The following is a 52148-nucleotide window of genomic DNA, read 5'->3' as shown; positions in this document are numbered from 1 at the left end:
GAGGAAGGATTTTTACCAAACATGCTGCCTTTAATTGATGTCCTGTTTCATGTGGCTTAGCAGTACATCAGGTCTTTATCCACAGTGTTTATTTGTAGTCTTCTGCTCATGGTCTGATATTTTTAATAATGAAGCTAAAACTGTCAGTTTTATTTAGTGAATCATCCTTTATTTAACTTTATACGTGACTAGTCTGGTAGCTTTAAAATATCTTTGGCTTAGTAAGGACCAAGTCCCATGCAAGTATGCATATATAATATCTAGACAATATCAAACTTCTTTATTTACCTTGATTGTATGATAAAAATTTTTGTCTATCAGTTGCCTTTTCCTTTGTTTATCATGGTGAATTGTTGTGGATTCTAAAGCTTCATACAACTTGCCTGCAAGTATTTATATAAGCATTCAGGTATATGAGCCTTAATTCTTAAGATAATTTTTTTTGTTGTGGGAGGGAGGTAGGGAGTTTTAGGCACATTCCGAGTGTAAGTTCTATATTCGTGAAATATGAATGGATGGTGGAAAAAAGTCTTTTCTAGTCTGTCATATCTTTATCAAAGAGTATTTTTCTTGACTATTTTAACACTTTACCACTCAAGTATTTTTATAAGTTTTGAATTAATTCTAAGTGTTTAATGTATTTTTCATATTTACCTACCATCTGGCCCTGAAGTTCTTGCTGTTTTTTTCAGTCATGGTTAAATTTTAGAAAAATTCCAACTAGTTCTAAAAACTGTTTACTTGCATATCAATAATACTTAGCTTTATTAAATTAAAACCTTAGTTTTGAAATTTTGGTGCATTTTCAGGTGGCCTGTCATCTTCCTGAAGATTGATACTTATTTGCTAAAGGCCTTACAGATGTTGACATACTTAGCTTTTAATGCACTGTATAAGCATGTTTATAGATTTCAGAAGAGTTGTCTAGAATTATCCTACTTCTAATGATGAGAAAAGGATGCTGTTTAAAACTTACTTCAATACTAAAATACTAGATTTTTAAAAAATAAAAAAACAAGCAATCATGTATGATTTAATGAAACCTTAGAATTTAGTTACTGTTTAAATTCACCAAATTTCTGTTCTGATCATAAAGGAATAACTTTGTTTAATTACCCTGGGGAAGCCTTTTTTTTTTTTTTTTTTGGTCTTACTTATTCTGCCTCTGGAAATTGTTTATAGTTTTCTCAGTGGGGATTTTTATGAGTTTCCTTTGGCCTCTCTATTTTTTTTTAAAAGAGAATTGATGACTTTATATCAACTTTTCCAGTAAAAGGTGCATTCTCATTGCTGGCTGTAAGTAGTCCCGGGGAGGTTTATGACCAGGTTGCAAAGAATGCCTTTTTCCTCTTACCTCCCCTCAGCTGTTGGTTTGTGGGTCAGGGATGTTACTTAGGACCGTGAGGTTTTCCTGGTGTTTGTTTCTCTGCCACTGTTGCCTTTCCATGCAAGCATTTTTAGTTGGCACATTCCTACTAACATATAAAAGGTTTTCAGAATTTTCTATGAAAAGAATTCATTATCAGTTCAGTTCAGTTCAGTTCAGTCGCTCAGTCGTGTCCGACTCTTTGCGACCCCATGAATTGCAGCACGCCAGGCCTCCCTGTCTATCACCAACTCCCGGATTTCACTCAGACCCTTGTCCGTCGAGTCAGTGATGCCATCCAGCCATCTCATCCTCTGTCGTCCCCTTCTCCTGCCCCCGGTCCCTCCCAGCATCAGAGTCTTTTCCAATGAGTCAACCCTTCGCATGAGGTGGCCAAAGTATTGGAGCTTCAGCTTTAGCATCATTCCTTCCAAAGAAATCCCAGGGCTGATCTCCTTCAGAGTGGCCTGGTTGGATCTCCTTGCAGTCCAAGGGACTCTCAAGAGTCTTCTCCAACACCACAGTTCAAAAGCATCAATTCTGTGGTGCTCAGCTTTCGTCACAGTCCAACTCTCACATCCATACATGTCCACTTAGGAGAGGTTAAATGTTAAGTTGTTGTTTTTAATACTTCCAGTTAGCTTCTAAGTAAAAATAATAGAATCAAAATTTCAGTTCTTTCACTGAGGACTCTTTCTAGATTGATGTGTAGACAGAATGAGGGAAAACGATCATGTAAGATGATGAGACAGCCTCAGAGTCATACCTTATTTTAGCAGTATCCCAAGAAAGCTGTCACGTGGAGGTCTCTGTGGTTTCACACTTGGTAGAGTTGCTTATGAGTATTGTCTTTGTTTTACCTGGTCTTTCCTTTTTTGCTCTTTCATGAAGTAAAATGCTTTAGGTGAACAATCAGACAAACTGCCTCGTACTGGCAGTGCATTTAACAGGCCATACCCAGCATTCCACCTGGCTTATGAAAATGGTGTCTTGGATAAGTATGTATGAGTTACAGAAAAATTACGTGGTTGATTTAAGTCCAGGCAGAAGTGATTAAAAAAAAATAGTTTTATTTTTCCCTGGTTTTTTAAACAAAAAAATGTAACTTGTATGGATGTCTTAATAGAGCTATTTTTTTCCCCCATGGAACTATTGAAATGTAATTTAGGATTATTTAGAATGGCTGCCATCTAAGGTAGCCAACACAGGTTGCATCAGTTGGCTTAATGTTTAGATCCATCAAAATTTTAGTCAAGGAATAGGAGCATGGTGAAGAAAAGCTTCAGTTACTAACATACCAACTATTTGTGTAGGTGGTGGTGTAAAATGACATTCCGAAACCCATTTGAAAGAGACCGTTTGCAGTTGAATAGTTTTCCTTCTGTGAAGTCATATTGTAGCTGTGTTTTGAATGGTGGCTCTCTTCTATCTTGACCTGCATAAAACAACCCTGGGAGGCATTCAGATTGCTAGCTTTGTACCCAGGGATTGTCTCCGTGGATTTGGGTCTGGGTTGTGGCCCTGGAATCACCACTTTTAAAAACAGCATCACAGGTGGTTCAGAGAGCGCAGTGGGAGAGACTGCTCTGAGGGAAAGTGCAATTTAGTGCTGCCTGGAGGCAAGTGGGCCCCTTTTGCCTGAGATTCAGAATAGGTGGTCTCCTGCCAGATACAATCACTGAGAGTTTAGTGTTAGGAGTAATAAGGATGCGTTTGGTCCAGAGGATTACCCAAGCTCTATGAAAATGTTTCTTTAAATTAGAAAGACCTAGTGCCTTCTCTGAGAAATGAATGGACAAGTATCCTATTTACCAACAGGTGTACTTAGGATTAAAAAAAATAGTTTGCAAGTTGTTTTTCTTTGAAAAAGCAAAAATTTAGCACTGTGACTTGAACCTCTGAATCTTTTCATGCACAGAAAACCGTAAGCCATAAGTAAAAATGAGCAAAAAGGACAGAGAGGATCATCATTTTGAAAATTAGTGAGAGAGTACCCCTTACGAGGGGCCTTCAAAATTAAGGGCAGAAAGATGTTAGAAGAAATGTTTCTTCTTGGGAAAGCAGTCTCACATGCCAGAACTAAAATTATAAATGTAGTGTTCTTATGACCAGGGGAAGATGCATCTGATTCCCAAAATGTTCCAATTACATAAATGCTGTCATGGACTTAAGCCTTAAAGGAGTTAATACTAATTTGGAGCATATACAAAATTTCTTCTCTGATTTCTCTTTTCTTTAAGAAAATGATTTGTTAAAAGCACTTTCTTCCTCCTAGACTTTTTGAATGGCTTTAAAATTTAATATACTTTTTAAAAAGTGCAATGGATTAGATTATGCTATTAGTATATCAAAAGCATGTTTCTGTTTCTTAGTTTTAAGGTCATTTAATGAAATAAAGATCACAGCACCGTGTTCCTTGTGTTTTTCCTTTCTCTTTAATACGGGAAGATGTGTTAAGTAGATTTGGGCTTGGTAAAGTGAATAGGGTTTCTACGGGAATGAAAAATTGGTGTCAAAGGTGGCAGTGAGTCAGCTTTCTCTGTCCTGCAAAATAATACCACACTAGTATCTTAATCTCTAGCATAATGTCAGAGAAAGCTGTGCTGTTGACAGTATTGTGTAAAACGGAGCACAAATTTTATAGTTACATGGACTTGTGAGGACCTTTGAATTTGGAGCACTTTCATTTAGTTGCCCGATCTGGAGCCAACTGGTTAAATGGTTCGTCTCTGGGAGTGGGGTGAGGTAAATACAGCTCTACGGAAAGCTTTCCCTTTTCACTGGCGACCTTGGAGGCCGTGAAGAAGTTGTTTGAACTCAAATATTGACTGATCACTTTACAAAGCTCATTCAGCCCTACAATAAAAAGATTTCTTTCCTAGTTGGAAACATACACTGGGTGGGGTCAGTAGCCCGCCATCCCTGATCATACCAGGCTGGGTGTTGCACTGAGTTCACAGTTTAGTAGGAAAGGGGCAAACTCACAAGTTAATGTAATATGGAGAGTATGGGGAGTGTTGACCCTCCATCATTGTAAGCTGGGGGGGAAGAAAGGAGCAGGGTGGGGAAAGTGGTCATGGGTGAGTGAGAAGTCAAGTAAACTATGACTTCTCTGGTGCATTGATAGACACTTTGCCTTTGATTACTATAAACAGTTTGCCAAAGATAAGTCCAATGCTGATTAGTTTAATAAAAGAATTTTTTAAATGAGGAAGCATTTGATTGTAATTGGATGTCTAGAAGTTAAACTGGAGTGAATTCAAATGTCAACAGGACTATCATTTCCTGTTTGCAGTGAACGTGAAGTTGCTCAGTCGTGTCCGACTCTTCGCGACCCCATGGACTGTAGCCTACCAGGTTCCTCTGTCCATGGGGTTTTCCAGGCAAGAGTACTGGAGTGGATTGCCATTTCCTTCTCCAAGGGATCTTCCCAACCCAGGGATCAAACCTGGGTCTCCCACATCGTGGACAGACGCTTTACTATCTGAGCCACCAGGGAAGTCCCTGTTTGCAGTGGCTGCATGTTTGCTCTTGAATGTAGATTTCTTCCACGCTGCTGGGGAGGGCAGGAACAAAAGGTTCCAGGCTTACAGCATTCCAATTTACTGTCCCCAGAGGAAAGAGGCTTTTTGACCCATTGCCTATTACAAGGTTTGTGTGTATTTTATATACATACAAACCTCCATCCTAGAGGAAGATTCTGACTGGTCTGCCTTGAGTCATATGCTCCTTCCAGGGTCCCTGGCTGCCTTGAGGGCTGGGGCATGATAATGAGCCAGATGTAGGTCACGTGTGTCCCTCCTCAGGGTGATAGGGGGTAGTGTGACTCAGGGCTCCACCAGAACCAAGCAGAGTCACCAAATGAGAGAGTGCTGGACAAAAGCAAACATTCTCTGCAGTTGTCAGTCCCGAGACTGGCCATTTAGTGGAATGAGAGCCTGGAACGTCTCGGGAATGTGCTTTTAAGGGGAAATAGAGGTGGTTATGCTGCACATTTACTAGTGGAAGCTCTTCAGGGCCTCTCAATAGGGGTTTATTTTCACCTCTTCAGTAGGGCTTGAGGGGTTGCAGACCTAGGCAATTCATGAAGAAGTTACACTTCACCTTCCTTTCCTAAAAGCCTGATTTTTCTGGTCAAAACGAACTGTCAGTCAGTGTCCTTACATCGCCTGCCCCGAGTGCCCTGGATACAGATCAAAAGCCTATTCGCTTGGCTGGTGGGGTACCTTTCCCCTGAGGAGCGATCTGGTTTGGATTTGCATCAGAGCTTTCAAGTCACATAACGCTATGTAGATTCTGCTCCCTTACATGCGGTTTGCCTGCCCACACTTCCCTCCTGCTCTCCTCTTGCCCTGGCCTTGCTGCTCATACCTGCCCCACCTGCTCAGAATCCCTGCAGAGTCTTTTAGGTCTGCTCTGCCTGGTGGTCTGTAGCTGCCAAGTCATGTCCGGCTCTGTGACCCCATGGACTGTACCCCACCAGGCTCTGTCCCTGGGATTTCCCAGGCAAGAGTACTGGAGTGGGTTGCCGTTTCCTCCTCCAGGGTATCTTCCCCACCCAGGGACTGAATGCGCATCTTCTGCTTTGCAGGTGGATTTTTGATCGCTGAATCACCAGGGAAGCCCTCTTGGCATGTAACCTTGTGCCATTTTCTCAGTTACTTCTTCCTCAGAGACAGCACAACAATGGATTCTCCTGGAGGAGAACCCTCAGAAGACAGAGAATGGAGAGATGGCAAATAATGAAAAATTAATATTTCCCACCTGGCACGAGAAGAATGGGCCTCCATAGCTGTGGCTGCAGAAAAGACTGGAAGAGGCTTTGTAGGCAGATAGCAGTTTAGTCCTGGCTGTTTTGAATTTGGCCGTCCACCCACATCATGGTGATGGGCTTGGAATGGGGCTTAAGAACGGACTGCTTTGCTGCTGATGGTGGTGGCAACACATGGTAGCTTCTCTTGGGGCCTTTCCTACAGAGCTCCACTTTTGAGAGCTGTGTGAAAGGTGAAACCACACTTCCTGACATCCCTGCCCCTTAGTGGGGATATTGTTTTTCCTGGCACAGTCGGGGGGTGGGGGGTGGCGGGGGGGGGGGGGGGGGGGGGAAGAAAGTAAAAAAAGTGACATCTGGGCTGATTGAAAGCAAAGATTAAGGAGAGGCAGGAATAGGTGTGGTTTCCTCAAAACCAAAACTTTCCATTCTGAGTTTGGATGGCCTTTCAGATAATCTCTTGCTCAGTACACATAATATGATTTGTTAGGTGAGTAGTATGCCCATAAAACTTTGGTGTTTATTTCAGTGCTTCTGACCTCCCTGCTGGGAAGCTGGTTTGTGGATAAGCATGTACCTTTACTCCTGTTAACAACAGCCAACAGGTCCCCATTGAGGACTTGCCCCAGGCCAGACATCAGGCTCCCACTTTATACACCTGGCTTCATCTGTTGCTCTCCCTTTGGGGAACATATTTTTATTGTTACATTGTGTACATACTCAGTCCTGTCAGACTCTCTGCAACCCCACGGACTGTAGCCCCCCAGGCTCCTCTGTCCATGGAATTTTCCAGGTAAGAATGGGAGTGGGTAGCCATTCCCTACTCCAGGGCACCCAGGTATCAAACCCCTATCTCCTGCATCGGCAGGTGGATTCTTTACCACTTGAGCCACCTGAGAAGCCTGTCTGAGAGCAATGCTGTGTGTATTTTTAGACATTATCTTACATATTGTACAATATCATCAGCACTCCAGTTTGCAGATGAACAAACAGGCTCAGAGAGGGAAGGGTGCTCTTGACCCTGTAGGTAGCCAGGTTAAGGATTTGGCCAACGGGTCCTGATTCCAAGCTCAATGCCAGCAGCGAAGGGTCAGGAAGTAGTGATATACCAGAACTACTTTTACTCCTGCAGAGTCACAGCCCAGTGCACAAGAAGGGCCTGTGTTTGGTCATTCATTCCTTCATTCATGAAATGCCTACCATGTGCCAGGTTGGTGCCAGATTTGAGGGACATCTGATGGCTTGGGACCCAATAGTTTAAAATACTTTCTCTCTGCTAGGCCCTTGCCTTTAAATGGCCTTAAAATTTAATATACAGTGCCCCCTTATCCTAAGAGGATGTGTTCCAAGATCCCCAGGGAATGCCCCAAACCGGAAGTCCGGAACCCTAAAATAATCTCAGCTTATCCATAGTTCTGTCTCTCCTTGTTTTTTTACCCAGCGGAGGGCAGATAGAGAACTCGTGGATAACGGAGGTCTGCGGTAGTTTTAAACTACAGGATAAGCCCACTTGAGGGGATGAGCAAACTGATTACTCTGCAGTGCGATATGTATAGATAGGTATGCTGCGGCTGCTGCTAAGTTGCTTCAGTCGTGTCTGACTCTGTGCGACCCCATAGACGGCAGCCCACGAGGCTCCCCAATCCCTGGGATTCTCCAGGCAAGAACACTGGAGTGGGTTGCCATTTCCTTTTCCAATGCATGAAAGTGAAAAGTGAAAGGGAAGTCGCTCAGTCGTGTCCGACTCTTCGCGACCCCATGGACTGCAGCCTACCAGGCTCCTCCGTCCATGGGATTCTCCAGGCAAGAGTACTGGAGTGGGGTGCCATCGCCTTCTCTATAGATAGGTATACGAGATCTTAAAATATTGCGCGGGGGTGGCCCCGAGCTGGGTTCTCGGGGCTCCTCTTCTCAGGGTAGTGTGTGTGGAGAGGGTTCGCGGTGAGCGGAAAGCATCCTGGCCTGTCTGCCCCAGAGGCCGGAGCAGGCTGTCCCTGTCACCCTGGGCGTGAGCTCTGCGAGGCTCTAATCAGCCACACGGGGAGGGGCCGAGTGACCTCATGCGGGCCTGAACTCTGCGGCCATTTAGCTGGTTCCCTTCCTGGTGGAGGCCGCTACTGCCTTCTAAGTTCGCGAGGTGGGTGGAGCAGTAATCCCAGCTCGTAAGGAGGGTGAGACGCTTGGGGTGGCTCTCCCGGTGTCCCAGGCTGCGTGGGGGATGGAGGACTTGGGTGAGACCGGAGTAAACAAGTTAGTTCGGTTTAGCTGAGCGCAGCGGCCGGGAGGAAGGGCCGCGCGGGCGCGGCGCCGCGGACTTTCCGGGGCGCGGCCGCCCGAGCCGGTGACACCGATCGCGCTCCCCGCCGCTGCACCGCCAGCCTCTCCGGTATCAGGTGAACCTTCCTGCCCGCCCTGCGAGGGTTCATGGCCGGGTGCAGGGGCTGGGAGGGGATAGGCAAGGAACTGGAATGGAGTGAGCCGGTCGTTGCAGGAGAATTTGGAGATCAACTGGGCACGGTCTCCTCCGCCAGAAGTCACTGGCCCCTGGGGTCTTGGGGCGCGGTTTCTTGTTACTGACGGTGACTCCCCGCTCCCTCCTGCCTCAGGCATTTACACAGCTGATAAAGTCAACTCCAGCCTGAAATCGAGGGCCGCCATCACCCAAGAAGATGCGTGCACCCTTTGTAAGTAAGGCGGGTGTGCGTGGGCTGGGGGTGGGGGCCGTGTCTGGGTCGGTCTGAGTCATCAGAGAACGGGTCCTTGAGGATGTGCGGGCCACACCTCCATTGGCCGGTGGGGTGGGCATCAGGCGTGAGACGGTCAGTGATTAGAACTGTCTTAGTGTGAGTACTTGTATGTGCAGGTCCCGTTTGCCTGAAACAGGAGCCGGGGAAGGCAGGGCCAACCGGAGCTGGGAGGCAGCAAGGAGACTTGCTCCGCCAAGGTCCTGTCTGCCTTCCTGAGTCAGACCAGAGCACCTGGAGGGGCTCCTGGGGCAGGATGTCTTGGCTGCACCTGCTGCACCCCACCCCGCCCCCACCGCCTGGGTTTGACCACAGGGGCGTTTTTCTGTCCTCAGCTGAGACGCTTCATGGCGCCCTGCCAGCAGTTTCCCAACTTTCACTTTTCCTATCTCTAATCTGTGATGTGGTTCAGAAATCATAAAGGGGCTTAGTACATGCTTCCTTTCAACCGATCAGGACCCTCTGCGGAGAGGTTCTGAGCCCGGTTTTTGAGGAAGACACCCCTGGGATCATGTTCACCATCCTGTTCCCTAGCTGTGGCACGTTGATCACGTTTCCAGTCCCAGAGTGACGATTATGTGACTTAATACTTCTGAAGTGCTCAGAACGTGCTTTGCACACATATTAAGTGCTCACCTGTAATTCATTGTTCTGATTATGATTATGGTTTAATCCGTGTAAAGAGCTTAAGGCATGCGTGGTATTAGGGTGTACCTGGCATATTTGATGCCGGGAGTGGTCATTTAAAAACATCCCTCTCCCTTATCTAACAACATTCTTTTCAGTAATAATCATAAAATAAATATTTAGTAATGGCCGGAAAAGAAACACAGTAAAGTTGCTTCTGTTGAGCTTTGTATATGAAATCATGCCAGTGAAAAAATAAAAATTGAAAAGTAGGGTAGATGTTATAGAGAAAAATAGAAGTAATGGGTTAATAGTTTTTAGTTGCATTAATGTAATTTAGAAGAAAACTTGTTCTTATAGTTAGGTTGGTTATAGTCATGAATAATGACAACATTACAGTTTCTGTTTTGGAACTTCTTCTGAAAAGTTGTCCTTGACTTTGACAAAACTGATCTTCTTTGCATATGCAGCTCTCAGTAGAGGCAGACTTGTCAATCTGTCTTGGCTCACAGTTGACTGAAGAACACTTTTTATTAATTTCAAAAGCTTCTCTCATATGAAACAACAGATATACAAATAGGAAAAGCCTTAAACATTAGAATCGGTTTGTCAGAGATTAATAAAAATCCCATTTTGTAATAAATTCCAGAAACTGCAATGCTGCCTATGTCTTAAAAAATTAATTCTAGTGGCTTTTATTTTTAATTTATGTTTGTTGATCTCTAGGTTTTTGGTTTGTTTGTTTTTTGTCTGTGCCGTTCAGCTTGCGGGATTCAGTTCCCTGACCAGGGGTAGAACTCAGGCTTTAGGCAGTGAGATCGGAGAGTCCTAAGCACCGGACTGCTAGAGAATTTCTGATTTTTTATTTTTATTTTAAAAATTGATTTTATTGGAGTATAGTTGATTTATAATGTGTTAATTTCTGTTGTACAACACAGTGATTCAGTTATATATATATACACACACATATGTTCTTTTTAATGTTCTTTTCCATTATAACTTATCACAGGATATTAACTATAGTTCCCTGTGCTATACAGTAGGACTTCGTTGTTTATCCATTCTAGTGGCTTTTAAATATATCCACATTTAAAACATTTTGACTAAAACATCTTCACCAGAAAATCCATCAGAAGTTTTTATTTGGTAAAATTCTCCCAAGTTTTTCTTCTTTGGCAAAAATCAGAGAAAATGGCTGAATGATGGTGAACTTTGACATTTATTTAATCCGTTGCTTTAGAATGAGAGTTTAGTTCCCAGTGAAGTTGATTCAGACTTTCAGACACTCCTCTTTCAGTCTCTTTTCTTCGGGTGCTGCGAGCGCAGACGCTTGTCTTCTGTTTAAACACAGGAAAATGTAGGGAGGGATTGGTAGCCCAAACTGTCCTGAAAGTGAACTTGAACCATTCTGAGCCATTCAGAACTTACTGTTGGAGCAGACACATGGAGCTGAGTCTGTGTGTGTTGGAGGTTCATTGTATAGCTAGGTGTTCTCTGATTAGACTTCCACATAGAAAACTAAGCTTTTCAAAGAATAGGAATGTGTGCTTACTTAAAGCTCGCATGCATGTTATTAAATCTTGGCAGGAACTGCATGAGTTAGAACTTAGACCATTATCACTGATACTGTTTAAAAGTGTCGGCATATGGTGATAATAAACAGCAGACTGACTCTTGGTAGGTCTTATTGATTTAAAATTCTCTATGGACAACTCGTCTATTTGTCTGCACCCAAAGGATGGGTGTACTTTCCTACTCTATGTATGTCACTGCCTGGCTCTTGTGTGTGTGTGTATATGTGTGTGTGTGTGTGTGTGTGTGCTTTGTCGTGTCCTACTCTTTGCAACTCCATGGATTATAGACTGCCAGGCTCCTCTGTCCATGGGATTTCCCAGGCAAGAATACTGGAGTGGGTTGCCATTCTTTTCTCCAAGGGATCTTCCAAACCCAGGAATCAAACCTACATCTCCTGTATGGCAGGCAGATTCCTTGCCACTGAGCCACCTGGGAAGCCTGGCTTTTAGGACTTGACAATTGTTAGTTATTCTGATAGAAGCTCCCTGGATCTCCCTGGGTTGGAGAGGCTGCATGTCTACCATATGGGCCCACGTTTTTCCAAGTCCTTCAGTCCAGTCCTGAGGCCTCCAGGTCAGTGCCACTGTGTTCTATTAATACATTTGCTTAGGAGGCGTGGTCCAAGAGCTTTGCCTTCTCTTCTCCATGCACCCTGTCCTTAAACCCGTGGCTTGTTGAGCAGCTGCTGCTGGGTAAGTGAAGATCCAAAGGGCCTCTGAGGCTCCAGATATGGAGAAATTAAAAAAAAAATTATATCAAGCTGGAGGATAATTGCTTTACAGTGTTGTGTTGGTTTCTGCTGTACAACACGAATCAGCTATAAGTATACACACATCCCCTCCCTCTGGGGCCTCTCTCCCACCCCGACTCCCATTCCACCTTCTAGGTCATCACAGAGCCCTGAGCTGAGTTCCATGCGCCACAAAACTGCTTCCCGCTAGCTTTCTATTTTACACATGGCAGTATATGTAAGCCAGTGGTACTCTCTCAATTCATCCCACCCTCCCTTCCCCTCCTGTGTCCGCAAGTCTGTTCTCTACATCTGCATTTCTATTCCTGCCTGCAGATATGCAGAAATTGATGAGCCTGCTCTGGGCTCTGACTTGAGACTCTCTTATGGACCTCTTCACGACCCTCTAGGTTTGCCTGACATCCTGACAGATCTCTGTGGAGCTAGTTAAGGTGCAAAGGGGAGGAGGGAGAAGTGGATGCTTCAGGCAGGGCAAGGGTTCATCTGTACCGTGGAGGGGGCTTGAGCAGGAAGAAGAGTGTTCCTCTAGCCCACAGACCTCTGCTGAGAACATTGTATGTGCCTGGCTGGCTGCCCAGTGCAGCTGGTGGGCTGGGCAGGGAAACTGATTGCTCCTTTCCCCGGGGCTCAGCCCGACAATTATAGTCATCATTATAGACAAAACGGGCTGTGGCTGATAAACCCTCTCTACAGGGAAGTCAGGGGAAGGCACTGAGGAGGCGGAGACATGAAGGATGAGTGGGGATTTGCTAGCAAACAGTCAAGGGCCTTGTGAAGCAGTGGCAAAACCCACCGTGGGGGTGGTGAGCAGATGTCAGAAGCTTCGTGTGAATTACTGGGTGCAGTGGAAAGAACTTGGCCTTTGGGTTCAGGAAGACCTGTAGTGTAATCCTGGCATCACTTCTTTTTAAAAATAGTTTAGTTAATGAATTTATTTTTGGCTGTGCTGGGTCTTTGTTGCCGCGGGGGCTTTTCTTTAGCTGTGGCAAGTGGGGCCTGGTGTCCAGTTGCAGTTTGCGGGCTCCTTGCTGCTGTGGCTTCTCTTGTCACAGAGTGCAGGCTCTAGGGCAGGCGGGCTTCAGTAGTTCAGCCTGGCAGGCTCCCGGGCTCTAGAGCACAGGCTTAGTAGCTGTGGGCACGGGCTTAGTTGCTCTATGGCATACAGGATCTTCCTGGATCAGGGATTGGACCCATGTCTCCTGCATTAGCAGGTGGATTCTTTACCACTGAGCCAGCAGGGAAGCCCCCTGGCACCACTTCTCAGGAGTTCTCTTGGGCAAGTTACTTTCCATCTTTGAGCTGTTTTCTGGTGGTTAAAATAGGGCTGCTGTAAGGATTCCAAGTAACTTGTGAAAACCCCGAGGGGTGCCTGGTGGCAGCGGTGGTGGTTCCCAGATGAGTTCAGGGGAAGTCCTGGTTCCCGTGGGCTGAGGTTCAACACGTGGAACAGGTCTGGAGCTTGTGGGGGTCAAGAGCCTGGGAAGGCAGATGAGTTTTGCCTCCTTTTTCAGGATACCCATGACCTATGGGCGGCTGGGGCTGGACTGGTGCCCGACTGGAGCTGCTACTGTCCCTCTCCCAGAGGCTGGGAGGGAAGAGGTGATGAGTCAACCCAGCCCCTCCTCTACCTTCTTGCTGGGCCTGAAGCTGGGGAGTCTGGCCTCCCGCTTCACCCAGTTCCCTGCACCCACCCAGCCTGGGGCATGAGTTTGGGACTCTCTAACAGGTGTTAAGTGGTTTTTAGAGTTCTCACCCCCATTATCCCATTATTCCTGACACAAACTCTGCTGGAGAAGCTCAGAGAGGTTAAGTGATTCCTGAAGGTCACACAGCAATGGAGCAAAGGGGCCTCAGTCTTAGGTGGACTGGGTTCTGCTTCTGAAAATGCAGGACAGTATGAGGGTGGGCTCCTCCGGGGTTTCTTTTCTTCCTAAAGTCTTTGCATTAAAACTCCCAACTCTCTGCCGGCAAAATGCGTTCTCAGCACCCTCCCCAGACTTCAGGGTTTTGCTTTTATTTTGAATTACGTGCCTCTCGAGGGTTTCCCCAGAGTATCAGAAATGGAGTGGATGAGATGAGGGATTTCCACACTCACCACAGCATGTGATTTGGGAACAAAGAGGGTTTCACAACCTCCAGAGTGTCTCCAGTTGGTCCTGGAGCTGTCTGTGAACCTTCCAAATCAAGAATAATAAAAACATCCCCAAGAACAGTGGCAGCAAAAACTGACGTTTACAGAATGCTACCTATTTGCCAGGGCTTCCCAGGTGGCGCTAGTGGGAAAGAACCCACCTGCCAATGCAGGAGACACAAGTTCTATCCCCGCATCAGGAGATCCCCTGGAGGAGGGCATTGCAACCCGCTTCAGTATTCTTTTTTAAAAAATTAATTTGTTTATTTTAATTGGAGGCTAGTTCCTTTACAGTGTTGCGGTGTTTTTTTGCCATACATTGACATGAATCAGTCATGGGTGTCCATCCGGAAACCCCCTCCCACCGCCCTCCCCATCCCATCCCTCAGGGTTGTCCCAGTGGACTGGTTTTGAGTGCCCTGCTTCATGCATCAAACTTGGACTGGTCATCTGTTTCACATATGATAATACACATGTTTCAGTGCTAGTCTCTCAAATCATCCCACCCTCGCCTTCTCCCACAGAGTTGAAATGTTTGTCCTTTATATCTGTGTCTCTTTTGCTGTTTTGCATATAGGGTCATCGTTACCATCTTTCTAAATTCCATATATATGCATTAATATACTGTATTGCTGTTTTTCTTTCTGACTTACTTCACTCTGTATAATAGGCTCGAGTTTCATCCACCTCATTAGAACTGACTCAAATGCATTCTTTTTATTAGCTGAGTAATATCCCATTGTGCACATGTACCACAAGTTTCTTATCCATTCGTCTGCCGATGGACATCTAGGTTGCTTCCATGTCCTAGCTATTGTAAACAGTGCTGCGATGAACATTGGGGTACACGTGTCTCTTTCAATTCCCACTCCAGTATTCTTGCCTGGAGAATCCCATGGACAGAGGAGGCTGGTGGGTACAGTCCATGGGGTCGCAAAGAGTCAGACTCTACTGTAGTGACTGAGGACGCACCTGTGTACCAGGTAGTGTTTGCTTTACAGGTACTAACTCATGTCCTCAGGACAGTCTCCTGAATTGTGTGCTGTAATTACCCTTATCTTAGAGCTGAGGGAACTGAGGCTGGGAGTTAGGTAACGGTGACCAAGGCTACTCAGCTAATAAGTAGTACAGCTGGAATTTGAACCCTGGCTGTATGGCTTCGGAGCCCCAAGGCTGTAATCAGTATGCAGTTTCTAAAAACCAAATGCATCCTGCTTTAAACACAGCAGTCATGCTCACTAGCCTACTTTCTGTATTTTTTGTACTCCTGAAATATTTCATTAAAAAAAATCAACACTGACCGCCACTTCAATAAATGGTGCTGGGAAAACTGGACCGCTACATGTAAAAGAATGAAATTAGAACACTTCCTTACACCATACACAAAGATAAACTCAAAATGGATTAAAGACCTAAATGTAAGACCAGAAACTATAAAACTCTTAGAGGAAAGCATAGGCAGAACACTCGATGACATAAATCAAAGCAAGATCCTCTATGACCCACCTCCTAGAGTAATGGAAATAAAAACAAAAGTAAATGGCTGGGACCTGATTAAACTTAAAAGCTTTTGCACAGCAAAGGAAACTATAAGCAAGGTGAAAATTCAACCCTCAAATGGGAGAAAATAATAGCAAATGAATCAACTGACAAAGGATTAACTTCCAAAATATACCAACAGCTCATACAACTCAATACCAGAAAAACAAACAACCCAATCACAAAGTGGGAAAAAGACTTAAACAGACGTTTCTAGATGGCTAACACATGAAAAATACATGAAAAATGCTCAACATCACTCATTATTAGAGAAATGCAAATCAAAACTACAATGAGGTAATCACCTCACACTGGTCAGAATGGCCATCATCAAAAAGTTTACAAACAACAAATGCTGGAGAGGGTGTGGAGAGAAGGGAACGCTCATGCACTGTTGGTGGGAATGTAAATTGATACAGCCACTATGGAAGACGGTATGGAGATTCCTTAAAAAACTAGGAATAAAACCACCGTATGACCCAGCAATCCCACTCCTAGGCATATTCCCTGAAGAAACCAAAATTGAAAGAGACACATGTATCCCATTGTTCACTGCAGCACTATTTACAACAGCTAGAACAGGGAAGCAACCTAGATGTCCATCAACAGATGAATGGATAAAGAAGTTGTGGTACATATACACAATGGAATATTGCTCAGCCATAAAAAGGAATGCATTTGAGTCAGTTCTGGTGAGGTGGATGAACTTAGAACCTATTATACAGAGTGAAGTGAGTCAGAGAGAGAAAGATAAATACTGTATTCTAACACATATATTGGAATCTAGAAAAATGGTACTGAAGAATTTATTTACAGGGCAACAATGAAGAAACAGACATAGAGAATAGACTTATGGACACGGGGAGGGGGGAGGAGAAGGTGAGATGTATGGAAAGAGTAACACGGAAACTTACACTACCATATGTAAAATAGATAGCCAACAGGAATTTGCTGTGTGGCTCAGGAGACTCAAACAGGGGCTCTGTGTCAACCTGGAGGGGTGGGATGGGGAGGGAGATGGGAGGGAGGTTCGAAAAGAAGGGGATATATGTATATCTATGGCTGATTCATGTTGAGGTTTGACAGAAAAGAGCAAAATTCTGTAAAGCAATTATCCTTCATTAAAAAATAAATTAATTAAAAAAAACAGATTGCAAACTTCTGACAAGGGGGCTAAATGGGGCTGAGCGTGGGTGGACTGGAATGCTTCCTAGTGGTCTTGAATGAGAGAAAAACATTCCTTTTGCTTTGTTTCAACCCTTGGGTTAAAAATTCTTCTGGAAGTGCCTTTCCTTTCCCCTCTGGTACTGTGCAGTGCCCACACCTGAGGGTCTCACACTGGCTCTGAGTTGCAGGAGTGAATGTTGGTTATCATTCAGGGGCAGATGGCGAAATCTGCTAGAGGGCTGGGTGGTGTCTCTCCTCCTTGTGGTGGGGACGAGGTGGGATTCAGGTTCCTGACTGGTTACTTGCGGGCTGACCCTGGGTAAGTGACCTCATCTTAGTCTCGGTTTCCCCAACTGCAAAATGAGGTACGACTGCCCCTCTCTGTCTAGCCTTCTCTGCCCTACGGACACCCTCTCCTGTGGTTCTCCCTCTGGGCTGCACAGTAGAATCACCTGGAGGCTTAAAAAAACCCCCAAAACACCAGGCCTGGGTCCACCCCAGGGATCCTGCTTCTGACCCAACCCTAAGATCGCCCTGAGATGCCCGCACCGCTGTGCTTTGGCTCCTGTCTGGCCCCACCCCTGTTCACCTGTCTCCATCTGTCTGCTCTCCATCTATCTGCTTTTCTGCCTCCTCTGATTGCAGCGGAGTGTGAGAGTTAAGAGTGAAGGATTTGGGGGACATCTCTGGCAGTCCTGAGGTTAAGACTCAGCGCTTCCACTGCAGAGGACACAGGTTTGATCCCTGGTCAGGAAATCCCATCTGCCACATGGTGTGGCCAAAAAACAAAAGGGCAGGATTTGGGTTTGAATACATGCTCCCCTTCATTTTTCAAGACTTCAACAAAAATCTCAGATGCTGCCTTTCCCAGGAGGAGGTCCTCTCCTCCTGGTCTCTCTTATACCCATTTCAGCCAGGTTTTTGCCTCCAACTCCCAGTAGGAGCTGTTCTGAAGATCAGCAGCGACCTTCACCCCAGACCGCTCCTCTGACCTCCAGACTCACACATGCAGCTGCCCCGTTCCAGGTGGACATTTCACCCCAGTGTACCCTCCCCACCAGCAGCCTGCCCATTCGGCCTCCTGGAAACCTTGAAGTCACATTTCACTCCTCTCTCCTTCAGATCTTCCCTTATTGCAAATCTTGTTGAGTCTACCTTCAAAGACGTCCAGAATCCATTATTTCTCATGCCCTGCTGTCCCCATCTTGTCTGAGCCATCAGCTTCTCTCTCCATCTTCCATCCTACCCTCTCCTCCTCCCCCCGCACTCCAGCCACGCTGGCCTCCAGGATGTTCCTCAAACACACGTCTACCTGGGGCCTTTGCTCAGGTTGTCCCCTTGGCCTGAATGTTCCCGGTATCTGCGGGGCCCACTCTCTGCCTTCCCTGACACCCTTAGACTGTTGCAGCCTGCGTTCCACCCACCGCCCCCCACCACCACATTGTGCTCCAGACCACTTAATCCTGTTTTACCTTTTCTTTCTTTTTGTTCTTATTTGATATCTCTTCTATTTGATATCATCATTTACTGGGGCTTTCCTGGTGGCTCAAACGATAAAGAATCCTCCTGCAATGCAGGAGATCCGAGTTCGATCCCTGGATCAGGAAGATTCCTTGGAGAAGGGAATGGCCACCCACTCCAGTATTCTTGCCTGGAGAATCCCACGGACAGAGGAGGCTGGCGGGCTACAGCCCATGGGGTCACAAAGAGTCGCACACGACCGAGCAACTAAGCACACCGACACTGAGGCTTTAAATGCATTTGAAGAATTTCTTTCTCTCTCTCTGATACTGAACAAGAGCTCTATGAAGACGGGTATCTTGGCTTTGTTCATGGGCGTAGCCCAGGTACCTGGCTCTGTGAGCCTCTGTTGAGGGAATGAGCAAATGAATGAGTCCTTTGACCCTCCCAGGCAGAGGTGAGCATCCCCAAGGGGAAAGAATTCTCAAGGGGTATCGTTGACCAGTTACACCGCTTCCCTGAGGTGGGAGAGAGTGTTTGTTAAGGGCAGGGTGATTCTGCATGCATGCTGGCCGCCTCCTCCCCTGTAATTTGGGCAAGGCTCGGGTCTGAGACCACAGCTCGGGGTAAAGGCTGGAGGCTTGGGGTCAGGAACCCAGTGAGTTCTGGAGCCCGTCAGCGGGAGAGTTCGTCACATGCTTGTTTCGCTGCTGTTGTCACTGTTGCCATTGTCCTCGGCGCCCCAGTGCTTTATGTCTGCCTTTCACAGACGTAAGAGGAGTTTAAAGATACACGCAGTTGGAATGAATAGGTGGACATATTTGTGATAAAGTACATACAGTAACACAATGGTAGAATCTAGGTGGTGGGTATATGTTCATGAAAAAAAGCTTTCAATTTTGAGCATTTGAAAAATTTTCATAATAAAGTGGAGAAATAATAAAGTTGGAAAGTATGCTATAAACTTACAAATGCTCATTGCAGAAACGCTGGAAAATGCAGAAAAATAGAAGGAAACAAAATAATCACAACAACTACCCTTAGCCTGAGCACCTGGAGGGAATCTGTTAGGATGTTGGTATATATCTTTCTAGTCTTTTGTGTATTTCTTTTGTTACATAATAGTAATTGTAGGGATTACCCCAGATTGAGCACACTATGTTTATCAAACCTTACATTGTTTTCTGATTCTAAAGCAAATATATATATATTTACACTTTTGGAAAACTAGAAAATAATTAAAAAGAAAATTAATATCCCAAATTCCACCACCTAGTAATAAACACTGTTTACATTTTGGTGTACTTCCACAATTTTTTTAATGTGTTGGTTTTCCTTTTGAAACAAAGTTTAAAAAAAATACCATTTTGTGTAAAGGTTTTTTTTTTAACTTAAAAAATTGAGTTATCCTTGATTGTAAAGCTTTTTTATTAACCATTATGTTATGGTTATTTCTTGTCCTTGAGTATTCTTGTAAAATATAACTGTACAGTATACTATATAAATATGGCAAAATTTAACTAATATCTTTATGTAGAATATTTAGGTATCTAATGTTTTGTCATTAGATATGAGTTGTGACATCTTTTATACGCGTTTCAGGTTATTATTAAGAGCTGGTCTATAAAGATGTGAGTCAGAGAATATGAATATATTTAAGATTGTGTGCAGGTGTGCATACTAAGTTGCTTCAGTTGTGTCCGACTCTTTGCGACCCTGTGAATCATAGCCTGCCAGACTCCTCTGTCCAAAGGATTCTCTAGGTTGCCATGCCCTCCTCTAGGGGATCTTCCTGACCTAGGGATCCAACCCACCTCTCTTATGTCTCCAGCATTGGCAGGCAGGTTCTTTACCACTAGCGCCACCTGGAAGCCCATTTTTAAGGTTAGTGATACAAATTGCCAAATTGACCTTCAGAAAAGAGTTGTATTGATTTATACTCCTGTCAACAGTGACTGAAGGTATTTGTTTACCTGCATCTTTTCTTATATTTAGTATTAGTATTTCCCCTGAACCATTTTTTAATTTACTTTAATTTGATTACTATTGAGATAGAATAAGTTTTCTTGTTAGTGGTAATATATATTTCTCTTTTAAAAATTAGTTATTATACTCTGTCTCCATTTTTTCTGTTCCAGTGTTTAAATTTTTTCTTGATTCATGAAAATTCTTTATATATTAAGGCTGTCATTTTCTTCCAGTTAGTCATGGTAGTTTGTCTGTGTTTTTTCAGTGCACAGAATTTTCTGGCCTGGTTCTTTTGATTACAAGCAGCCCACTTAAGCTAGCTCAAGTAAAGAAGGTTTATTCTAAGGACACATGTAGAGGGGTAAGGGGAAAACTTAAGTACAGGAGCTCTAATAAAGCTGGGCCTCCCAGGGGCTGGGAGGCAGTTCAGGATCATGGTGATTCCAGGCACTCCGAAGCTGAAATTTGTGCATCTCTAATGGCACCCCACTCCAGTACTCTTGTCTGGAAAATCCCATGGACGGAGGAGCCTGGTAGGCTGCAGTCCATGGGGTCGCTAAGAGTCGGACACAACTGAGCGACTTCACTTTCACTTTTCACTTTCATGCATTGGAGAAGGAAATGGCAACCCACTCCAGTAGTCTTGCCTTGAAAATCCCACGGACGGAGGAGCTTGGTGCAGGCTACTACCCATGGGGTCACAGAGAGTCGGGCACGACTGGACGACTTCACTTTCACTTTCAGTGCTCCACCCGTGGCGTGACTGAGCTAGCTGTTCTTGATGAGCCTGCTTCCTTCTCTCCCACTGTCCACGGGGGTCTTCTGCTTGGTCAGAGTGGGTGTGAGAACTCCAACCCTTGGTTTGGCCTATGCTTCACTGGGGTCTCTCTTGTCTCCTCCATGTCATGATTTTTCAATTTAGGCTCTTGTGTCAAAAGCTATTTTAAAAAATTACTTGATTCAAATTTTTGAGAGTGAGAGAGAGGACCATGGAGGATCACAGGACACTGACCTGCTTGGGGTCCGTGCCTTTTTCTAGTCCAGCTGGTGGAGGCTGAGATGCCGTGGTCACGTGGTATAAAGTATGGCTGCCGGGGCAGTCGGGATTGTGGGTGGTCATTTTCTCTTAAGAGGGAGTGTGAACATAATAGGCAATGATAGAAAGTTGAAATAAGAAGAACTTTAACATTTTTTTTCAATCATAAAAACTTTCCCCCCCAAATGTTTATTATTTATTTATTTATTTTTGACTGCTGGGTTTTCATTGTTGCGAGGGTTTTCCTCTAGTTGCGATGAGCCAGGTCTACTCTGTAGTTGCAGAGGCTTCTGTTGTTGCTGAGCCCGGCCTCTAGGGTGCGTGGGCTTCAGTAGTTGCGGTGCCTGGGCTGTAGAGTTCAGGCTCAATAGTTTTGGCACACAGGTTTAATTGTTCCAAGGCATGTGGGATCTTCCTGGATCAGGGATCAAACGTGTCTTCTGCATTGGTAGCTGGATTCTTCACCACTGAGCCACCACGGAAACCTATAAAAACTTTCAATCTTTTACTTTATGCCTTTTTCTTTGGACTTTATCTTTAGAATGTCCATCTCTATTCTAAGATCTGACATGTATCCACCTATATTATTTTAGGTTTTATGTGTTATTGACACATTTAAATGTTAATGATTTTTAAGCATTATTAACATGGTAATATTTACAAGCTTCAAATGAAAGATGGTTTTAAGAAGTTTTGGTGACAGAGAAGATTCACCTTTTCCAATTAAAAAACTGCAAGGTCATCAGTATGGAGGATTTTTTCCCATCTAAAATTATTTAAAAAATTTTTTTATCATAAAAGTAATTCACATTGATTAAAAACAATAGAATAATATAACATAAAATGTAAAAGTCTCTGAATCCCAATCCCTCACTGTATGTAGTATATAACAATTTGATGTATTTTCTGTAGCTCAAACATAGTGTATAATGTTTTGCTTATATGTGTACAATGTTTTTTAAAAATAATTTTTATAGGGGTATAGTTGATTTACAATGTTGTGTTAGCTTCAGCTATACAGCAAAGTGAGTGTGTTATACGCATACATAAAACCCACTCTTTTAGATTCTTTTCCCATATAAGCCATTACGGAGTATTGAGTAGAATTCCCTGCACTATACAGTAGATTCTTATTAGTTATTTATTTTATATATAGTGGTGTGTATGTGTCAATAAATTCTTCCAATTTATCTTTCCCTACTCCCCTCCCCCCAGAGCCATAAGTTTCTTTTCTACATCTGTAACTCTATTTCTGTTTTGCAGATAAATTTATTTGTAGCCTAGTTTTAGATTTCACATAAAAGCAATATCATGTATTTGTCACAATGATGTTTTTTAAATAAAAGTGGGGTAATGTTTTCCAACTTATCTTTTCGATTGCTTCTGTGTCTGCTCATGTAAAACCAACCTGTTCTCTCTACTGGCTGTATATACATACACATATAAGATAATTTATTTCACTGGTCCTTATTAATGGTCGTCTAGGTTGTTTTTCCAATACGAATTGTGGAGGCCAGACACTGTTCCCCATTTGCTTGCTAAGGAAAATGGCTGTTACACAGCTCATTATAAGCTGTGCTTTTGTGGAGAGGATAAAGACCTTTTGTTCTGAAATCCCGTGGGCGCAGAGTCTCAGCTTTGCCATTGTCATTGCCTGCGTTGTGTGGGAGAGCCCTGGTTACTGCACTCGGAAGAATTGCTGGCTTCCTGCTGGCTCCCCTGTTCCTGGGGGAAGAACACCTGGCATAGCATACCACTAGATTTTAGAGCTGGGGATCAAGCTGAGTGAGGGATGGATCACTTTCGATCCAAACTTAAGGGCCAGAGAGGGAACATTTTACTATGTCTGGTCTCTTGCCATAGAGAGAAAACAGCATTGGCCACAACGTAAATGGTGGGGATGCCAATAAAACTTTATAGATGCTGGAGTTTGAATTTCATATAATTTCTTGTGTCACAATATATTCTTCTTTTGACTTTCCCCCCAACCATTAAAAAATGTAAACATTACTCTTTGCCAGCAGACAGAAATAAGCAGAGGCACACAACGGGCCCAAGGACTGTAGTTCTCATATTTCTAAATTTATAACACGATTTCTTGAGTTTTTAATTTTGATTGAGCACAGTTGGCTGTGTGTATCATTAAGCAGTTGTTTCTCCAGTTAGAGTTTAGTGAAAGAGGGTGAATTATTCATGTGTTGTGTTCATGGCAACCTGTCCTCACTGGTCCTTGCAAGACCCCTTGTCTTCTGTTTACTTTTAAGTTCCATTATATCATCATTTTTCTCTCCATCTTCCCAATGGTTAGCTAGCATCCTAATATGTTTAATATGTGTTCTTTAATTTCTAAAATGATGTGTGTGTTTTTGAGATTCTTTTGTTGTTGCTTTTTAAAAATAACTTTTTGGGGTATGGTTCTGATAAGACATGTATTATTGGTTTGTGTGTGGGTGTCTTTAATTTATATAAGTGGTATTTTGCAGAGCTCAGTCTTCATTTTTCCACACAGCACTGTAGCTAAGATAGCCTGTGTTGTCACGTGAACATCGAGTCCTTGCTTCTAACTAGTGCACACGGCCCCATGGCTGAATCCATCACCTTCAGATCATTTTTAAAAAGAAATTTCCTTGAGTGGTGACATGTTTTAAGCTAGTTCGTATTTGGAAATATGTACCTTTTGCCTTTTATAAGAGAGGCAATATGATTGAATATTAAAAAAATCACAGCTTTTTTGCTTTCAAACTGTAGAAATCCATTTTTCAAAGTTAAAAAATTTTATTAATTAAAAAATTAAGGTCAAATTTACTCCATTTGGTGTCCAGTTCAGTGGGTTTTGATAAACACATACAATTGAGTAACCATTCACCATGATCAAATACAGAATAGTACAGAAACTTTCATTGCTCCAAAATTCCCTCATACCCCTTTCTTGTCCACCCCTTGTAGCCCCTGGCAATCATGGATTACTTTTCTGTCCTATAGGGATGGCTGTTCTGGAATGACAAATAAATGGAATCACACAGTATGTAGATTTTTACTGTAGGTAGGTTTTTGGTATAGCTTTTTTCACTTAGCATCAGTATTCAGTGTTACAGAGCCCGAGTTTCTTCGTACATATTTTTGTTGCTGTGTGTGTGTGTGTGTGTGTGTATCTATAGTAAACATGTTTCTCTGCATTGGTCTTCTTTCATTGTGATTTGCTTGGGCAATCACAGTGAGCTCCTTGGGTCTGCGTACCTACTGGCTGCTTATTACTTGACAGCATATTAAGTGAAAATGTTAGTTGCTCAGTTGTGTCTGACTTTTTGAGACACCATGGACTGTAGCCCACTAGGCTCCTCTGTCCATGGAAATCTCAGGCAAGAATACTTGAGTGAGCTGCCATTCCCTTCTCCAGGGGATCTTCCTGACCGAGGGATTGAACCTGTGTCTCCTTCATTGCAGGCAGGCTCTTTAACGTATGAGCCACCAGGGAGGCCCTCATATTACTCAAGTCCAAAATGTCTCCTTTTCTCATCTTTAGGCTCCCTGAGGGCTGGGTCTCTGCCTTGCCTTTATGTCCTGGCTTATTCATGGAAATGCCCAGCTAATTTCCATTCTGGGGATCCTTGAAGACCTCCTAACTCTTACCCAACAATTAATATACATTTTTTCCCTTTGTTTTGGAAAACAAATGGGACTTGTAAGTTGTAACCATTGTCCAATGTTCTGAAATAGATTCTCAGTAAGGTCTGAGGGCCTTTTTCTGGGAAGATAAATTATAATTGCTACAATAAGACAACATGATTTGTCTGTATACTTCCTGCCACATGGGATGCTTCTTGGCAGTTTTAGTGCTTCTATAAATAGAAATGAACTGCCCTTGATCCTGCTTCACAGCCACTGTAGAGTGGTGATGGGCTATTCCCACTGCCCATCATTGCTACCCCAGGGGAGTCCGTACTCCCTACTCATCTTTGATGGAATCTCTCAGTCAGGCCAGAGTTCGGAGGTGGGATGTGGACAGACCCCTATGAGTCTGTCCCTGAAGAGCAAGGGGTGAGCAGGAAAGGACAGAGGGCTGGAACAGCCTCTGAGGAGCTCTGTCTCCAGGTGTCCCAAAGAGATTTACGGTTGGTTTGGATGAGAGGCTCATTACCCCAATTCTGGCCCAGAGCGGAGTGCCCCCACCTGCAGCTCTTAGCACAGTGTCTGGTACTGGGACCTCAATACATTGAAGACAGTGATCTTGAAGATCTCCTGACTGTTCTCATGCTCTGGGCCACTGCTCTCATCACAGGGCGGGGCTCTGAGGAGCGTTTCAGCATCCTTCTCACCTTCCCCTGCAGACGCACGCACACCCTCACTCCCACACACGCTCACTGTGATGTAATGAGAAATGTATATTTAGTCTTGGTCCCAGGTTCCTGCCACAGAGCTTCTAAAACCTGAGTAACTTCCTGAGCGGTGGGGGTGAGAGGAATGCATTTCATCATTCAGAAGCCTCTTTCAACTGACCAGGTGATCAAAGAGCTGGAGATATCATTAATCACCAGTGGGCAAAGTTCTCATCAACAGAGCCCACATAATGAAGCCTCCATAAAGCCCCTAACATGGGGTGTTGGTGAGAGCATGGAGGTGCTGGAGAGCAGTGGTCCCCAGAGGGAGCAAGGAAGCTCCGAATCCCTCCCCCTACAGCTTGTCTCCTGCATTCCTGGCCATTCCTGAGTTGCATATTTTCTAGTAAACGGGTCATCTAGCAAGTAAACTGTTTTCCTGAGTTCTATGAGCTGTTCTGGCAATCCATTGAGCCCAAGGAAGGGGGCTGTGGGAACCATCAATTTACAGCCAGTTGTTTAGAGCGCAGGTATCAACTTCAACCTGTGCCTGGCATCTGAAGCTCAGTCTCCTGGGACTAAGCCTGTGGGGTCTGCACTGACTCTGGGCCGTGAGTGTCAGAACTGAGTTAAACTGTGGGACACCCAGTCAGTGTGCACCGAGGACTGAACTGCTTGGTGTGGGAAACCCACACATCCAGTGTCAGAAGTAGAGGAGTGAGCAGAGTGCAGAGAGAGTTTTCTTTGCTTGTCACACACACGTGCACGCACTCTCACCCTCAGGAGGAGCAGCCAGGGGCACATTACTGCCAGTAGCTGACTCCACCTGTCTGCCAGGCTCTGGGTCAGGGAGGGGCGTGTCTGTGGAATACCGCCCCCCACCCCCCCAGATTTGGCGGCCTCTGCAGGGCCCCCAGGTGGGCAGCTCTAGTCAGATAACCCATGTGCTTGCCTGACGGTCACTATGGTGGTCAAGATGATGGCCTGGGAATCAGGAGGCCTAGCGCTGAGTCCTGGTCACATCACTCAGGGGATGCGAAGTTTTGCAAAAATTTCTTTCCATCTCTGAGCCTTGATTTCCTCTTTCATCACACGGGATTCACAACAGTGCCCATCTCATAGGAGGGCTGTGTGAATTTATTGAGCTGCACCTGTGAGACACTTAGCAGAGTGCTTGACTCAGAGTTTGAGTTCAGTAAATAATATTAAGGGTAACAAGAAGATAGACGCCCCAGCAAATGAAGAAACCCCTTAGGAGTGCACTTTGCAAGTCATAAAGACAGATGGGCAGGCCCGTAGTCCCTGCAGTTCTGGGACACAAGCGTGTGAAGTGGGCCAGGCACTGGTGTGGCTGGGCAGGCTCGGGAGGACGTCCTGGAGAGCTGTGAGATGAAGGCCGCTGAGCTGCTCCCTCTGGGCTGAGCACCGCCCTGGTTCCCAGCTCTTCCATCACCTCTAACAGCCTTCTTCTTGGTTTTGCAGCCTGAACCCCAGCCTGGAGACCTGATTGAGATTTTCCGCCCTTTCTATAGACACTGGGCTGTCTACATTGGCAACGGATATGTGATCCACCTGGCTCCACCAAGTAAGGGCACCCAAGGCCTCCACTGTGCTGAGGCTGGAAGCAGAGGGGATGGGGGAGCTGTGGGTAACCAGGGACCCCAACATTCTTCTTGCTCCCCAATAAGACTTCGGCCACACTGGCCTCCTTGCAGCCTTCCTTCCTGAGGTCCTTGCTTTTGCTCTCCCTTCTGCTTGTGATGCTCTTTCCTGGCTCTCAGCACAGCTGCCTCCCTTTCATCATTCAAGTCTCAACTCAAATGGCCATTCCTGGGCATGGCCCTCCCCAGCCTGAGCAAGGGCAGCCTCCCCTGGTCATCGTCTCCTGGGTGGCTTCACTTACTCTTCCCCACAGCCTTTTCAAACCCTGAAAGTATCTTATTTTTTCTATTTGTTCATTGTCAGTGTCCTTTCACCAGAGCATAAACTAGTTGAGGGCAGGTGGGCTGTGTAGTTCATGTTCCTCTTCGGCACCTTGGACAAGGCCTGGAACATAGTAGGGCTTCAGTATTGCGTGACTGTGCTGAGTGGGTGTAACTGCTGGACAGGAGAAAGGGAAGGCATGACAGGGATCTGGGTGGACAGTGTGACAACCGTCACTGGGTGAGCAATGCTGCTTAAAGGGAAAAGATACTTCTATCTACATCTTCTCATTGGAGCTTCACAGGAATCTTGCAAAATAGGTGAGGCAAGGGGGACTGACCTCATACTACTGAGAAAATGGTGGAAGTCAGAGCTGGAAGGGAACTTAGAGAACAACCGAGTACCAACGAGAGCGGACACTTGCTGGGCACTAACCCTGTTCCAGGCACTGAGGGAGGCACCTTACTGAGTCAGTTTCTTAAATCCTTGTAGCTCCCTGTCCACGGCTGTAGGCACAGGTGGAACTTATTGTGCATTTTCTGCAGGGAATGGGGTGCAGAGAAGCTAAGCAACTTGTCCAAGATCACATGGCAGGGAAGCCCTGGAGGTGGGACTCAAACCCTGGCTCTGACTCTCTATTTGCTGCCTTTAAACCTGATGCTCTGCTGTCAAGTCTGAGGTTCCCCCCAATTCAGTCATCGAGTGTTTGCCTCATCCAGGTGCCCTTTCTCCAATTGTTTAATTAGTATTTTGTTTAATAGACTAACTTTAAAAAGTACAATAATTCTTTTAAAAGGAACTTTTAAATTCCTAAATTGATGTGTGTTCATGAATCCATCTTAGCTTGTATTTGTGGATTCCCAGCATTGGCTCAGCTAAGTGACATGTCAAGACCGTGCAGTGATGGAACCAGGATCAGCACCCATTGCTTCTGCCTCTGAGCCTGTGCTCACTCTCACCAGGGTGGCACCCAGCGTGTGGAGTGTAAGGAAGCCCTCACTGTTGGGTGTTGACTCTGAACTTGCACTTCTGGGGCTGGAACCTCCTGAACCTCTGGGCTGGAACCTCTGGGCTGGAACTTCTGTGCCCTAGGCACCTAGCTTGCGTCTCCCCAGTCCCAGCCCCCTACCTGCCCGCCGAGGGGCTGAAGGTAGATGGGCCTCTGGAGCTCCCCTGATCCAGTCCCCACGCTCACCCTCTCCACAGACTCAGGGCTCAAACACAGCACCTTCTTATTTATTTCACTGAATCCGTTAAGCACCTCCTGCCCTACTAGGAGGAAATCTGAATTCCTCTGATTTTCCAAATCTCATAGTTGTTCTCTGGGCAGAGGGGTTCAGTGCTCTTTGGAAGGCCAAGCAGAACAGGACCTGCACTCTGATCAGACCCTCTGGCCATTGCTTGTTGCTGTCACATGGCGTCACAGTGCAAGATGGGTCCTGCCCTGTGTAATGGGATGCTTCCCCTCCTGGGAGAGACCTGGGGGCTCCTGATCATGGCAGGGCCACAGAGGCTCTCTGAGGGACATGAGTCTCCTCTATGATGTTCCCTGGGGCCCACCTCTTTAATGCAAGCCCAGTTTTCAGTCATCATACCCTCCCTACATGATATAAGCTGGTGACCTCAAGAGGGATCTCTGTATGGGCAGCAGCTTTTGCTCCACATCATCCTTTCCCCTGTATTGGCCCCAAATCCCTTTCTTCAAGGCAGTTTCACTTCTGGAAATCTGTTGCACCTTCTGGCCCCTCAGCATTGGCCAGGGCTGTGCCAGTGTACCCCTTGAATCTCCCTGGTGTCATACCTGTAGGAGCAGCTGTGGGGTTTTGGTCCCTTTGCTCCAAGGGGAATGGGATCCGTTCCCCAAATCCATCCACCTTTTCTGCAGTAATCAGCTTTGTGTGTGTCAGGGAAGTGGAGTCTTGGCGGGATGACAAAAAATTCACATTTTATTCTCCCAGGGAGCTGGGTGTGCTCAGAGCCTGTATTTGCACAATCAAGAGGGCCACTGGGGTGTCACAGGGTGTGCAAGGCCAGCTTCTCTAGGTTAAAAAAATCACAACAAATTATGGAACTTCACTCCTCATTTCAGGTAAGGAAACCAGGGACCAGAGACCACAAGGGTCTTATCCAAAGCCACACAGCTCTGACCCTGACCCATCTGCTCATCCCCTTGTGGATGTGGTGGATGCTGGGCTGGGGGCCGGCCCAGGACCAATCGTGTTCCTCATCCTGAATCCACAGGTGAAATCCCAGGAGCTGGTGTGGCCAGTGTCATGTCTGCACTGACCGACAAGGCCTTAGTGAAGAAGGAGCGGCTGTGCGACGTGGTTGGGAGAGACAGGTACCACGTCAACAACAAGCACGATGGCAGATACTCGCCATTGCCTCCCAGCAAAATCGTCCAGCGAGCAGAGGAGCTGGTGGGCCAGGAGGTTCTCTACAAGCTGACCAGCGAGAACTGTGAGCACTTCGTCAATGAGCTGCGCTACGGGGTCCCCCGCAGCGACCAGGTGGGTCCTCAGTGTGCCCCCATCTCCGTCTTCTCAGCTGACGTGGGCATCGGTGTGGACTTGGCTGGGGTGGAGACAGGCGCACAAACACGACAGGATAGCAAAGACAGAACTCTCCTCAAGAACATCATAGTCAGGCTGGGGACAGGGGTGAGGTGATGGGCACCGCAGACAGTTGGGAGTAGGGGATGCTGGCTGAAGGCTTGAGCACAGGCATCATAGTCAGCCCGGTTGCCCAGCCCTCCCTGGCCGCCTGGCCCTGACATGGACCCTTCCCACAGCCCCAGAGGCAGGTTTCATTGTCCTGCTTTACAGATGCAGAAACAGCCCCAGAGCACTTATTGGTGGCCTTTCATGTCATCAAACAAATCTGTGTTATCTTTTTTCCTGAGCTGTCTCCAACTGTGCTGATAAGTAGCAGAGGTGAGATTTGAATCCCAGGTCTTTTTGACACAGCTTTTCCTGCTTATAAAAAGCACTGTGCCCAAGGGGCACTCCAGGGGGCACTCCAGGGGATGTTTATTTACTTAGTTGACTTTAGCCATACTGCTGCTAAGTCGCTGTAACCCAAGGGGCACTCCAGGGGCCCCCAGGGGATGTTTATTTACTTAGTTGACTTTAGCCATGCTGCTGCTAAGTCGCTTCAATCGTGTCCGACTCTGTGCGACCCCATAGACGGCAGCCCACCAGGGTCCCCCGTCCCTGGGATTCTCCAGGCAAGAGCACTGGAGTGGGTTGCTATTTCCTGCTCCAATGCATGAAAGTGAAAAATGAAAGTGAAGTCGCTCAGTTGTGTCTGACTCTCAGTGACCCCATGGACTGCAGCCCACCAGGCTCCTCCGTCCATGGGATTTTCCAGGCAAGAGCACTGGAGTGGGGTGCTATTGCCTTCTCCGACTTTAGCCATGGCCACTCTCTTTTTTGAATCACTTCTCCTGGGAAACTAACTTCCTCCCCATTTTCTCTCACTTCCTCCCCTCCTTTTCTGGCCCTCCCCCTCCTTTTGTGTGTGTGTGTGTGAGACAACATTATTTTTTAAAGTTGTTAGATACCAGTTGATGCAAAGGAGTATGATTTTTCTTTTTCTTTTGAGGAAAGGTGAGGTTAAGATCCATCAGGTTGTTGATATTCATTACTTTTTAACTTTTTGAGATTTGGTCTGTTCGTGGTTGTGTGGAGGTCAAGAGTGTGGCCTTCTGGAGTCAGGCAGACCCGGGCTGGATGTGAGTTCTGCCTTTTGTCAGCTTTATGACCTTGGGGATTGAATCAAGTTCTCTCCGGTTAAATACCACTCTTGGCGGTTTAGCCTCTCAGTCGTGTCAGACTCTTGTGACCGCATGGGCTGTAGCCCACTAGGCTCCTCTGTTGATGGGATTTTCCAGGCAAGAATACTCGAGTGGGTTGCCATTTGGTAAAGTACAAGTGATGATATTGATCTTGGAGGGTTACTGTGTGAATTAGGTAAGAGCATCCTTATGCTTAGCATAGTGGCAACTAAGAAAATTCTCTTAATAAATCGTGGCAGTTGAAGTAGTCATAATGGCCCTCATTTTCATTCTTTCTCTTGGTTCACCCAGTGTCTTGTCCACTGGCCTGTTTGGGCCACAGTGACATCCTTAGGAGGCATTCACCAGCAAGGATCATGCTCAGCCTTCTTCCTCATACTGCTGATAACTAGTGGTGTTTACTACACTGACCTGCATGCTGATTAGTTCATCCATATATATGTACATATATGCAATAAATATATAAGTATGTATATGTGAATGTGAAAGGTGATTCATATAAAAATCGAGGAATATCAAGTACACCCCTACCTAGGTATGGACAGGGTAATACTGCCAATGTTTGGTGAAGAGTTCCAGAATCTCTGGGTCACAGTCTGGTTTCAACTTCTCTGACAGTTTATAAGAGCCTCCTTCTGGGAAAGTCACTGGGCAGGTCCATGAGGGGAACCTCATTAGGTTACAAAGGTGATGCAAACTGAAGGAATCTGGGGGATTATGGCATCAGCACAGGTGTCTGTTGGGGAAAATGACCCTCACAACCTTTGTCCTGAGCCACATTTGATGCATACTGTCATCCTAGTATCTGTCTTTACTAGCAGCCTTTAGAGACACCCTTCAGTTTTCTCCTGTATTAATGCTTTTACCCTCTGTAGCTCACATCTTTCCCATTCTTGGATTACTCTCTAGTTTTGGTGGAATACCACTTTGAATAGGTTCTGAGAAAGAGTGCATTTTGAAAAGGCTGCGTGCCTGAAAATATCTTCATTTTATCCATTTGATTGATAGTTTGACTGGGGATGCAATTTTAGGCTGAAAAAAATGTTGCCCCAAATTTGAAGGTATTGCTCCATTGTTATGTCATTTAAGCTATTCTTGTTGAGAAGTCTGAATTCGTTGTGATTTTTGAGCTTTTGTATGTGACCAATTTTATCTTTCTGGAAGTTTATAGACTCTTCTCCTTATCTTCAGTGTTCTGAAAATTATCTATGATAAACCTTGCATAGATCTGTGTTTATGAATTGTATTGGGAACTTGATGACTCTTTTCAGTCTGGAAACCCCAATTCTTCAGTTCTGGGACTTTTTGCATTTTCTCTTTTTTTTATTCCGGAGGTTGTATCCCTAGACTGCTCCTCTGATTTTCTTTTTTTAAAATTTTTATTTATTCATTTCTGACTGTGCTGGGTCTTCGCTGCTGTGTGGGCTTCTGATTGCGATGGCTTCTCTTGTCGTGGAGCATGGCTCTCGGGCACATGGACTTGAGTAGCTGCAGCACGGGGCTCAGCAGCCGAGACTCCCGGGCTTGCAGCACAGGCTCAATAGCTGTGGTGCACGGGCTTAGTTGCTCTGTGGCAGGTGGGATCTTCCCAGGTCAGGAACGGGACCCGGATCTCCTGTACTGGCAGGCAGATTCTTTGTTATTAAGCCACCAGGGAAGCCCTCCTCTGATTTCCTTATCTTCTCTCTCCTGTTCTCCAATTATTTATCTTTTTAAATGAGAAAACTAACATTTACTGGTATATTTAGTATAATAGAAGTATTTTAAAAGTAGCAGTGATGATGTCAGAATAAAGAGAAACTTACGCCAAAATAAATCTGATTTCATAATTTGTGGTACTACATAACAATTGAGGTCCCAATTAGACCTGAGCTTCAACTTCAGGTAAATGTCCACCCTCCTATGCAGCAATAAAATAAAAAAAGAGATTACTGTACACATTTGGGAAGTAATAAATTAAGGGTGTTGTATTAGGAAGATTTGGTAGATTTATAAAATATCTCTTAATTATGTCATTTTTAGTTTCCTTTAGTGGTTATTAATAGACTGAAGGACAAATTCATAAGTTCATACAAGTAGAACATTTGATTTCAACACTGTATTGTTACGTAATCTAGTAAAATACATTTGTCAGTACACAAAAATAATATTTAGAGCATTTAAATACAATTCCAAATCTTGAGATAGTAAAAGAACCAAGAAATATTTGTTTATTGTTCATTCTTTCTACAAACATCTTCCTGAAAAATGAAGCAACACTAACTAGACACACGCCATTTCTCTTCCCGAGCCTTTAGCCTGATGCACCACTTACACACCTGAAAAAGGCAAAAAGCATCAGCAGTTCTCCTGGACCCCCTTCAGAGAACACGAAAGCAGGATCCAGAGCAAGAGGAGGTGGCATGTGAACTGTTCCCAAAGATTTTCCTCTTTCACTTCTTGGCCTAGATGAGGGTTTCTCAGCCTCAGCACTGTTAACGTTTTGGGCCATTGACACGATGAAGTGAAGCCTTCCTTGTCCTGACTTGCTCTGTGCATTGCAGGATGTTTAGCAGCATCTGTGGCTTCTACCCTCTAGATGCCAGTAGCCTTCCCACCCCCAGGTGTAAGAGCCAGAATGGCTATAGATGTTGACAAATATCTCCCAGAGGCCAAGCCCGTCCCCTCCTTGAGAATCACTGGCCAAGGCAAGCAACGATCATAATACATGGTGTGGCCAAATTAAAATGCAGCTTCCGCACTTGTCCCATCTGATCAGAGAGGGTGGAAGTAGCGGGTGCTGGACAATGTCCAGCAGTAGTTTTCTTTGTAATCTCTGTCAAAGCAGCAACTCTCTTTCATTGAACTCATAAGGACGTTTGTGTTTGTGTTAAAAGAATCTGATTGGTCATTATGTTTATTTGTGTTCAGCTCTTTAAAGCAGACTAGATTTTCCTTCAACAGACTACATGTGACTCGTCTAACTTTCCAGTTAGAAAGGGAAGCAATGGATTAAACCTAAAATGAAGTTTGAGCTTTCCATGCCCGAGTATTCTAAAACAGGTTCTCCTATTTTCCATCTACCTACCTAAAAATACTCAGGTTTCAAGACATGTATACTTAGTAAGCTTTTGTAAATAAGCCTTCACATTGAATAGTACATTTTAAAAGAGGCAGCTAGGAGCTACACACTCAGGCTGAAGTCTATTCTGTGTCAGATAAAATTTTAAGATAAGTAGAAACTGAAGATATGGCCAATGGTAATATGTATATTTCATAAACCTGGATAAATTGCAGGGCATTAGTTAAAAATTACTGTAAATATTAAAGCCAACTTGCTGTCAAATATTTTATAAACATTCTTAGTTTGTAACCACTCATAGCCTAAATTCAATTGCTCTCTGAGTAATATTACCCTTCTTATATCTACTTACAACATTGCTGAAAGTAAAGAAAGCACATTCAAACTGTCTTTTTCCTAGAAACAATTCCAGGGCTTAACTCAGAGTGGACGTTTCAGCATAAGCAGCTAGTTGTCTGCAATCTGATAGAATTACAGTTTGCCCACTTTGACAAAAAAGATAATGAAGGAGAATTTTTCTCTTTCATACTATTCTGATTGAAGACCTCTGATGCACACCATGTAGCCTATTTTCATGTTCAGAACTCCTGCAATTTCAGCGCAGTGGCTGGGCTGGACCCAGCAGCCTTGCAACAAGAAAATCATCAATGGCATCTGAAGGGAGCACTGTTTCTCCCAGGAAGATTATTCTTTCTGTAAAATTTGCACCCTTAGAACTAACTATTTACTACTTTTGTATTTAATGACATACTTTGTACAAGCATGAGCACAAACAATGAGGCTATTGTTGTTTTCTTTGACCAAGTACCTTTTGTATGAACTGGCTCCATCAGCATTTCTTCTCACACTATGAGGTTCTGTAAAGAACTGGGGGCTTATTGTTCTTACTCCACTATCTGCAAACCATTTCTCCCATCCTAATGCCTAGCTTAGCAAGGAAAACACTGGATACAAGTGGTTATATGCAGGTTCCCTAGCAAGAACGAAACAGAGCCACGAGTGCCATGAAGCCAGCCTAATTACCTTTCACAGGAAGCTCTAAAGACTGACGGACTGCTGCTGCTAAGTCACTTCAGTCGTGTCTGACTCTGTGCGACCCCATAGACGGCAGCCCACCAGCTCCCCCGTCCCTGGGATTCTCCAGGCAAGAACATTGGAGTGGGTTGCCATTTCCTTCTCCAATGCATGAAAGTGAAAAGTGAAAGGGAAGTTGCTCAGTCGTGTACGACTCTTCACAACCCCATGGACTGCAGCCCACCAGGCTCCTCCGCCCATGGGATTCTCCAGGCAAGAGTACTGGAGTGGGGTGCCATTGCCTTCTCCGGACGGACAGTGGAAGTTAGGTCAGTTGCTTCATTCAAACTTCTGTCCTCATGTGTTCTGCTGCCAAGTATGCCAGTTCTGGGTACCTTGTGATGTTAGTTACACTGGTATATTTCCTGGAATTTCATATAGCTTTGCTGGACACATTTATCACTCAGATAAGCCTGGACAGGGCCAAGATACATATTTTTTAACCACTGAAGCTTTCCAAATTGTTCTTCATGTTGGGCATGTGTGAGTATTGCAGCCACAAAATATACAGCCTAGACAAGCTTTGTGCTTTGAGTACCAAGGGCAGAGTTGGCAGGTCATGTAAGGATGTGGATTTTGGGTTCCAGGTCCACATTTTCACCCTTTATATTATTGAGATTTCTGATAGGTTGTCTCATTGGATTTCTTGGCATCAAACCATTAAGAAAATCTTTTCCTTTTGGAATCTTGATTCTGCTTAAATGCTTGGTTTGGTTTCAGGGGAGATATCTTGATCCATGTTTATGATGCTCTTTTAGTTGGGAGAAGTACAGTTTTGCTGATTGGGGCATCGTGCCTTCATTGCAGTGAGTGTTCTCTAAGTCCTAGTGAAATTATGCCTAAAACTAATGACTTACTTTATTTTTAGTTGGAGTTCAGGAAAGAGTGAAATTTGACATATGCTCAATTTTTACCATGGAACTTACTCTTACTTTTGCCTGTGTTTTTTTTTTTTTCTATTATAAGCAATACAAATCAGATATCTTAATAGTTTATAACATCACTAGTCTTTTTCATAGTTGAGTCATATATTTAAGAACATGCAAAGGTCAATGGTTGGCTGGACTGCGCTCTGGGGATTCAGCAAGGGTGAAGATAAGTGAGGGATTTGAAGGACAGAGGTCAGAGTTTATTGAGGATTCAATAGCAATTCCTCTTCAACTTTACACTTACTTCAAGAGCTCCCTGTTGGCCAGCCAGGATTTCAACCATCTGGCTTCGTCTCCCTCGTCCTTTCTGCAGCCACCCTCTGGGGCTCTGTCTGCTTTAAAAACTCACAGGGTCAAAGGAGTTTCCCTCTTTATGCCTGTGTACTTTGTTGGCAGCTGGCCCCATCCACCAATTGCTTTCCCATCCTGCCCTTCTCTCCCCATTTCCCTGCCAATATTTGTTGACTCCTGAGTTTGTCAGGGAAGCTAAGGGGCATGTCCAGCTCCCTGAGCTGGATGTCCTTGTTGAATGTACAGTCTGTTCTCAGCTTCCTGACACAGAGTCTGACTCACTGTGCTCTCTCTTGCAGGTCAGAGATGCCATCATGGCAGTTGGCATCGCGGGAGTGGGCCTTGCAGCCATGGGCCTCATTGGAGTCATGTTCTCAAGAAACAAGAAACAAAAGCAGTGACTTTATACAGTCCTGTCTGCAGTGACTTTATACATTGAGCGGGTCTTGTTTGCCTAGTGGGTTTCTGCTTTGGATTGTAGTTTTCATTCTATTTTACAATAAGGTTTATTTTCACAAAAATAAAATGAAGCCCAGTAAGGAAAGATTTAATTGGGATTAATGCATCAAGAAGTGCCTGGCATGAAGTCTGTTCAGGGTGCAGCGAGGCTCTGTTCCTGCTGATGCCAGCCTGTGCTCTGGCTCTTAGGTGATTTTGTCTCACTTTCGATTTGTGGGCTGTGTTCTTTACCTGCAGGAAACAAAGTCCAGCTCTGGTTATCTCCATAATGGGTGTTTCCAGGTGTGTAGGTACAGGTGGGCAGCAAGAGAGACAGACAAACCTGACTGATATGTAAGAACAGGAACCAAGGGAAACCAGGACCCTTGACCTGGAACTAGACCCAGGCTGGCTTCCAGGAGTCAGCAGCTGGAGTCTGTAGATGTTCAGTGGGGCTCAAACCAAACCGAATCGCAGCCAAAATGAAAATTACATGCTCTGGCCAATCTTGTTTAAAACCTCCCCTGCTGTCCACAGCTTTTCTCTGCCTTATCCCTTCCACCCTGCAGTGATCCTGCGTCCTCTCCTCTTGGGGCTTGTTATGATCCCCAAGTCTCTGACCCCACACCCACTTCTGTGGCTTCTCTTCCCATATTCATTCAGCTTCATCCCTCCCCGTGGCCTGCGAGGCGCTCCTAGCACAAGGTCCTGAGAGAGAATCTGATTGGCTCAGTCACCACACTGAGCTGTCTACTGGTTGGTTGATAGCATTGGCCCACTAGACCAATGAGCTCTGCCCAGTGCAGCCAGGTCATCTGGTACAAAGGCTGCCTCAGACCTTATGGAGTGTGGGTGTGGATGGTCTTATACCTGACCTGCCTGCTGCTGAGGCCTCTGGGGAGGGCTTAGGGAAGGAGGTCTGACCATTCGTGATTGGTCCCTTGGGGTCTGCCTCTGTTACTAGCTGGGCTTGGCAGATGTTCAAAGTGACCAGTTTCCTGAAACGGGCTTTTGTGGGCTCCTCGGAAGCTCCCTTCTGGGGCCAATTGTCCTTCCCTCCACAAGGCAAGTCATCTCCTCCATCTGGTTGCCAATGTTTCTCTGGGCAGCCTGGTTGTCTGGGGACCTTCTGTCTGTGGAATCCCGGACAGGACTTGTAAACGGCTCCTTTCTCGTTCCCTCCTGCTTGGACCATACCTGGTCTAGGAAAAGCTTATGCTCATTCTTTCCCCAGTGTTGACATATAGTTTTCTCCCAGTTAGTTCCTTTTAGTTTTATCTTAGCTCTATTGATATAACATCTCATGCCTGTTTTCAAGTTTGCCAAGCTCAAGGGGCACAGGCCAAAATTAAAGGGGAGTCTTTGAAGGCCCTTCTCTCACATTGGGCAGAATGTGATGTGGACCCATGGAGTACAGATCTCTAAATTAATCATGGAATAAAACGGAATGAGGTGGACTAAACATAAGAAAGCAAAAGCACCCCGTTCAATTACAAAATAATGAAACATTACATATAAAAAGTGAGATTTGTGGAAATGATCAGATAAGATGGAAGAACTAATTCCAAATATATTGATAGTGACCATAAATATAAATGCACTAAACTTGCCAAGTAAAAGACAAACATTATACTGGATTAGAAAACGAATGCAGGGAATACTGTTTACAGCAGATACAATTGAAATATAAGGACATAAAGACTGAAGTTAATAAGATGGACAGTTTATGTGACAAGTCGTTTGACGTCTTGAAAACATTAATGTTATCAAGGAAAAACATTGAGGGTATGTATAAACTGTCCTAGACTGAAAGGCATGTTGGAGAAAAAGTCACTAAATGTGAGAAAGGACTATGGAAGCAATTTGGGTTTACTGGGGAAATTTGAATGTGAACTGGATAATGAAGACTATTAAGGAATCATGAATCTTATTAAGTGTGATAAAGGTATGAGGCTTATGTAAAACACATGGCATAAAAAATAGATGCAGATAAAGCAAAATGACAATCAGATTTTAACCCATGCATTAGGTATATGAGCGGCCATTTTACTACTACTTTTGTATATTAAAACATTTCAGTAGTAAATACCTTATAAATAGCTGAAACTTGAAAATTTAAACAAAATAAACTTTCAAAATAATTTCAATAAATTTTATAGTAATATTTTTAATAAAAAGATATACTAGGCAACTACTAAGTAAAAACTGGTGAATTCATTGATATGAATTAACTGAAAGCTGGCATAACTATATTGATGTCAGAAAATATAAGCTTTAAACCAAAAATGATTACTAGACAGAAAGGATGAAAAGTGTGGCATAATAAGAAATACACTTGGTCTTTGTCCTTGGTTCTTGGGCAGAGCTCCTAAAACCCTCAGAATTTCCTTGTTGATAGGCTTTATGTTTTTCTATTTCTAAGGAGACCCCTTTGATCAACCTGAGTTTGTACTAATGGGGTGACTTAGACCCTTAGATAGTCTTAGGATGGGGCTGGTCATCAGAAAGCCCCAGTGATTAGAGGGTTGGAAATTTCAGGCTACTGATCTCTAAGAAGGGAATGTGGGAGGGGGTGCTGAAGATTAAGCTCTATAAAAACTGTTCAGCGAGGAGACTTGATGAACTTCCTGGGTGGTGAACATACCAAGGTATCCGAAGAGTGGCTGCCTGAAGAGGACAGGGAAGCTCCTTGCCTCCTCTGTCCCCACGCCTTGCCCTCCACCTCTCTTGCATTTGGTTGCTTCTGAATTGTATCCATCCCAATAAACTGGTAAACATTTAAGGTGCCTTTCTGAGTTCTGTGAGCCTTTCTGGAAAACTACTGAAACATAGGAGGGGTTTTGACAAAAGTACAGGTAAGTGGTGAAGGACATCTGATGTGAAGGAAGACAGTCTTAGGGGACTGCGCACATAGGCTGTGAAGTCTGTTTAGTGTCAAAATCGAACAAATTGAGTGAGCACCCAGTTGATGTCTGGAAACTCAGAGAATTGACTGCTGGTGTCGAGAAACACTCCACAAAGATTCTGATAAAACTTTCAACTAGGAAGGTATGATATTAATAATTCTAAAATTGTTTGCATCTAATAAAAATCTTAAAAGAGATATTAAAAATTTTGGTCTGTTGTAAGGAGAAAATGACCAGTTCACCCCAGTGGGCGATCGACCTACGCCTCTGTCAGGATCTGATAAATCAGGGGACACAAAAATCAGTTAAGACAGAAACTTCGGACAACGTACTGACAAGCTGATTCAATGAGCACATAGACTGTGAGATACAGATTCTTTCTGACCACACACAAAGGAATGCTTACAAAAACTGCCCATGCCCGGGTAGGAGGCGGGTGGCCCTTTAGGAGGCATATCAGACCTCCTGGGAGTCAGGGCTCACTCTCTGACACACACATACTCTGCACATACACTGCACGCACACCCAACTTGTGTACATCACTCTGACTCACTGCCCTGCTGCATGTCCACCCACACTGCCTTCTGGACCCCCTCTCCGTCTCGCCTTTGTCCTCTAAAGAGCGCCTTTCCAGCCCAGTCATCCCGGTAAAGGGAGGGACTTCTCCCCAGTGCAAGAAGGGCTCCCAACTGTTGACTGCAGGTGATGAACAGAGGGAGCCTGCAGGCTGGACTGGGGCTCCTTGAGGGTCAGGTTCTAGACTGTTCCCTGCCAGGGCTGCCCTCTGCCTGTCTCTGGTTTTCGTGTCTCAGGCCAAGCCAAGACTGAGACTTGGAGACCTGACTGAGATTCCTGCCTCTGGCTGTGAACACGGGGCCTTCTCCGTGAGCAGGGGCTGTGTGAGCCATCTGGCTCCCTCAAGCAAGGACGGGTTCTCTGTTTAAGCCCCAGGGTTGAGGTGGAGATGGGGAACAGTTGCACCAACATGCACTGGTTCTCCCTTCAGTGCCTGGCACAACAGGCACTCAAGAGCCATTTGCTGACTTCATCATGCTCCCCACCCCACAGTGTACCAAGGGCTCGTCTTCATTAGAAGTGAGTTCATGGGCAGACTGTTGGCTTTATTCCACTGGAGAGTGGGGTTCAGTTTCAACCAACCCCCGGTTCTTGGGAAGCATCTCATCTTGGTTCCAGTCGCCTATATATTAGTTGTTTTGGAGGGACGAACAGGAATAAGACACAGTTGCTTCCTTTCAATAGTTTACAACTGGCTGCATAGTGTAAGGAAAGGAGCTTTGGCCTCCCAACTGGACGAAGCAGTTGGGGATCCTTGGTCTCCTGTCCCTGAGTGTGCAGCTTGCACACGTGACTTCCCCCACCCCCCTGCTGAGTTCAGCTGCACTTCCTGCAGAGCAGATAATAATCCCTACCTCCTGCTGTGTAGGGATGGAGTGAAGGAATGCGTGGGGAGGCACTGGGGCAGGCTTGGCCAAGTCCTGGACCAACTCCTTACTTTCTTCCATAGCATCAAAGCATTAAAAAGAATGTCCAAACCCTTGAAACCACTCAAGGTACTGGCCAAATAAAATAGATGTCTGCATTTAATGGTGTGTTATTCAAGATTTAAAACAGATGAACAGCATATGTGCGTATACACATGCAGGCTTATGTGTTTATATATATATATATATTCAAAATAAGTATAAAAGTTAGACTTATTGAAGAACAATTACTAATAGTAAATTGACCCTATTTAATATATAGTTCTTTGACTGTTGACAAACTCACATATCCATGTGACCAGCAGGAGAACGCAGATCACAGGAGAGTCACTCGCCTCTAAAGCTCCCCCATGCCTCTTTGTTGTCAGCCAGCCCCTCCCCTCAGCTCCACACCTCAGCTCCTGTGATCTCTTTTCTCTCCCTATAGCTTTGCCTTTTCTAGAATGTCATAGAAATGGAATCATACAGAAGCTTGCTTTTTGTGTCTGGGTTCTTTAACCTAGCAGAATGTGTCTGATGTTCACTTATGTTGTAGCACGTGATGTGCTTTGTTCCTTGTTACTGCTGAGTGGTGTCATGTGCCAGCCTTTCTTTATTCACCAGCTGAAGGACATTTGTGAACTTTTTTATATTTGACAGTAATTATTACAGCCACTATAGACCTTCCCGTACACATTTGTTTGTGTGCATGAACATGGATTTTAATTTCTTTTGGGTAAACACTAGGTGTAGGATTGCAGAATCATAAACTAAGATTATGGCATCCAGTCCCATCACTTCATGGCAAACAGAAGGTGAAAAAGTGGAAGCAGTGGCAGATTTTAATTTCTTGGGCTCCAAAATCCCTGTGGACTGTGACTGCATCCATGAAATTAAAAGTCGCTTGCTCCTTGGATGGAAAGCTATGACCAACCTAGACAATATATATATTACAAAGCAAAGACATCACTTTGCTGACCAAGGTCCATATAGTCAAGGCTATGGTTTTTCCAGTGTCATGTACGGATGTGAGCGTCAAACCATAAAGAAGGCTGAGTGCTGAAGAATTGATGCTTTTTAACTGTGGTGCTAGAGAAGACACTTGAGAGTCCCTTGGGCTGCAAAGGAGATCAAACCAGTCAATCCTAAAGGAAATCAATGAACATTCCAATGACTATTCATTGGAAGGACTGATGCTGAAGCAGAAGCTCCAATACTTTGGCCACCTGATGCGAAGAGCCAACTCATTGGAAAAGACTCTGATGCTGGGGAAGATTGAGGGCAAAAGGAGAAGAGGGTGGCAGAGAATGAGATGTTTAGATAGCATCACTGACTCAGTGGACATGAATTTGGACAAACTCCAGGAGTGATGAAGGACAAGGAAGCCTGGCATGCTGCCGTCCATGGGGTCACAAAGAGTTGGACGGTACTTAGATACTGAACAACAGCAACAATGGTAAGTGAATGTTTATTATGAGAAATGACCCAGTTGTTGTCCAAGTACCTCACAGCACTATAGGAGTGCACGCCCCTCTACTGGGGAAGGAAGAGGCCCTCGAGATTCCAGGAGGTGCTCGGGGGTGTGTGTGGTCCCTTCATCTGTTTGTTTTCCCTGGCCCTGGCATGGTACTCTTTCCACTAAAGGTTAATCACTAACTTGCCTTTCTTTCTTCCCCTCACCCCTTCTTTCTCATCACACTGTTTTTCTAGAAAGATTCTCCTCTCTCTCCTTCTCTCTAGGTAAGAACGTGGGCCTGTGAGAACAGTGGAACTCAAGCCACAGAACAACGCATCCAGACTTTTGCACCAAAGGGACCGTCAAACTCCAGCAGGGTTTCTGACAACAGGAGGCCGTGTCTGCAGGATGACCCCTCAGAGGCCTGCCTGAAAAAGCTCAGTGCTGCCAGGACCTGAAGCCATCCCTTTGAATGTGGTCCCCAGGAAGGATGGGGCCACTGTCTCCAAGTCTCTGTTGGGTATAGAAGCCCAGCTTCCAATCTTACCAGCTGGCCCACCCCTGTCCATGTTACCATGTCGGTGAGCTCAGTGGAGCTGGGCTGAGTACACTGCTCTTCGGGGATCATCCTCACATGTCTACTGCATCCTTCTGTGTTTCCCGAGTATCCACGTCTTTATCTAGAACCGTTTTCTGACCAGCACTGTTGGGACTTGGGGTGGACTACTCCCAAATAGATTACAATGGAACATTGTTTATTTTGAATTAAAGTTAAGAAATGGCCAAGGCAAGAGGGATGCTCTGACTCTCCTTTCTGATCCCCTGAAAGCAGGAAATACACCCCTCATGTGAAAGGTGCCCTCGCTGCACCTGGAGGTAGAAGGACACCCTTATTGCCAGGGACAGGGCATCCGGGGGAAGAAGCCTGGATAAACACCTCGTTACTTCTTTTGTTTACCACCCCAAGCGCAAACTCTGCTTAGATTCCTCACAACTGAACACTCAATACCTGTTTTGGGACTTCCCTGGTGGTCCAGTGGTTAAGAATCCATCTTCCAATGCAGGGGACTCGGGTTTGATCCTTGGTCAGAATACTAAGATCCCACATGCCTCAGGGCAACAAAACCTGCTCAGTGCAATGAAAGAAAGCCTGCAAGCAGAGCAAGCCTTCAGTCAGAGAAAACCTGTGCACTACAACCAGGAGCCCTTGCGCTGCAACGAAGACCCAGGGCAGCCAAACAAACAAACAGGCAAACAGCCACAATAACAGCAACAACAAACCACCCCATACTCAGAACACATTAGTTTCTTTGTCCTGTCAATTTCTCACACATGCATTGTTTTCTGTCTAAAATGTCTAAAAGCTGCCTGCTTTGGCACTTCTTAGGGACCATTTCCACGAGGCTCTGTGTGTATGCATTAAAATGGTTTTCTTTTTCTCGATGAGTCTATCTTGAGTTGATTTTATCATTCAGTTCAGTTCAGTCACTCAATCATGTCTGATGCGTCACAACCCCATGTACTGCAGCATGCCAGGCTTCCCTGTCCATCACCAACTCCCGGACCCTACTCAAACTCATGTCCATTGAGTCAGTGATGCCATCCAACCATCTCATCCTCTGTCATCCCCTTCTCCTCTCCCGCCTTCAGTCTTTCTCAGCATCAGGGTCTTTTCCAATGAGCTGGTTCTTCACATTAGGTGGCCAAAGTATTGGAGTTTCAGCTTCAGCATCAGTCCTTCCAATGAATATTCAGGACTGATTTCCTTTAGGATGAACTGATTTGATCTCGTTGCAGTCCAAGGAACTCTCAGGAGTCTTCTCCAGCACCACAGTTCAAAAGCAACAATTCTTCAGTGCTCAGCTTTCTTAGGTAGTCCAACTCTCACATCCATACATGACTACTGGAAAAACCATAGCTTTGACTAGACGGACCTTTGTCGGCACAGTAGTGTGTCTGCTTTGTAATATGCTGTCTAGCTTGGTCATAGCTTTTCTTCCAAGAAGCAAGCGTCTTTTAATTTCATGGCTGCAGTCACCATCTGCAGTGATTTTGGAGCCGAAGCAAATGAAGTCTGTCACTGTTTCCATTTGTTGTTTCATTTTATCATTAGTTTTATCATTAGTTCAGCCACAGTAACCCAAGAAGCACAGAGGGGGAAATTTTCTCTCCCCAACAGTACACAACTGAGACAATATTATTTCATAAAAGCAGAACCTCAGTGCTACCCAGAGTTCAGACATTTGTTCAACAGGTCAATCACAAGCCTGCTATGTGCCTGGAGGTGGCCAGGCACCTGGGACACAGGGCCGTCCAGGCGAGCTTCCTGCCCACAAACTGTGGGCAGCGAGAGGCCACAGGGTGGTTTCCTCCACTTCACACCAGCTTCCAGGCTCCCAGTTGGTCAGCCATGATCTACGTCATCTAAGCACCTACGCCCTCCAGGGGTATTACACCCACAGGTCCGTTGAGTTTCCCTCCTTTGATCCCTCCCTTCTCTGCATTTCATACCTGCGGCTCCTCCTCGCACTTACTCTTTCCCCTCTGGCCAGCCAGTTTCTCGCCTCCTTCCTGGGTGGCTGGCTTTCTCTGGATGTCCCCTTTCATGGCTGTATTTATTCCTGCTGGGGTTGCTTTTAAGGGGACCAGACCAGATGGGTCTTCCCTGAGCTGAAGGTTCTTGGTGTTCTGTGTATCCGTGGTCAGACCCCTGGTATTGAGCGTTACCCCACTTCTCTTGCTGCAGGTCACTGATGTGCTCATGACACAAGGCGTGACAGCAGGTGTCATCGGAGAAGTGGGCCCGGCCCCTGCCGCACTGCCATCCTGCAGAAGCAAGAGGGAAAAGCAGTAAGTGCAAGGAGTTGTCATGAAGGCAGCCAGTTACTATAGAGAAATCTTGCTTAGCTAGCAGGCATGGAGTTTAGTTTATTGATTTCCCTGTTTTGTGATCATTTAGGCTTATTTTAATGGAACTAAGTAAAAGCACAGGAAGATTTTATTTGGGGAAATGCAGACTAGCATGATTCTATTAAAGACACGGTTGAGGACTTCCCTGGTGGTCCAGTGGTTAAGAATTTGCCTTCCAAAGCAGGGGCACAGGTTCAGTCCCTAGGTGGGGAACTAAGATCCCACATGCCTCGGGGCAAGTAAATCTGAGTGGGGCAACTACTGAGCCCATGTTCTCTGGAGCCCGCATGCTGCAACTGGAGAGTCCATAGTGAAAGTCAAAGTCGCTCAGTTGTGTCCGACTTTTGTGATCCCATGGACTGCACGCTCCATGGAATTCTCCAGGCGAGAAATCTGGAGTGGTTAGCCTTTCTCTTCTCCAGGGGATCTTCCCAACCCGGTGATTGAACCCAGGTCTCCCACATTGCAGACAGATTCTTTACCAGCCGAGCTACAAGGGAAGCCCAACAAGAGAGTCCATGCACCGCATTAAAAGATTTTGTATGTTGCAACTAAGACTCAATGCAGTTAAAAAAAAAAAAAAGACAATTGAACTCTGTTCCGGACTGCTATTTTGTCTTGTTTATGCCTTTCTCTCCATGCCAGCCACTGTCAGTTGAGGTTCCTGGCTCATTTGCTGTGTGGTTCCAGATAGTCCTCCTCTTCTCACTGCCTTTATTATTATTATTTTTAATGTATTTATTTAGTTTTGGCTGTGCTGGGTCTTTGTTGCTGCACAACCCTTTCTCTCGTTGTGGAAAGTGGGGATTGGCCTCTAGCTGTGGTGCACTCGGTTCTCATCGTGGTGGCTTGTTTGGTTGCAGAACACGGGCTCTAGGGCACCTGGGCTCAGTAGCTGCGGCTCCTGGGCTCTATAGCACAGACTCAGTAGTTGTGGTGCCTGGGCTTATTTGCCCCACAGCAAGTGGGATCTACCCAGACCAGGGATTGAACCCATGTCTCCTGCACTGGTAGGCACATTCTTTACCACTGAGCCCCCAGGGAAGCCCTCACCTGCTTTTATCATGTGTAAATGGAAAGCACTGGGCCTGGTCTTGTGCACATTCTCCCAGCTCTAAATTCTCTGATTCACCTATAAAGGCTGGCTGCCGGCCTCACCCACTTTTTTTCAGTCTTCAAATATTTCTCTATTGGAAAGCCATGCGTTGCCTTCATTTATTGGATTTCGAATCACAGTATGTCTACTTTGGTGAAACATGGCTGCATTTTCTAGTACAAAAAAGCTTTAAAAATTGTTTCAGGCATGAAAAGATGTATCCAACTTAAATTGCGAAAAAGCGCACTGTATTTACTGCTGCCCTGCAGTCATTTCTGCATTCCCCATGTTTCTTAAGTCACTATTGTCTGATTGCACACAATGTGAAGAGCAAGTATGAAAATCAGACATTTACATATACTTCTGAAGTCCTCTTGAGAATATCCTGTTGGCATTAAAGGCTCAGCTGCGGTGGCAGGATATGCACATGCCTGTTGGAAAGCCGGAATGATCTCCCAGTGATGCGCCTGGAACCATCAGGGAGGAGCCGCTGGACCTGCAAGGACGCAGCGGGGCTCACCGGAAGACTGCAGAGGAATGTCTGTCTCTGAACAGCCGAGTTATCGAATGACCAGCTTCCAAATTCACTCGTGTGTGTTTTTAGCTCACCTGTTTTATTTTGTTTCAAAACGCCATTTAAAAAAGTCCCTGCCCCAGCTCGCTCCAGCTATAGGAGCAGGGATGGAAGTAGAGAAAGAGGCTCTGCTGAGTCAGTACCGGGATGGGCAGCGCTTAAGTTTTGGCAGGGTTGCCGATCCCAACGAGAAGAGGAAGGTGGAGGAAACAAGGTTAATATAGGCACGGATATACGTCGCCAAGAACTGATTCTTTTTCATGAGAAAAGCACATTGTCTCCTCTGTCTCTACCCCCGAGAATCCCCCAACCTCGAGTCTCTCCTGGGTTCATTTTCCTTTTTCTGCCTCCCAGACTGGGCATCTCCGCGATGGGCTTCTTCCTTTCCCCAGTAGAGGGCGCCCTCTCCTATGTTGCTGAGGGGAACTTGAACAACAGCATTATGTTTCGTTTTTTTGAGGGGGTGGGTAGGCAGTTTCTTAAGATTAACCATTGACTTACCGGTAACTCCACAGCCCTACTTGTGTTTGCCCAAAAGAAATAAAAATATACTTTCATGCATACAAACAAACCTGTATGGTAACGTCCATCAGTTCACTTCAGTTCAGTTCAATCGCTCCGTCGTGTCCGACTCTTTGCGACCCCATGGATTGCAGCACCCCAGGCTTCCTTGGAGCCTACTCAAACTCACGTCCATCGTGTCTGTGATGCCATCCAACCAACTCATCCTCTGTCGTCCCCTTCTCCTCTCGCCTTCAATCTTTCCCAGCATCAGGGTCTTTTCCAGTCAGTTTTTTTGCATCAGGTGACCAAAGTATTGGAGTTTCAGCTTCAACATCAGTCCTTCCAATGAATATTCAGGACTGATTTCCTTTAGGATTGACTGGTTTGATCTCCTTGCAGTTCAACGGACTCTCAAGAGTCTTCTCCAACACCACAGTTCAAAAGCATCAATTCTTTGGTGCTCAGCTTTCTTCACAGTCCAACTTTCACATCCATACATGACCACTGGAAAAACCACAGGTTTGAGTTTTGTTGGCTAAATGATGTCTCTGCTTTTTAATATGCTCTTTAGGTTGGTCATTGCTTTGCTTCCAAGGAGCAAGCGTCTTTTAATTTCATGGCTGCAGTCACCATCTGCAGGGATTTTGGAGCCCCTCAAAATAAAGTCTGTCACTGTTTCCACTGTTTCCCCATCTATTTGCCATGAAGTGATGGGACCAGATGCCATGATCTTAGTTTTCTGAATGTTGAGTTTAAGCCAACTTTTTCACTCCTCTTTCACTTTCATCAAGAGGCTCTTCAGTTCTTCTTCGCTTTTTGTCATAAGGGTGGTGTCATCTGCATATCTGAGGTTATTGATATTCTCCTGGCAATCAAATACCAAAAGTCACAAAAATGTCCTTCAGATGGTGAATAAGCAAATGCTGGGACATGCATAAAACAATATACCACTCAGCAGTAACAAGGAACAAAGTTTATTTATGCTACAACATAAATGAATGTCAGACATTCATTAAGTCAGCATTCTGCTAAGTTAAAGAACCCAGACACAAAAAGCAAGCTACTGTATGATTCCATTTCTATGACATTCTAGAAAAGGCAAAGCTATAGGGAGAGAAAAGAGATCACAGGAGCTGAGGTGTGGAGCTGGGGGTGAGGGGCTGGCTGACAACAATGGGGCATTGGGGAAATTTAGGGGTGAGTGACTCTCCTATACTCTGGGTTCTGCTGATGGTCACATGGATATGCGAGTTTGTCAGCAGTCCAAGAACTATATACAAAAAGGGTCAATTTATTATTAGTAAATGTTCTTCAATAAGTCTACTTTATATATTTATTTTGAATATAAACATATATATATACAAATACATGCACACCTATGTGTATGCATATGTGCTGTAAAGCTGTTTTAATGGTTGCATAACATGCCATTCATGCAAGGGCTTCCCTTGTAGCTCAGCTGGTAAAGAATCCACCTACAATGCAGGAGACCCGGTTCTATTCTTGGGTAGGAAAGATACGCTGGAGAAGGGATAGGCTACCCACTCCAGTATTCTCGGGTTTCCCTGTTGGCTCAGCTGATGAAGAATCCGACTGCAATGTAGGAGACTTGGGTTCAATCCATGGGTTGGAAAGACACCTTGGAGAAGGAACGACTACCCACTCCAGTGTTCTTGCCTGGAGAATTCCATGGACTGTATATCTATGGGGTCGCAAAGAGTTGTACATGACTGAATGACTTTCACTTTCACTTCACATGCCATTACCTGCAGGTATCTATTTTATTTGTCCAATTCCCTGCTGTTTCCAGGGTTTGGGCATTCTCTTTAATGCTGTGATGCTGTGGAAGGAAGCAGGGAGTTGGTCCAGGACCTATCCAAGCCTGCCCCAGTGCCTCCCCACACACGCCCTCACTCCATCACTACACAGCCCAGAGGTAGGGATTATTATCTGCTCTACAGAGGGTGCAGCTGAACTTAGCAGGGGGGTGGGGGAAGTCACGTGTGCAAGTTGCACACTCAGGGAGCAGGAGACCGAGGATCCCCAACTGCTTCTGTCCAGTTGGGAGGCCCACGCCCCTCTCCTTACACTGTGCAGCCAGTTGTTAATGATTGGGAGGAAATAGCTATTTCTTCCTCTTGTTTGTCCCTCCAGAACAACAAATATATAGGAGACTGGACCCAAGATGAGATGCTTTCCAAGAAATGGGGGTTGGCTTGAACGGAACCCCACTCTCCAGTGGAATAAAGTCAACAGTCTGACCATGAACTCTTCTCTAATGAAGATGAGCCCTTGGTACACTGTGGGGTGGGGAGCACAATGAAGTCAGCAAATGGCCCTTGAGTGCCTGTTGTGCCAGGCACTGAAGGGAGAACCAGTGCATGTTGGTGCAACTGTTCCCCATCTCCACCTCAACCCTGGGGCTTAAACAGAGAACCCGTCCTTGCTTGAGGGAGCCAGATGGCTCACACAGCCCCTGCTCACGGAGAAGGCCCCGTGTTCACAGCCAGAGGCAGGAATCTCAGTCAGGTCTCCAAGTCTCAGTCTTGGCTTGGCCTGAGACACGAAAACCAGAGATGGGCAGAGGGCAGCCCTGGCAGGGAACATTCTAGAACCTGACCCTCAAGGAGCCCCAGTCCAGCCTGCAGGCTCCTCTGTTCATCACCTGCAGTCAACAGTTGGGAGCCCTTCTTGCACTGGTGAGAAGTCCCTCCATTTACTGGGATGACTGGGCTGGAAAGGCGCTCTTTAGAGGACAAAGGCGAGACGGAGAGGGGGTCCAGAAGGCAGTGTGGGTGGACACGCAGCAGGGCAGTGAGTCAGAGTGATGTACACAAGTTGGGTGTGAGTGCAGTGTATGTGCAGAGTGTGTGTGTGTCAGAGAGTGAGTCCTGACTCCCAGGAGGTCTGATATGCCTCCTAAAGGGCCACCCGCCTTGTTCCCTGGGCGAGTGATATGAGTGATGGAGCTCCAACCTGCAAAGCCCGACATGCCAGACATGGTGCTCAACATGGAGCCGCATTATCGTCATTCCTGCGAGTAAGACCTGTCACTGCCTCACTTGACAGATGGGAAGACTGAGGCTCATGGAGATTAGATGGCCTTTCTCACCTGTAAGTAGAAGAGCAAGACCAAAACCTAGTTCTGAATGTTTCCAATGTTATGCCCTTCATGAACCCAGGACATCAAGGCCATCCTGGGACAGCTCAAGTCTGGGCTCCAGGCCTTGAGCCGGCTGGGGATCACAGACTGTGGTTGGGGTTGGCGATGGGCAGTTCCTTTCTGGAGTTTGCCGGAACAAGAGGTATGTTGCCCTGGTCACACTCAGAATGCAAGATACACCCCTCCCACAGGAGTTTTATCTCAGGAACACTCTGAGGTCAGCCAGCACCGAAGCTCCCTGGGCCCTGGCTGAGACAGCCACACCCTGACCAGGGGGCTGAGCGACTGCTGTGGGCAGAGGATGCCAGCTGACTAGTGGGGAGACATGGCTGAGAGCAAAGCCTTTGATTATAGGAGTCAAGACTCAACTTGGCCAAAGATGTGACAGTTTACACATTAAACAGAATGACTACACAGAGATTGAAACGTATCCAATATTTTGAAATCTATGTGCTCATGATATTTTTAAATTTATTTGTCACCTTTGGAAGGTATGAAAGACTTACCATATCATTTGAAAGACTGATAAACAAAGGAAGAGATCCAATCGATCATTTGTTAAATGAGCTATACTCAGGGAACCAGATGAAAAACTGCACCAAAATCTAAAGTCACAACACAATACTGAAAAGGTAGACATACTTACGTATGCAAATAAGTAGAAAAGTGATCTGGAAGGGCACACACCCAGCTGTCTAAAGGAAAAACTGTCTATATAGGAGACCATGGTGGAAAGGGATTTTAGCCTTAATGCTGACAGTTTTGATTGGGCTTTGGTTTTGTTTTGTTGTGGTGTTGTTATTGTTAACAAGGAAAATGTATTTACATGTTACTTGTGCAATTAAAGAAATTAATTGTTTTTTAAGTTCAGGCTTTGGAGTCAGAGTCTCCTAGGGTCAGATTCCCACTCTGCCTCTTGGAGAAGTTCCTTTACCACAGCATTTGTGCCCTTGAGTGTGAACTTGGGAGTAAGTAGTCCTACTTCACAGCTTCCCTGGTGGCTCGGTGGTAAAGAATCTGCCTGCAATGCAGGAGACACAAGAGATGTAGGTTCGATCCCTGGGTTCGATCCCTTGGAGGAGGAAATGTATACC

At 45.3% G+C, this 52148-nt stretch overlaps 1 protein-coding gene across 3 annotated transcripts; it reads left to right on the top strand.

The window, feature by feature from the left end:
• Positions 1-8207: 8207 nt before the first annotated feature.
• LOC128068774 (phospholipase A and acyltransferase 3) lies at positions 8208-39744 on the top strand. 3 transcript variants are annotated; one of them, XM_052661981.1, is made up of 5 exons: positions 8208-8274; positions 8744-8821; positions 26935-27037; positions 29617-29885; positions 36826-39744. In XM_052661981.1, exons 2-5 carry the CDS (start codon positions 8807-8809, stop codon positions 36925-36927), a joined length of 489 nt encoding a protein of 162 aa, XP_052517941.1. In that variant the 5' UTR covers positions 8208-8274; positions 8744-8806; the 3' UTR covers positions 36928-39744. The 3 variants fall into 3 exon arrangements, with proteins under 3 accessions (XP_052517941.1, XP_052517943.1, XP_052517942.1); XM_052661983.1 differs by having other exon boundaries at positions 8235-8308; XM_052661982.1 differs by lacking the exon at positions 8208-8274 and adding an exon at positions 8378-8530.
• Positions 39745-52148: the final 12404 nt, after the last annotated feature.

Source organism: Budorcas taxicolor, chromosome 25 (assembly GCF_023091745.1).
Source record: "Budorcas taxicolor isolate Tak-1 chromosome 25, Takin1.1, whole genome shotgun sequence".
Classification (NCBI taxonomy): Eukaryota; Metazoa; Chordata; class Mammalia; order Artiodactyla; family Bovidae; genus Budorcas; species Budorcas taxicolor.
The sequence above is the reverse complement of the archived record's forward strand: the minus strand, read 5'-3'. Positions and strand labels throughout refer to the sequence as shown.

Excerpts from the sequence above, each read along its gene's own strand:
- LOC128068774 (XM_052661981.1), top strand. Across the intron at positions 27,038-29,616 it reads GATCCACCTGGCTCCACCAA|GTGAAATCCCAGGAGCTGGT; the intron begins GTAAGGGCACCC and ends CTGAATCCACAG. Across the intron at positions 29,886-36,825 it reads GGGTCCCCCGCAGCGACCAG|GTCAGAGATGCCATCATGGC; the intron begins GTGGGTCCTCAG and ends TCTCTCTTGCAG.